This window comes from Rutilus rutilus (genome assembly GCF_951802725.1).
Source record: "Rutilus rutilus genome assembly, chromosome: 5".
NCBI lineage: Eukaryota > Metazoa > Chordata > Actinopteri > Cypriniformes > Leuciscidae > Rutilus > Rutilus rutilus.
In genome coordinates, this window is record NC_140213.1 from 12,618,480 (window position 1) to 12,690,568 (window position 72,089).

The 72,089-nt window shown below is 39.1% G+C and overlaps 1 protein-coding gene and 1 long non-coding RNA gene across 2 annotated transcripts; one reads left to right on the plus strand and one right to left on the minus strand.

Annotated features, from left to right (window-relative positions):
• The first annotated feature begins 6,046 nt into the window (after positions 1 to 6,046).
• On the plus strand, positions 6,047 to 14,422 carry mafa (MAF bZIP transcription factor a). The gene is made up of 2 exons (XM_084409413.1): positions 6,047 to 7,973; positions 14,010 to 14,422. The coding sequence occupies exons 1-2, from the start codon at positions 7,000 to 7,002 to the stop codon at positions 14,035 to 14,037; spliced, it is 1,002 nt and encodes a 333-aa protein (XP_084265539.1). The 5' UTR covers positions 6,047 to 6,999; the 3' UTR covers positions 14,038 to 14,422.
• A 39,101-nt stretch (positions 14,423 to 53,523) lies between these two features.
• LOC311290624 lies at positions 53,524 to 56,634 on the minus strand. Its single transcript, XR_014627421.1, has 4 exons — positions 56,264 to 56,634; positions 56,103 to 56,173; positions 55,879 to 55,963; positions 53,524 to 54,290 (listed from the first exon to the last, which is right to left on the minus strand). It is a non-coding gene; the product is annotated as an uncharacterized lncRNA (long non-coding RNA).
• Positions 56,635 to 72,089: the final 15,455 nt, after the last annotated feature.

Here is a 72,089-nt window from a genome sequence, read left to right on the forward strand (position 1 = left end):
AGTACAACTAATTTTACTAATTATATGATGTATACTTTTCAAGAATTGTGGTTAATTAGGAATTAATCTTACAATGCAACAATCATAAAGGCCTCTTTTTTTTCCTTTGGATTTTGGAGTCAATGTTCTTGACAGGTTACATGAGATGACCAGAGTCATGATTATCTCCAGTGTTTTTTTTTTTTTTTTTTTTATGGCTCTGTTATCTTTGTTTACCAAATCATTGAGTGGAACCAGGATACAACCAAACAGCTTGAGTTTACTTAATATGTACAGATTTACTTACTAGAGTCATATTGAGCAATGCAGTTAGCCAGGAAAAAAAAAAAAAATAGATGGATTTATCTGTCTATTGCACTGTTATTTTGAAGGAAATCAATCTTAGTCACCTTAGACATCTGAGCTCTGTTTATTTATGATCAGATATGAGGTTAAAGTTCAAAGTAAACTTTTTGATCAATATGAGTAGAGTAATGTGGCTATTGGAAAATTTACTGTAAGTCAATTCAGCTATAGACGAAACTAGAGGTCAGTGACCTTATGTGTGTGCCTGTAATATATCACATGGAGAACCTCATAATGTGTCGGAATGTCACAGAATGTCTCAGAGCTATTATAGAAATGTATAAACAGCTTTGTAAGCTATTGTGGCATCATATACAATACTTAATACAGAGCTGTAAAGCAATATTTAGACCACATTGTAGTGTGCAGTCTGTGAAATTACACAATAATATTAGATGAACAACTGTATATTTAATTTAATTTTTCACATTTGTACTATCACAGTTCATTGTCTACAAGATGACAAGAACATCCATCATATTCTTTGAACTCTCTGAACAATTTAATTAAAAACTTTTTTCAGAATTTTACAAGAACACCAAACTGTTCTCCAAACATTTGACTACTAAGCATGCTTCATATAATTCTGTGATAAACCTAATGTGGAGCAACTCACTGTATGATAATGTCTGCATGCCACTTACTGTACTGTATGTTGATAGCATTCAACCAAAAGAACTACACACAAGTGATTAATTAGCCACTGATTACACATTCATTTGTCCTGTCCTAAAGAAAATACAACCCAGGAAACTCTGGCTCTGTCTGAAATCCTAGTGAGCAAGTAACTTACATGGGAAGCTTTTTCAGTCCTAACTGAAATGGAAGAAAAATTGAACTGAATAGAGACACTCTTTTCTGGCACACAAATAGCATGCCTCACATGACACCTGAGGAAATTTACCAATTTATTATAATATATTATATATATATATATATATATATATTAAAATGCTGTATTTATTATTTCATTTCTTTTTTTCTTTTTTTTTTTCTGGTAATATTAGTTTTATTTGTTTCCCCTGAAGCTTTAATGAGGGGGAAACACTCTTGTGGGACGAAATACAGTGAAGATAGAGCATAAGTGTGGACTAAACAGGTGCAGTTTGTTCAGGGGTATTTTAATAATGTTTAAAATATATTCCACCTTGTAGCCCACGTTATTATTACTCTCACAGTAGATGGAGACTGAGGCGCCTCACTACAAAAAAAAAAAAAAGTTACACAAGCTTTCATATTTGACCTTTTCACCGTCTTTCTTAACTGCTGAATCAGGTTTGTCGACGAACAACCTTTAACCCATGTTTTTCATGCATTTCTTTTGGAGAACACTTTTTTTTTTCTATGTGGGCCTACGCCTTTGGCATCATCAAAATGTGATTTATCGAGTCACAGGAAGTGATTAGCCGATCATATCAGCAGCCAAGCATTGCTATTGCAGTCCTCACTGATTCATCTACTTCAAAACATATGAAGAGTTCAGATGCAAAAGCCTCTAAGTGCCATCTGAAAATTTCTTCTAGAATGATCATTTTTATCAAGCTCGTATACTTAAGGTCAATAATTTCACTTAAATGGCAATGCAAATGACCTATTAATTGTCATTTAAGTGAAATTACTTAACTTAAATATACAAGCTCTATAAAAAAAATTCATTCTAGAAGAAAATTTCAGATGGCACTTACAGGCTTTTGCATCTGAACTCTTCATAGACAATGTTGATATACAATCTTTTCTGAGCTTTGTAGCATCAGCCTTTTTTTGGCAAAAGTTTGGGGTAAAGCAACTTTTCACTGAGGCAGTACCCTTAAAGTGACATCTTTGTATCATGTTTACCCATAAAAGTTTATAGTAAGGTGCATATTACTGCTCCAATGTATTAAAATGCACATTTTAGGGGTTGATAAGGTACAAAGTTGTCCCTTTAAGGGTGACAGTGTAATAACTATCTGCATAGAGTTTGGGACATTCTTCTTGTCTGAAATATGCCTGTTATGCTTTAAAAAAAAAAGTGTGTATGGTGACAGCAGGAGGAAAATTCTGTCCAAAACTACACCACGGTATAGCTGCATGTCATTATTTTACAACTGGCTCTTTTTTGGGGGATATTGTACTGATTTGGATGTATAGTGTTTGTTATAAGGATGCTGATGTTTAACTGGAGGATTATTTCATGAACAACAGGAAAACATCCTTGGAACCATAAGTTATATCAAGGTTGACTGTTGCATAAATTCACTAGGTATGCGTCCTTCTACAGTGACTGTTCATTAACCCCATCGAAAATTTGGAGGGCCTTCCCATTGCATTGGAAACGGAAAGAAACTAGACTGCCCATCTCGACTCCGAGTCCAAGACCATGAATGGTCTTGGACTCAGAGTCGAGATGGGCAGTCTAGTTTCTTTCCGTTTCCAATCGGAGCATCTGGTCTACTAAGACTCAAAGTCAGCTGGTCTCGACTACAACGCTGTCCTGTAGACCAAGGAACGGGGTGAGCAGGAGACTCTGAATCATTTATATGTAGTCTGAGAAGTGATGCAGTGCACATGCTCTTTGTAAATAGGAGCTGTGCTCAAGAGTACATAAGTTTAAGTTCCGTCTTGCCGTCACGTTCTGATTCCATCATATGGACTACTGTTATAGTAATTGTTTGCCCTTTCTGGAGATTGACAGTCCTGGTCATTGTATGAATTCACTACATGTCCTAGTCTATAGCTTTCTAATAAACCTGGAAATGCACACACTATGAATAATGTTTGTCTCTGTCCCTAATTGCTTTATTGAATGTTCCTCTATTGTTCGTCACTTTGTATAAAAGTGTCTGCTAAATGAATGATTGAATGAATGAATAAATAAATAAATAAAAAGAGCAATATGAACATTCTTCCAAAAGTGTTGGCGTAGTTTGTAGACTGCAAATGGAGTGTTTTTTAGGTCATGGAGTCATATCCTCTCCTTGGAAACTTTGATGCTCATCATTTTTCATTTTCAATGTGATTTTACAGAATCGAGATTACGGTAATATGCAGAGCATTTGGTTGCAAATGCGGTAAGCCCTCAGTAAGGTTGTTGACCGTTCATATAATATGGAATTGTCCCGTATTTAAGACATCAAAGTAACAATTTGTATTAAACATATACGAAAGCAGTTTGTCTCACACTGTTGTAAGTTAGGCTAAATAGAGAAAAATGCGAGGTCTTGAGGCATGTTTTTCAAAAGTCGGACTTATTTTAACTTGAGCGCCGTGTTTTTAGGATGCCGTGTCATGCACGAGACGCTGCAAAGGAGGCAAGCGCAAAATCAAACATGTACAGTATGTCTAGCGCGTTCACATTGAAAAACTACGGAAAACTAATGCAGTGGAATGGTAAAACGGTCTCTATGGTTGCAACAACATTTTAGTTCTAATTTTGAATTTGTTAAGACGTTCAATTTATGCTTTCAAATTACATGCCATATGTAGGCTACCTTGAACTTTTTTTTTTTTAGTGTATTGTATTTTTAAGGGAGGTTAATGGCATGAGAAATGTACTGCCAGACATGGGGTGAGCAAAAAGATCAGGAAGGTGGTGCAGAGTGATGTGGTCATCAACTCGCATGTCAACGGCTTCATTCGGTCCTTGATTGTGTTTAAATGGAAGACTTCGCACTGAGGGTGTGACCACCCACATGCCCTACAGTTAGAGGTGAAGGTTGTGGGACACTTCTTGTAATTTTTGCTCACTTATAGCATTTTTTAAATAAAAGTTATCTCTTATAGGACAAGGGTTCCCAAGCCAGCCCTCAAGTTCCCTTCTCTTGCATGTGTTTGTTTCATTTATATAGTGGTATTATAAAATTAATAACTATATACTATATATACTATCAGACTGGCTGTGATAAAGATTGTTTGGTGTCGGGCAGCCTTTTCACTTTCATTGTGGACCGACAAATCGTTGGTTAGAACACATTCACATTCACATTCAAAACAAAATGTTACATTTTTAGGATTCTTTGCTGTTATGAGGCACAATTATCAGATTATCACATAATCTGTTTTGAGGCTGTCTTCCAAATGTATGCAATATTTGGAATATAGAGGATTGTATGAGAAAACCTATTTTATTGTGTCTCTAATACAATGTTTTAGTTCATTTTGTGGAGTAAGAAAAAATAGCCAGTATAATGCGTAATTTGTCTCGTTCTATACACTAATTGAATTATTAAGTTTAACAAATTTAGCAACTGCATTGCTTTGTAAGGGCATAAAGAATAAATGCAGAGTTAAGGTAATGCAAATACAGTGCACATATTCATACAGTAACAGCTATTGATGTAATCATTCGTGGCCAGCGGTTGGAGAGATCATTACACTCGACTCAGTCCAACCTCTAAAAATACCAAGGATCCCAAGCATGAGATTATAGACTTTGCCAGAAAAGATACTGAGTAAATGATTATAGGCTTTTGTGCAGGGTATGAAATGGTTGGTGCAGTGTCAATCCTAACACAATTCACATAAGAGTTTTCCTGAACGGGTAACTCATTATTGCAGGAACACATCCTCATGGATTTTAAATTCCTTTTTCTCTTTTTTTACTATTCTACAGACCATGGCACTGAGCTTTTAATTGGAATTTAGGAAAGACGAGAGCATAAGAACCATGAAATTAAAGATCAAGACATGATCATTAATTAATCAGACAGGTATATTATGCAAAGCAAAATATGACTTTGTTCAGATAGTGTGCTCCTGCTAACTGAATACTCAAAGAATGAAAGGAGAGAAAAATCACTAAGAAATACTGCTGTAATCGACCCCTGACCTCCAGTAAAAGAGCAATGAACAGAAGAGTAGTTTAATATATCACTAGATGAGATAGATCTCACATAACTGATAAACAAGTTTTATAGCTTTTCTCTTGATCTATGCTTGAATCATTTGGTTGATCACTGAACTACAGCCTAATGTTCAGGCCTGGGTGAAAAGGGTGCAGATTTGAGTGAAAATGTGCATTACTTTTAAGAACTATTTTTGCCTTATCTGACATTTAGAAATCACACAAGCTAAAGTAGTCAGATTGATTTAGACATATTAAATAATATTTTGACTTGTAAACTGAGATGTTCACTCATCAAGCATATTTTAGGTAGGCTACCCTATGAAGTATTTGTACAGTGAACTACATTGGACTATGCAATTATTATAAATCAGAGCAGATCCGTCTGGTTTTCCATCCCAAAAAGAATAGACAATCTTGCATATGATATACTATCATGAAAATGTTGTTGTGTTCAATGTTGTTATTCGTTTTCATTTATGTCTACATAAAAGTAAATATAAAGTTTCACTTTCCAATAGTCTCAATATATCCACCCACTAGATCTAAATGGGGTAATTACATAGACTTAGATTGTTTTTTATACTGAGCTAATAATAAATAATATAACCTAACCCTAAAACGTTCTGCATTTTTACATAAAAAAAAAAAAAAAACTTTATTCATCTTATTTTTACACAGTTTTTTACAACTGTGGATGGTCCCTCAGATGAGGTTTTGGAAGTTTTGACAGATTTAGCTCACTTATTGGTACAGATTTGTCTCCAAAATATGGTTAAGTAGATAACCATACACACACACACCTACACACACACACACACACACACACACACACACACACTTACTTCTCTTTATTTCCAGAAGGTGGCAATGTTGGGTTTTAAAAATGCCCATAGGCTACTTCAAACAAGCACATCACTAACTTTACTTATTTGCTTTAATTATATATTTTTTATTTTTATTTTTTATTAATGGAATTAAAATGAAAATTATAATATGAATGAACTTTTTTTTTTTTTTTTTTTTTTTTTTTGGCACACCAAATAATTTAAAGATATTATTCAATGTCTAAAGATGTAATTGAAGTTATCCCTCTGACACGTGGCTATAGCCTACAATTTAAAATGTAAAAAATGCTTTGAATTAAAAGGATCTGCGATACTGGCGAAACACATTGTACAGAAACGTCAATGAACAGAAAAGAAAATCGTCTATGTAACTACATTTGATTTTACATTTTGCAAACGGTTAAGGAAAGAGTTAAATGTGTGAAACCCATTCAACTCTTTCCTCCTGCATTTCCAAAATGACAGTCAGCTGACGAGAAAAGTTTTGGTTTCCGAACCCATGATATGTTAAAGAGCTCTGAGATCCAGAGATCCCATTGGCTCGTTGAGAAACTGACGTCACGGCAGCTATAAAACTCAGCAATGCTTTTAAACTCTACTGTAGTGGGTCGAGTTTAAAAACTCTCTAAGCTCGATCTGTGTCAACATCATTTAGCGCACGTATTTCACGTTACACTTACCCGTTTGACTACGATGATGTCTGCTCTTCAGGAGTCACCAAAGTGTTAAATGTTTGAAATAGAAGGCCGCCGAAATCCACATGTAAAGAGAAGAGAAAGAGATCCAATGCATTTTTGCAAGAGACTGTGCCAAGGAGAGCTCATAATCTGGAGTTAGGAGAGCACTGAAAAGTCCTGTGCAGTATCTGTTTTCCTTTAAAGAGTAAAGCATTTAAACATCATCAAGCTGGCTCACTCTCTTCCGACCCAGCCCGCTTTGACAGCTGCTCTTCACCCGCACTGGAGGACGGTCAGCAGCAAGAGGATGGCATCAGAGCTGGCACTGAGCAGCTCCGACCTGCCCACCAGTCCCCTGGCCATGGAATATGTTAATGACTTCGATCTGATGAAGTTTGAGGTGAAGAAAGAGCCACTGGAGCCCGATCGCAGCATCAGCCAGTGCAGCCGCCTAATCGCCGGGGGCTCCCTGTCTTCCACCCCGATGAGTACGCCCTGCAGCTCAGTTCCCCCTTCCCCGAGCTTCTCGGCGCCCAGCCCTGGCTCCGGGAGCGAGCAGAAAGCGCACCTGGAAGATTTCTACTGGATGACCGGTTATCAGCAGCAGCTCAACCCGGAGGCGTTGGGCTTCAGTCCCGAGGATGCGGTTGAAGCGCTGATTAACAGCACACATCAGCTCCAGAGCTTCGACGGCTATGCTAGAGGGCAGCAGTTTAGTGGTGCAGCCGGACCGGGAGGCGCCATGGCCGGGGAGGAGATGGGATCCGCCGCCGCGGTGGTGTCTGCAGTCATTGCCGCTGCTGCAGCGCAGAACGGGGCACCTCACCACCAGCATCATCATCATCATCACAGCCACCACCAGCAGCACCAAACTCCCGGGGTCCCGTCCGGCAACAACTCCTCTGCCATCCACCACCAGCACAGCCACCTGGACGACCGCTTCTCGGACGAGCAACTCGTTAGCATGTCCGTGCGGGAGCTCAACCGGCAGCTGCGCGGCGTCGGCAAAGAGGAGGTGATCCGACTCAAACAGAAGAGGAGAACCCTCAAAAACAGAGGCTATGCCCAGTCGTGTCGCTACAAGAGGGTCCAACAGAGGCACGTACTGGAGGGTGAGAAGACCCATCTCATGCAGCAGGTGGACCACCTCAAACAAGAGATCTCCAGACTGGTGCGCGAGAGAGACGCGTACAAAGAGAAGTACGAGAAGCTGGTGAGCAACGGCTTCCGAGAAAACTCGTCGAGCAGCGACAACAACCCCTCATCCCCGGAGTTTTTCATGTGAGTTCCCTAAAAAAAGCCTGAAAAAAAAAAAAAATCAATAAAGATTTTAAAGTTTTTTTTCTTTTTTTTTGCTTTGTTTTGGGGGTTTTAAGATCAAGGCTGACAACATTTTATCGCTTTTATAAAGAACTGAAGTCAGTTATTGAGTTTTGGGGGCTTGTTGTGCAACCAAACTTTTTTTTTTTTTTTTTTTATGCAAATATTAATCTTTAAATTAGTTCATATTTTGATGTGTATGCATACACTTATGATATTGACCTTCATTCACCTTTTGCATTTTTTGCCAAATAAGAAAGTTTGCTATATATATATATATATATATATATATATATATTTTTTTTTTTTTTTTTTTTTGCTTTTTCTTTTTCTTTTTTTGCTTTTTTGCCAAAGTCAGAGGATTTTCCCCCATTATCATCTCATGTCTTCTGCTTGCTGTTTTGTGACTTTACATGAGAGACATTATGCTATATAAAGAGACATGTCATTGAAGTGCCTGCATGCTGGACATGTATGGTCTTTTGTTCTTACTTTATTCCCCCTCCATTTTTTATGCGCTTGAAAATGAATTTCTACTTGGAAAAGAACTTCTGCTCAGCATGGCATTCATACATGTTTTTCATTTCCCGGTCACTTTTTTTGGAATACGGACTAAAAAAGTGCAAGGAGCATCATGTCATCATCCTCCCCATTAAAAAGTTGATCCATACAGTTTCCATACATTTAATTCTCTGTTGAGAGCCAACTGGAAGCAGTGTTTCGAGGGAAAGAACAAGGACCTGGTTTCAAAAAGGAATTCTCCCTCTGGGACTTAAACAGTGTTGTTGCTAAGAGCGGTTTGTGTATTTAATGTCAAACGTTTGCATTTTGATAACTCTGGAATGAACTACTTTTCTTTCTTTTTTTGCATCATATAAAAACAGTTAAAGGTAGCCCATGCCACAGGTTGACACAAAGAAGGAAGAGTGACTTAGAGTTTAGATGTTGCCTGTTCATTTTGTTCGAATTTTGGGAAGGCTCCAAGTTTGCATACAGCTGGATTTTTATCATGCGTAACTTGAGCTTTTTGCAGCATGTACTTGCAGTAAAAACAGCAGTTTGACAGTTGTAGTTCATGATGTAGCCTGCCATTTACTGTATTTTAAAACCAAAGTATTAAAGTAGAATTTCAAGTCAACATGGAAAATCATGCATTCAGAAAAAAAAAGTCTGATCTATTTGGAATGAGTTGCACTAAATGTAGCTTGTAGCAAATTATATATCACATATTTGACTCTATCTAGAACGCTAATTTAAAAGGCACCCGGTCATGGCTTTGCTGAAAACTAAAGGATATAATCTTATTTAGTTATATATTGTCAAGCAGGACTCGATTCTATCTTTTTCTTTCTCTCTTTCTTTCTTTCTTTTTTTTTCTCTTTATTTCTTTTGATGTTAATAAATTCATTATTTACATGGCAATAATGTAGTAATCAATATTAAAATGTCTGGACATTGTTTTATGGTCAGGGATTGATACCCTGCTTGTATAAAATCAGGATATACCGTTCATCAATAAATTCTTAAAACTATGTTAATTATTATTTTATTTTTTTCATATATATTTTGCTGTGCAAAATTATTTTACCCACTAACCGTATGTGATGTTCATATATGCTTTTTTTCATTTCATACAATATGATATGCAATAAAAATGTAATTTGGGCCACTTAAAGTCTGCTTTCTCTGGATGTTGTTTGTTAAAGTTTTAAAGATCATTAGTTGTTTTAATCATAATTCTTGTTAGTAGCCTGGTTTTATTAGTATTATCCAGTGCATGCATTGCACAAAACATGTTTGGCATCTCAAATATTGACTGTCTATTGTAAGATTCGGACTCTTGAAACTATGTAAATAGCTTTAGCTGTTATCATATAGTTGTTTGCTCATAAACTCATAAGTATTCCCTGGAAAAGTCCACAAGATCACATTGCTGCAGCCACTAGCACGTAATGTTTGATAGAATATAATGCATTTTATTGCAGACAATCCTCTAACATTCCAAAGTTTGACAATGCAGTTCGTCTCAATGCAATGGACTTTGCTTTATGTTTAGAATGAATTTATAGTGTCACCTTTTTACCTTTTATTTAGTGACTCACAAGAGAAATTGTGGATTACTTGATGAAAGTGAACTCTTTTAACTGCATGGGTGTAGGCTATGTATGCTGTGTTGCACAGATGTGAAACTCCTGGAACAGCTATTTGTTCAGGTCTTGAGGTAAAAAAAGAAAAACGAGATTCATTTAACAGCGAATGTAAATGGTTGTAGTGCAGTTATCAAAGAACAGCATGTCTATGCATCTGCCTAGGACATGCATGTTTATATAAGGGCAGAGTTGTCAGAGTTCTCAACTGGCGAGTCACATAGGCATGTTCTGATAATGCCGTGGACAGTAGGAAAAAGTCTGTGCTAAATGCAAATAGTAAAACAGTTAAGCCACGTCCACCAATTTGCACAAACTATGCCGTAGTTCTTCGGAAATATTTTCCTATTCATCTTGTTACGGTAATAATTTTGAATATTGCTGGGCTTAAGCAGTTGGTGTTAATATTAATATACTCAGATTGATTTTCTTAGGACATTTTGTTTACCTTTGTATGACAGACAATTTAGGTACTGTGTTGGCTCAACACTTGCTCGGGGGACCACTGTACTAGTGAAAGTGTTTTTGGAGGTCAGAGTGAACATTCATATCCTGTATGTGTGCAATAGTTTTTTCCACTGTTAGACATGTGCCATCTGACCACCACTGATGTAAGGACATTTGGTAGTATTAAAAATCATAATAATAATAATAATAATAAATCTCAGAGATGCACACGCAAAAGTTGCACACAAAGAAAGGACAAATTAAAAATATCAAATTAAAGGACAAATTAAATAGGCTATATAAATATTCTAATCAAAATATAACAGTGCTTTTTATTTACTGATTCTCTGCCTTTCCTTCATGTGAATGAAGCGACTTTATTGTCTGCGGCTTTATTGTCCACCTCTTCTGAAACAAAGCTGTGGCGGTGGTAGCATGAGATCGGGCAAGAGAATATAGCTGAAATGTTGAAATGATTTGAAATGTAATTTTTCCCAATGATTAATCGCTCAGAAAGGGCCCAGCTTGAGCCATTTAAAAATGATACATTTTGAATCTGTATTGCTGTTTTTTTTTTTTTTTTTTTTGTGTTTTTTTTAGCATGCATGCGAAAACTGCAATTTATAACAAATCTGTCTCTCATGCGCACTAAGAGGAAAAGGTTCAGTATTAGTATTTTGAGTTGCCAAAACCGTAAATGTCTCAAACTTAGAGTGTGCACTGAAGACATTTATTAAGGAAAACACAAGTTGTAAGTAACACTACATTCCTATGATTTGATCTGCTTTCTTCGATTTGAAATGTATTTATGTTGTCCTACTAAAACATTTACACTTTATGGTATTTACACACGATTGGACTGTTATGATCCTTATTTTTGGAAATACTTTTATTTATTATTATTTTATTTGTATTCAATGTGGAAGAGAAAGGGGAACAATCTCTTCATTGAATCAATGAATGTTTCACTGAGTTCTCTTCAAGATCAAATCCAAGCATTAGTGAAGGTGTATTTCAGTGTGTGAGTGTATGTGTTTACAGAGAATGCGTGGAGGTCAGTGAGCGAGATGTAGAAACACGCGCAGTCATTACAGAGATCTTTACCCTCAAGGGAGACCTTATTCATTTCCTGTACCAGTTCTTAAGTCAAATTTATACACACATAGGTGTTGCAGTCTTCGTATGGATACGCAGCTATACTTTTCATCCATTTTCACTTTTATCAGCTATAACAACAGCTTCGCTCAACAAATTTGCCCAGCGATTTTGCATTATTTTGATTAGTTGACTGAATGCAATTACATTGTCATCAATATCCATGTTCGTTGCTGGATGGACTGAACTTTTATTAGTATTTGGTGTATGCTATGCCATGACAGACAGACAGACAGACAGATAGATAGATGGATAGATGGATGGATGGATGGATGGATGGATGGATGGATGAACAGAGCCGTTTTGGAAGTCTTTTGGCTTGTGGGTGAACTTGAAAGAGCTCTCGGAAAGATGTGCACACACTTTGAAACTGTGTGTCAGATTATTGGGGTTTTCCAGCGATGCACAGACGCAATAAAGATGAAAATGATGCATGTGTGATACAGAGAGAGAAAGAGTGAGAGAGACATCATCGGTTAAAAAAAAAGTCTTTACTTAGTCTTTTATCTGGACTGTGAGATCCAATTTTAAACAATTGTAACAATTGTTATGCAATAATGTATAATGCACATCACTTTAGATAACCATTGCCTTTAATTCAGACAGTAGCATTCATCGTACAGCTTCCTTTTTAATAAAGGGTTTCTTTTTTGAAAGCGGAAAGTGTGTTGATGTGTGTCAATAAATGTCTGTACTCAGAAACATGCAGAGAGGATACATTTGTTTGCCTTTTCTGTGTACTTTGTAAAATCATCAGTAATCTTCATCATTCATAATCTTTCATCAGTTATTTGACATTAAACTCTTCAGTACTCTCGTGTAATTTTATAGATTTGAAAATGTGCCTAATTAAAGCCACAGTCAAAAATATTATAATATTTATGATATTATTATTTTATTTTATTCCAAGGTTAGTGTTGAGCTTTTGAAATTAATGCTATAATAATTGTTTCAGTTTTCATTAAATTAAATTAAATGAATGGGTTTTTTTCTGGTAATTGTGATTTAGCTTAATTGTTTTATTGCATCTACAGACAGCAATACAATTAAATACAATACCTCCTATATTTTTTGCAAAATTCTCAAATTGGTAATTTAGACATTACATTTTCTTCAGCAATTGCTGATTATTATATGTTTGAAGTGAATCAAAATAGTCATAGAAACATTTTTGTGGAACTCCTTTTCATCTTCATGCAGTGACCAGCTATGGCCCTTACATGTGATAATTTATGTGTGTGTGATACATACACCCTTACTGGGTGAAAGTGTGCATTTGTCTTTTGCTTTTAAAGCATTACATCAAAGTCAACCTTCATGTGAGGTAAATTTTACATTTAGGTTTGATATAGCCTGACAATTTTAGGTATAAGTAAGGTGTGACAGTAGTGTGGTATGTTGTGTGAGAGCATAGTTATTATCATGCATTTTATGTCACCCCATTACATTGTAATATACAGTACACATTACACTCCAGTTATTTTAATCTAATTTTGAGAATCTAAATTCTTACTGAAGTACTATCATAATAACTGATTGCTTCAAAACAGAGTTCCGAATACCATTAAAACAAAGTGGTGTAAAAACAAACAATTTAATGTAATATACTTTATTTATTTTTATTTATTTTTTACACGCTATATCTATGTTCAGATCACACTATATATGCTGACTTTGTGTGAGTGTTTAAAATATTAATGTGTCTTAAAAGTGTGAGCTGAAATGTAGACTGAGCATTGGTCATCAAAATATCCAGCATCTGTCTAAAAAACTTTTTTTTTTTTTTGGACGTCAAATTTCCAAAAATAAATTGGATGTCACTTTCCATCAGTAATGAAAATTAAATGGCTCACATATACAGCATTTTTCATTACTGTAAAACTAGATCGAAGAAGAGATTGTTGCATCTTCTGTTATTTCATTATAGACGCACACCTCAGTGAAACCTATTCATCAGAAAAATAATAATGTCAGATTTAGCTTTTTTTCCAGCACAGATTAATCAAGTATGAACAACTTGCAGTTTGTTATGTCTCTGACTGTTTATCTTGTTATATAATATATTTCAATAATATAATAAATTTCAGCTTAGTATAATCTCTTCGCAAAGATCATTGTAAGAAATGTGTTAAATCATTGTGAAATCACAATTTCCATTTAGTTTATGTATTATGACATATCCCCCCTCCCCCTCCCCATCTCCCTCTCCCCCTCTCCCTCTCCCTCTCTCTCTCTCTCTCTCTGTCAGGTCTTCCAGAAAGTTCCTTCATCTGTGACCGTGAGCTCTCTAAGCCTGGCCTTGATGAGTGAGGTAAAACAATTTCACCTGTATCTCTGACACACTAAAATACCACAGTCTGGAAATAAACGTAAAATTAAATGATTTTAATTTCAGAGGTACTGTGTTTATTTTTATGGAAATTCATTCTGGAAAGTCTAATGTTAAAACATGCTATAACTAAATAGTGTGATAAAAAAAAAAAAAAAAACGTATATAAATAATAATAAAATAATAAAAAGCAGTTATATTTTCCAGTGTGAATCCCAATGTGCATGCATTAATATTTCTCAGGGCAATCTACATTTTTATTTAAAATAACATTGACTGAGTACCTAACACTTTACCTGACGTACACCTTGCAGTGAGGCTGGCACTACCTAAAATGCTGTACGAAACATTTTTCTCACTTTACACTCGACTATAAGCAAGAGTAAATTCACCTTCCCATAGGCCGAACTCTCAGTGCTGGGGTGATGGATTTCTGTAAGCCCAGTTGAAGCACAATCCATCTTTCTCCAGGCTCAGTGTGTACTCTTCTAGGACTACACCAATGACATCTCACTGGAGCACCTTGTGCACCTCGCTCCTGGGTAGAGACTGCGCTCAGAGCTGTCAGGGATTAAGGTGTTTGTGTGGAACATTGCTGAATCATAAAAGGGCTTTTAGACCAAAGTTCTCCATGTCCACCGCAGCCAAACCAACCGTGATTTATTCAAAGGCGTTGTGCCTTTTAGAACAAGGTAAAAAGTCAAAGATCTTGTGTCCTATGTTTTGGGTTTAAATGCAGCTATAAAAAGTTGTATAAAATGGATAGGTTTAGGTTAAATTTGAATGGATGAGTCATATTCAAAACTGCTTTAAAAATAGACTATACATAAACACATAACGTAGTGCACAGTGGTGCTTATGTTTATGGATATATATGCAGCATTTCCTGTTTCCTTTTTTATTAATACTTTTAATAAAAATAACAAAAAGGCCAAATAAATAAATAAATCAGGCATTATGAATTCTAGAATATTGAACCTAGTTGATTCAAACCACTAAAAATGTCTATAGTTCAGTTAATTAACTACATAACTTCGGATGTCAGATATTGTGGATGATGTCAGAGACTAGCGTATATTGTTATTATTATAATATTATTGAGTTATTACTGAGTTGAACATTAGAATTGCTTCTGCTTTTGCTGTCGCTTTGCCCTTAAACAGTATTTTTAGTGTCATAAAAGTCACCATGAAATTAAAATAGACAATTCTTTTTTTTTTTTTTTATGAATATTGCAGTATTTATTATAAATGATTTGTCCGTGCATGTCTTTGTAATTAAAATAGCTTTCCCTCCCTCTTGCAATGACATCTCTTCTCTTCTCTGATGATGTGTTTACTGCAAAGTGGGACAACCTGTCAATCACATGAAATCGATCCAACGATCCAATCAATTCCCAATGAACAAAATGTATATTTTGTCTTGTTTCACTCGGATATACGTCACAATAGGGAAGAAAAAAGACTATATCACAACTTCATGTCGACTAAGTAACCAAACGGAATTACAATTGTTTCAAATGTGTTTCCCAAACACTCCCCCTTCTGCCATTGGTTAGACAAAAAGACAGTTTGATCTGCCCCCAACTCAAACGAATGGTTGAGACAGTTTTCTTTTTGAAATGGTCTGGATGTTCAAATAAATGTCACAGAGCCATTTGCACACAGTCACATAGTTTCCACTTTCAGGGAAATTAACCTACAAATTGTTTACTTAAAGTTGTTTGTCTGTGCAAATTAAGATGAGATAGAAGAAAGTATTTGACACCCAGTTGTTCTCGAATCTTTGTCAGTTCTGAGGGAGGTTTACCCTTAGTTTCTCTGCACTTCAAATCCAATGTCCATTTAGCATGTTCCTGTTTCTCCATCTCTCTCATACTAATCTGTATAATGAGGATGAGATGTTAATGTCATGTCGTCCTTCCCATAATGCTCTGTGTTCCCGTCCCCATTGTCTTTAAGTAGAGCACAGGATCAGGGCTGGCTAGGCTCCAGCCTCACTTAACTCCGCCAGGGAAAAATGAGACGGACCTGTCGGAGATGACAAGGACAAATCAGCATTCAATGAAGTGCTTTAAGTGCTGTTGTTTCCAAAAGCCATTGGAGTAGCTGTGAATTAGTTTCCCTTTAGAGGCAGGTGAGGAAATTTGCTGGATAAACACTCAGGAATGACAGGACATAGAGAACACAGGAATGAAAAACATGATGATAGGTGTCTTACATAAACCTGCTTTGTTATTGCACACAAAGGAGAGTGGGTTACCATGTCTTCAGAAACAAAAATGATGAAGGCATCTTAGTAGAGAGGATGTTACACAAACAATGGTTTTGGACCTGTCTTCCTACCTTGTTAAACTGCCCAAAAAGCAGAATTTTACAGGATTTGGACACAGTCTAGGACTGGGATTGGCCTTGTATGTTGTTTGCGTAAAGGGCCTTTATCCATGTATATGAGAAAATACAAGTGAACATTGCATAGCCTTTCAATGTAGGCTTAGTGTTAGTAAGAATGGTGCTTGTCTTTAGCAGGGAAACTTTTTTGTCACATGACTTGGCTTTCCAATGCGATTGTGGGTGTCATTCAATGAGTGTAATTTTGTTGTAAGAGTATGACATGTCCTTTCAAACAATACGATTAACAAAACAACCGAAACCTAATCTTAAAATCAGGGAGCAATGATTCGTTGATGGGAATGTTGTTGAAGTCCCAATCTGGAGTTTGTTTCCCATGCAACGATGTAACTTGCTACTTAACCACCGTAGTAAAATGTATCACTGTAGAAGCTAAGTAGCTAGGTGCAACTGTTTCCCGAGAGTTGTAGTTTAAGCAACACAAATTTGCAATGCTATTTACTTATGTTCGTTGGAACTATGGTTTCGGAAAACGCTCAATCGTTGAACTAATTTAGTAAACTTGTGACCACAGTTGTTCGGCTGTTTAGGGCAGTGTTGTAGTCCAGGGCTGCGTTCTCCGATAACGTTGTCTCTTAGCGCGCTACGAAGACTTAAAAGGTACACCTTAACTACAGGTATACCTTTCCTACGTGTGTTCTCCGAACTATACCTTAGGATGTTGCTTAAGGTAAACCTTCTTAAGTTCGACCTTAGCAGGCGCTGTCCATGGTGGAGGCGCTGAATAGGTTGATATCGATGCCTCGATGATCGATTGTGCGCTCTTTCCTTCACAGCGGTATAGGTAAAGTATTGAGAAAACAATGTTCTTTATAAAGAAGCGTTTTAGAAATAGTACAAACTGCATTTATGGGGGCTCATTGAAATATGTACATGCAGAAATAAATATGAGTATGTGTTTATTATTTAGCATGTGTGCAATCCCAAACCCTTACGTCCATAAGTGTGTTAATGTTCTCCACAACGTATGCTGATTATCCACCAGCCATGTAGTTGACATACACTAACTGGCTCCGCGGACGGCGCCGTCTTTGATTTAAAACAAGTACTCGCTGTCTCGCTGCCATAGCTATAAAGTTTGTGTAAACTCATCTTTCTTTATATAGACTCCTAAGCCTTTTCTGTCAAATGGTTCGCCAGCTGATGTGCCTTAGGATAGTAATTAAAAAAGCTAACAACCATTAGTGTATGGAAACTTTATTAATGAAAACACTTCCATACACTGGGTGTAGGCTATAACAACTTAAGTATTTTATGTGTAAAATTTTAAAGTAAAGTAAAAATGTAATTTTAATACTAAATCAGATTTTATATTAAATGTTCATATAAAATTTTCTATGTGTAATTAAACTGCGATGTAAAAAAGCTTTTTGCGTAGTGGTGGCCACTAGCGGTATGAACCGTCAGCAGCGATAAGGTATAGCTAAGAGCGCTCCAGACCAACCTTACGAACGTATGACTTACAGAAGGTATACTTAACTAAGAAGGTTTCGGAAACCACGTATTAACGATAAGGTACTTCTTAAGGTACAACTTAAGAACGACGTAGCGTTAAGGTAGTTTCGGAGAACGCACCCCAGCTCATTCGGGTCCAAGTCCATGCCAAGACCTGACTATTCAGAGTCAAGAACGAGTCAAAATGCTCTAAAGTCCATTAAAAGACCAAGACCATAAAAAATGGACTTGAGTACTACAGCACTGGTTTAGGGACTGAAAACCTAAAAAGGAAAGTCTGTTCAGAAGCGAAGCAAGTTATGATATTGCACAGAAGGTTTGTTATAGTGGAAAAGCTTATTCAGATTATTAAAATGTTCTTCACAAAAAAAAAAAAAAAAAATCATCACTACGAAAACCCCCTTTTGGAACCTTTCATTTTAAGAGTGTAGTCAATTGTTTTATTTATGTTGGCTTTAATAAACAACAGATCTACAAAATAAAGCATACACACACATTTTTTAGATGAAAAAATCTTCAGTTAACCTACAAAAATAGACACTCTCTGGTGCATGTGTTGAAGAAAATTCGCCTTATGGGCTGCCCTGACTCCTCCATCGCACATGGCAATAGTTCAGACACTAGTGGGGGGACAAAAGGACACCGTAACTGCTGAGGTAGGAGAAAACCAGCGAATCCCTGGGAGGACAGTGTGAACACACACTCTCCTGTCGGGGTGTTGCATTCACGACATCGGCCATAAGGAGGGTGAAGTGAGATGTGACTGGCGGTTGAAACTTTTCTTTCACTGATCTGGCCAGTCTCGCTGATGAAGTGTCACATACTAACTGTGGTGCCAAAAACACCATATATCACACCCACCACACTTCTGTATTTCTGCAACACCCTTCTCTTTTAGCATAACAGCTCTAATATTCGTTATACTGGGGCACTATATGAAATCAACCTGTTCCTGTATCTGATGAAAGGCTAGGTATCACCAACTACCTCTCAATACGATACATATGGAAAAAATATGTTATAATGCAATACATGCCTCATGCTTTGAATTTATGAAAACTAAAACTAAAATTGCAAACATGCTGCAGTCAGTTCCTCTTGCACTGTTTGCTTTACTTTGGTTTGTCACAGAAACGGCTCACTGAGAAATGTCTGTGTTTCATAAATGTTTTAGGGTTTGTGCTTATTTATATGGCTTGCATCTTCATTTATTGGACTGTTCAAAATAATATGAATATACACATGCTGTTTTTTCAGCATATCATGATATGACTTACTGTATGTGTTAGAAACTTTTAAAAACGCGACTCAATATATCTGTGTTCTGTTGTTCCATCAGTTGCACTTTATCTTGCTGTTGTTGAACACAAGAGCACATTAGTGGCATAATTTTTTATGGACTTGTTACAATTCCCAGCCTTAAAACTTGCTTTATGGTAAAGCACCGTGGCATTATTGGCATAACAATATGACTTTCTGTGAAGCTGCATTGAAACAATGAGTAATGAATAGCGTTGTACAAAATGACTTGACAACACATTTTTTGCTGCAGAGATGTAAAGTCACTTTGTACAGTGTCCATGCACTTAAAAAAAAAGAAAAAAGAAAAAAAAAAACTCAGACTGTAAAGTACCATCAGAATGCTACTGTAACAAATCACATAATTAACAGAAATTGTTTAAAGTTGACAAATATGTTAAATTCTTAGAATTATTATGTTTTGATGATCATTGCTGTTCAAGTACTTTCTTTAGATGTTCCTATGATATCTCTGTTAGTGACTTGAAGTGATAAATTAATTCAAAACCCATCCACTTCAATGCTGGTCCAGGGTCTCTCTGTGTTCCAGCAGGACAGGACGACCCAGACTTGCTGTGTCCGCCTGATCTTCCAGCCACCTGCTCCAGGCGAAGGAAACTAGAGACGGAGGCTGACGGTCTATATTTAGATGTGCAGGCAGCAGACGCTGTATTTGGCTTTAAGGTTAAAAATATGGATATCTATGTACAGTCAGGCCAGAGTACAGTACGATGCATTGAATACCGTCTTCACCCGAGTCTATTTTAGCTTACCGGCTCTGATCTTGAGCTTCTGATCTCTCTATGTGTGTGTGTTTTGTAGCACAGCCTTACTTCCTTTTTCCTTAAAGGTAACTGCTCTCAAGAGAGGGAGTGTACAAATACTTTTCTTTAAAACAGCAAAGTACGCTGAATTTGAAATTGTGGCTTTAGCTGTGTAATAGAGAGGGTGTCATTTTAGCTTGAATCCATTAGTTATAGCTTCAACCTTGGGGAATTTAAGGTTTTAGGGCTTATCTGTTCTCTGAATTTATGATATCAATCCTCAATATATAAATATTTCATAAAAAAATAAAAATGTTATTTCAATTTAACTACACTCAGAGTATAAAATTATTTTTGGGTCTGATTAATTATTTTAATATTTATAGTCATCATAGTTACAAAACATTGAATTGGTCCACAATGAGCACTAGCTTGCCAATTGCCTTTTTCTTTTTCTTTTTTTTTCTTTTTTTTGACAAGTGAATACATTTGCTGGGAACAATGCAATTATCTGCACTGTTAGCAGAGAACAGCACAATAATTAATTTGTCAAAAGGAAAACAAAAATATTATTATAAAGTTATTATATAGTTATTATACAATTTAAATATGAACCAATAAATATTTTAAAATGCCCTGCCAAAATAGTCATTTTGGGCACATTTTAGTTACTTTTGGGAAAGTACTCTGAAAGTGTGAGATTAGTCAGTTGTGTGTGAGTATAATTATACTTTATTCATAGATTTTATTCAGTTTAATGAGGAATGATTTAAGAGTTATTAATCTATTATACAGCTATGTCACGTGACAGGACATAGCTTTCCAGAAATATTTATTATCAACTATTTGTGTCATCTATTTTGTTTCTCATATTTGTATGCTGGGTTGTGTTTTGCTGCATTAAAATGTACAGTGGGCCATTCATTTCCAATTCTTTTTTATGTGTTAAAAAAAAAGAAAACTTTGCACTTTAACATACATTTGGTCCCACCTAAACTTGCTGATCAGCAGAATTTAGTAAAATGTATTCAAGGAGAAGTTTCATCTCCGTTTCCCCCAGCACTGCCCGAGGTGAACCCTCTTCCTCTGCCTCTCCACTTCCATCATTTGCTTGTTAGTATTATTCTGTGTGTCTAATTAAACTAGCTCTTCATAAGTGCTGTTTTACCGAAGGCATCTAGCATATATATATATATATATATATATATATATATATATATATATATCTGCTGTTGTTCTTTACAGTATCCTCACATACCTTTTGTTTGGGTAATTATTGTGCTCTTTTTTGACAATTTCCTGCCAAAAGTTGAAATGTGAGGTCATTATAGAGTTCTCCAGAACCCATCTGCCTGCAGGGTAATGGGACGCAATTAGAGAGATGTAGTCATGAACCTTCAGCAGTGGGTTAGACAGGCACTCTGTGGCATGTGTTATGAAGCTGTGGTCTACCACCTTTTAGAGAATTTAAATCATTTCACAACAATTATTATTTGGAGTTACATCTGGACAGTTGTACAGGAAATAATACTCTCCAAAAGCTTGTAAATGATCATTTTAGGGAAGTCTTATTTTTCTTTTCATAATCAGTCATTTTAATTAACAATCAATTAATTGCTTATACTTAATACAAATGTTCTAATGATTTCAAATACCATGTAGTCTATATTTAAGTGAACATTGGTATTTTAATATACAAGAGGAGATTTGAGGAGATTCCCCCTTCCATGTAAAGCGCTTTGAGTACATAGAAAAGCGCTATATAAATGTAACAAATTATTATTATTATTATTATTAATTTTGGTGAATATTGGTATTTTTTCCTCTATTAATAGATTCTGAGTCAGCTGTATTTAAATGCATTAATGTTAATAATGGATGCAAGTTTTGTTTATGTGTTCATTGTTTATATCATTAACACAGGATTCAGCTTTTGACAAATGAATTACCATGCATTTTTGCTGAACGTACTGATAAGTTATGATAAAAGACAATTAAAAAGACAATTGTATACAATTATGGTAAATTTAGAGTAAGTCTAAAAATATATTTTGGCTCAGACTAATGACAACATCAGATACAGTCATTGCATGATGACTGCCACAGACATACCTCAACACTAAAGGAAACAGTGGCAACAATCAACTGATCATTTTACATACAATTCTGACATCAAAATCAACAAATAATTTTTAGAATGCAGAGAAAAATAATTTTGCAGTGTTGGAAAATATTATAGAACTGCATTCACAAAGATACATTTCTAGACTGCTTAAATAATTTAGAACTCAGCTGAAATAGACTCTTTTCAGATTTGATGACTAAACTTATGTTCCTTTTCGAGGGAACTCGCGATGCGTCAATGACACTTTGGGAACGCCCCTGCGTGATTGCATCTGAAGCACAAGTGTGAACTAGTCCAATGGCGAGAGTGAACGTCACGGGCGGGTGACGTCATGACCAGGAAAGGATAAAAGCACATCCGGTTAGATCCACGCTAGCTTCTGTGCCTCAGCAAGCGCTCTATGTCAAACTGTCTGTTATATTTATTGTTGTCTGTCACGAAAACCATACATCTTCATATATATATATCTATCATGGCGTCCAAACAAACATTCAAGTCGTGTGATCCTCCCTGCCCTCATTTTCTCACGGGTGGGGATATACACGAACTTTGTGTGATGTGTTTGGGAGCGGAGCATGCTCTGTCAGCCTTTGAGGGGGCTGACTGCGAGCATTGTGAGAGGCTGCCGCTTCGCACGCTCCGCTCTCGCCTGTCACTCTTTGAGGAGGGTGTTCAGGTGAGCGTTCCCGGCGGTTTGGGCCCCTCTGCTGCCGAGGCAGCACGGAAGCTCTTATCGTGGGAATCACAAAAGGATCTCACGGTGGGGTTTGAGATGGGCCCCGCCCTTTCTCAGCCTTTACCCGTGAGATCCAGTGCTCTCTCTCCGGAGTTGGAAGCCCGCCCCGCGGTTCCTTCCACTCCGGAAGAGGCACCGGTGGTTCAGGTGTCTAGGAACTAGATGTGCTGAGCATCGAGATGGGGGAAGAAAAGCTTCTTCCCAGCGCATGAGGAGCTGGTGGAGGTATTAACTCGAGCTGTGTCTAAGTTAAATATTGAATGGCCAGCCGAGAAACAAGGCGCTCGTCCCAAGAAGATGAACGTTTTCTTACATCAAGCACAATACCTCCACCTAGGGGACTTCCATTCTTTCCTGATTTGCATAAAGAGTTATCTAAAATATGGAATAAACCTTATTCATCCAGAGTTTTTAGCCCTCAAGTTCAAGTTTATTCAGAGATTAAAGGGTTAAATGAATATGGTTATAGGACGATGCCGAAAGTAGAACAACAACTTGCTTCATGTCTCTTTCCAGCATCAGCATCGTCCTTCAAGTCCCCAATGCTGCCCACTAAACCATTAAAAACATCATCAATGTTAGTGGGTAAAGCATATACGGCAGCAGGTCAGGCCAGCGCATGCCTTCATACCATGGCTATTTTTCAAGCTTGCCAGGCTGACCTGCTGAGGGACCTTGAGACTGGCGAGGGGGCGGGATTTGACGTAGTTCGAGGAGCCACAAAAGAGACCGCTCGTGCTATTGGGTGGACGATGGCAGCTAATGTGGCTTTGGAGAGGCACCTCTGGCTAAATTTGTCAGACATTAAAGACAAGGACAAATATTTTCTGTTGGACGCCCCTCTATCGCCTCATGGTCTATTCGGTGAAGCAGTAAACACCATTGTAGACAGATTTCAGGAGGCGAAAACCAAGCGTTATCTCCCTTGGCGGGAACAGGCCTCTGGGGCTGCTGGGCGTGAGCAGCCCCAGCCGTCAAGCTCCTCATACAGAGTGCAACAGAAGGAGAGTGTCGCTTCTCGTGCCCCCCGTTAAAAACCGTGGGGTGCGGGACGACACTCTTCAGCTGAAGCCTTCTAAGCCGCAGATCGATCTGAGGACCGTTCTGTTGACGAAGAAGGCTTCGACAAAGAAGAGGTCCTGACGCTCACGGCGTCAGACTTCTGAGGGCAGCCCCCTCCGGGCTAGAGCAGTGTTCACCTCATTACACGGTGCCTGCTTCATCCCAGTGCCCTCAGGAGGCCGTTCTGTCAACCCCGCCACCCTCTGTGCCTCGGGGCGCATCGGTTTCCGGCGAACTTCCGACTCAGCGTCCCCACGACCAACATTATACAGTTCGGCCTGCTGTACATGAGGCCCCACTCCGTATGATCAAGATAACACAACGGTGTCTCCGTGCTTTGGTTAAATGGAGGAAACCTTGGTTCCTATCCCAGGGTCCAGTGTTAGGAGCTCTTTGCCATCGAGTTTCGTTCTCGACAGACACTTCTCTCACGGGCTGGGGAGCGGTGAGCTCAAGGTCTGTGGAGGAGTCATCATCTTTTTAGGCACATAAACTGCCTGGAGATGATGGCGGTCTTCAATGCGTTGAAACATTTCCTTCCAGACCTGAGGGGCCATCACGTGCTTGTTCGCACAGACAACACGTCTGTGGTCTCCTATATAAATCATCAAGGGGGTCTGCGTTCACATCCACTATGCAAACTGGCGCACCAGATTCTCTTGTGGTCCCTAGGAAAGTTACTCTCCCTGAGAGCAGTTTATATTCTGGGACATCAGAATATAGGAGCAGACATCCTGTCGAGACAGGGGCTGAGGCCCGGGGAACGGAGGCTCCACACCGAGGTGGTGGAGCACATTTGGGGAGTTTATGGCCAGGCACAGGTGGATCTGTTCGCGTCTCAGGATATGACGCACTGTCCACTTTGGTTTTCTCTCACGCATCCAGCCCCACTGGGTCTGGACGCCATGGTGCAGACGTGGCCGAGGCAACGTCTGTATGCTTTTCCCCCGATCGTTCTGCTCCCAGGAGTTCTGGAGAAGGTCCGCCAGGACAGAGTGAGTGTACTGTTAGTAGCTCCGTACTGGCCAAGCCGAGTGTGGTTCTCGAACCTAATATCCCTTCCTGACGGCTCTCCCCTGGAGCTGCCAGTCAGGAGGGACCTTCTATCTCAGGCGGGGGGAGCAATCCTCCATCCCCGCCCAGAAACATTCAACATGTGGGTCTTGCCTCTGAGGGGGCCCGACTCATTGACTCTGGTCTCTCAACTGAGGTTGTAGAGACCATACTAAACTCCAGAGCTCCATCTTCACTAAAAAGAGTAGGAGATATCCAGGCCCTGTCGGTATCTCCTTCATGCCTTGAGTTTGCACCTGGGATGGTCAAAGCGTTCCTCTATCCTAAACCTGGTTATGTACCTAAGGTTCCAACCAATATACCACGGCCTATTGTACTGCAGGCGTTCTGTCCTCCTCCCTTCAAGGACTTAGACCAGGAGAAACTGAACCTCATTTGTCCAGTCAGAGCACTGGATACCTACGTCCACAGATCTGCCCAGTGGAGAAAGTCTGATCAATTATTGGTATGCTTTAGGCCCTCTAAGAAAGGCCTTCCTGCATCCAAGCAGACGGTTAGTAAGTGGATAGTCGAGGCTATCTCTCTTGCATATGAGGTTCTGGGCCATCCTTCACCTTTGGCCATTAGAGCCCATTCTACAAGGGGTATGGCGGCCTCCAAGGCCCTAATTTCTGCGGTGTCCATTCAAGAAGTTTGTGATGCAGCTGTCTGGTCTTCGCCGCTTACGTTTGTCAGATTTTATGACCTAGACATGGATGCCCCGGGGTCTAGAGTTCTCATGCCGTGACAGTTTAACACGACATGTTCTTGGGTGTATGGCGTTCGGGCATTCTCATTCCCAAAGCGTCATTGACACATCACGAGTTCCCTCAAAAGGGAACGTCTCAGGTTACGACTGTACTTACTGCCATACTTCCTACATCCCTGTGATCAACTTGCTTCTGCCTTTTTCGAAGCTAGCGCGGTTCTAACTGGATGCGCTTTTATCCTTTCCTGGTGATGACGTCACCCGCCCGTGACGTTCACTCTGGCCATTAGACTAGTTGACACGTGCTTCAGACGCAATCACGCAGGGGCATTCCCAAAGCGTCATTGACGCATCGTCTCGTTCCCTACTCAGGGGTGTAGGGTTACAGTCGTAACCTGAGATGTTTTTTTTTTTTTTTTTACATATATAATTAAACTGAGGCCTTGGCTCAAATAAGCTCAGAGTGTGGTCCTTATTTTGGCCTACTGCAACAAAAACACAACATTAACATTAACAGCTAACTATTATTCAGTTACAAGCACAACAGCCATCGGCACTGATCTTCAACAAACCCGTCTACATACCAACATGACTCCGATCTTCAACCAGATCGAACTGGAAAATATTCTGATTGTCCCAAACCAATCTGACTTCTGACCTATAATGCTGCCTGAATCATAATCATACACTGTTCGTTTGTTGGCCAGAGGAGAACTGGCCCCCCAACTGAGCCTGGTTTCTTCCAAGGGTTTTTTCTCCATTCTACCACCTGATGGAGTTTTGGTTCCTTGCCACTGTCGCCTTTTCCGCCTTTGTCACCTTTTCACCTTTGTTGCCATTGGCTTGGCTTGCTTAGTTGGGGACATTAAATGTAACATTTAATTTAATATTCAACAATAATATTGATCTGCCTGCACTGACACGATTATGCAAGAACTGAGCTGGACGATAACTATATATATATATATATATATATATATATATATATATATATATATATATGAACTAATTTAATAACTTTTTATTTAATAACAAAAATGAAACATCACTGAACTTACTTAAGCTGGACTGTGACGCTATTTTCTTCTGGAAACAAACTTTTTGCATTATTTTCCTGTTATCTCTGTAAAGCTGCTTTGAAACAATCTGTACTGTAAAAAGCGCTATATAAATAAATGTGACTTGACTTGACTTTTCTATTACTTTTCTATCCAGTGTTAAGATGCGTAAAGAGGTAAATGTAATGGCACCAGGATTGTGCTGCAAACCAGAGTTCATAGCCTTCTGAAAGGTTCCAAGTAAGAGGGAATAATGTTGAGAAAAAGACAGTGATTGCAAAGATGATCTCCTCTGCTTTGTTAGCTTAATGAACACTGTTGCCAGGAAAGACTGCACAACAGTTTATTTTCTCTAATATATTACTTGTATTCATTTCAAGGGCTTGTGAAAAGGTACTAACTGTTCATGTGATGATATCATTGATAACCAAATAATAAGTGGTTCAGACATGCTGTGAAAAATATGCGCCATGGTGATCCAGCAAAGCAGAGCAAAATGTTCTGTTGAAAATGTCATTTCATAACTTTCCATGGTTAAAGTGTAGACCACAGATGAGGAAACCTGCACAATTTTTGGAATGAATTCATTCGTTTTGACACCAGCTTGTTTACACTATGATTAATATGTAAATGACATTTTATGAAATTGTGACTAAGGAGAACATACAGGAGTGTGTTGTTATTGAATTTAGCACCATCTGTTTTACCTAACGAGGGAGGCAGGCATAGACAGAGGTGAATGGAGAGAGAGAGAGAGAGAGAGAGAGAGAGAGAGAGAGAGAGAGAGAGAGAGAGAGAGAGAGAGACTCAAACACCCACTGCAGTTTTCTGTTCATTTGCATCCCGTGCCAACAGAAAACCCAGATCTGCAGAAATACAATATCTCACATTCATTCATACAGCCTGATGGCAATGCGTCAGACCCCTCATCTTATGCCTAAGTGCACCTTACTTACTGCCCACATTTAATGTTTCCAGCACAAACCCATCTATTTTTAATAACTACTCAACAGGTAATGGCCCCTCAGATCACAGTCTATTGCTCAGTGATTCATATGTGAGCATGTAGTGTAATACTCAGGCTTTGTGTCTTAAAGGCCAGTAACTGGGTTAGTGTGCAAACACTGTAACAAAACATTTTCATGCATGTACTAATTTATGTAATTCATAAAAACAGTTTTTACTATACAAGATTCCAAAAGCAATAAAAAAAATGCGCTCAGTATATTGGCAGTATTTTTAGTGTAACTGAAAATGTTGCTGTTTGCATATGCAACCCGGTTCCCTGAGAAGGGGAATTAGATGCTGATTCTTGGTGTTGATGCTATAAGGTGTGTGCATGCTATCATCAGTGTGATCGGTAACTGAAACACGTGCAACCACACAGCAATATTCATTGGCAGACAGCAGTCCATGACATCACAAGCAGAGTGCCTGTGAGTATAAAGGGGCACCTGAATTACACATCATCAACTATTTTGTCTGAAGGAGCGGGATGGCAATGAGATGCAGCCTCTCAGGGAAATGGGTTGCATATGCAACCTGAGACCCTCCCTTTCGAAGTAGAACTTTGACGCTGCACCTTGGTGTTGACACTATGGGGAACCAATCGCCACTACACCATGCTGAAGGAATGCCTGCCTCACTAAGCTATGGATATGCATAGATAAAGTGGCCAAAGCACTGAATGACTCAGCTGGAGTCAAGAGCACATCGACCCCAAGGGCACATCCTTAGTGACATGCAAAAATCTATATAGTGGCTCTACTCCTAAATCCAATATCCACAAACACTAGGGAAAAGACCCCATGCTTATATGCTCCATAAAATATTACCTCTAACAAGGCTAGTTCAGGCTAGGACAGCCTTCCTCCCTGCTATTGCTGGACAGGCCTCAGCCAAAAGCCCCAAGAGCAATAAGAGGGGAACACACAACATAGCCCCGGCTATGCTCTGTTATGCCTCGCTAGCACCTCAGCAAAATTGCCTGATAAGGCTCTACAGAACAGCCCACTAAAGGGAGGTACGAAAACCTCAGTAATTAGAACCTCAGCATAGACAAGGTGTGGACAAATACTTGTTTTTCTAAAATGCAATCTATCTCCTTACTGCTCAGGCTACAACATAAAGTGCTGCCTCCCATCCAAGGGGGAACATATGTCTCTACCAGTATATGGTAAAACGGATGCAAACAAAAGAAAGAACATATTGCAGTTTGCCCAATAACTCTCATTAACCTGGCTCTATACCCTAAGGAAGTCGCAGGGGAGCTTAGGCCGCACTTAAAGATCCCAATATAATTGGGGTGGAGCAGCAAATAAGAGAATGGGATGTTATACAGCCTGCCCATAACTCTACTTGACTAAGCTCGTGCCCTGACTTTAAGACCCACCAATAGTTGGGGACGGAGGTAAACAACGTACTGGGATGCTTGTGGCCCACATAATTTTTATTTTTGTTTACCCTGCATTAACCCTAAGGAGGCACCTGTCAAAAGGGAGCAGGATGTCCTTGGACATCCGACTGCTCTCCAACTCGCCATGGTCGTCCCTCCCCCATGAGCCTGCAGTTTCTTCCGTATCCACACACACAGCTGGAAGAAGCCGAATTTAGCCAACATCTTTCCTGAAATGCCGCCAATTACACCTTCGCCTCTGAACTTTCCCATGACCATCTCAATGGAGAGTCCAGAGGGTGAAACCTAAGCATCAAGAATAATTTTTTTCTCCTTCTACTTGATGCCCGGCAGATTTAACCACAGATACCTCTCCATAATTACCATCGCTGCTATCAAATGACCGATGGCAGCAGCTGTTTATTTGGTGGCATGAAGGGCCAGATCTGTGGTGCGATGCAGTTCAGCGACTGCTACAGGAGACAATCCCTGCCTCTGATTCAAATCTCTCAGCAGGACAACCTGATATGCCTGCAGAAAAGCTATTGTGTTCGGGGCACCACCACCCAAACTTGCTACACATACGCCTTACCAATCAATGCGCCTCACTCTGTGAGAGATAGCTAGACAGCGTCTCTTATACTGAGGGCTTCTTCACTTATCCCTACTTGCACAATCACTCCACGTTCTCATATTTTGAAAGTGGAAAAGGAAAGATGTGAGTTAAATCCGGCTTCTTCCAGGACCTCTCCACCTCAGTGTGAAGATACGAAAGAAACTGCAGACTCATGGAAGAGGGACGATCATGGTCTGCAGGAATCGCCTATCATAAGCAACTTCCTGTTTTCATATGACTAGAGCCGCGTTTCCACTGCAGGAACTTTCCCCAGGAACTAAGGACTTTGGGGTGGTACTCGGTGTGTTTCCACTGCAGGAACCAGGGTCTCAATGAAGTTCCGGGTAAATATTCCCCCTCTGAAAGTCCCTGCTTGCAAGGTAGTACTTTTTCAAAATTCAGGAACTTTCAGGGGTGGGACTTGGGCGCTGAACATGCTGATTGGTTGAGTTAATGCCGCATTTTGATTGGTTGACTCCACGCAGCATTTTATTTCAACCACCATTTTTTTAAATCTGTTGCAGTGCGTGCAGTAACAGTTGTTTGCTATTCGAATCAACAATGGGGTTTTAAAAATACGACCAATGGACCCACAACGAGGTTCAGGCTTTATTAAGCTTAAATTCAGAGAATGAAATACAGCGGGAACTGTAAAGTTGCGCGCAGTCCGATGTCACCAGATTAATTAGCCTATTCTTCCCAGTACTTTAGACTGCGGTGAAAATTCAGACAGCATCAGGTCAACAGCAAAAAAGTTCCTGCGGAAAAAGTTCCTGGGACGAATTGTTCCGGGTAATTTCAGTGGAAACGTGGCTAAAGTAAGGTTCAACCTGGCCAGGTGTGAGCCATTACATCCAACATTTCCCTGTATGTGGGGCTGAAAGAAGGAGATGGCTTAACAAATTCACTCTCTTCACCCTCTCCTACTACATCAAGCTCCTCAGAGCTAGATGGCGTCAACAACATGCTCTCTGCTGGATCGTGTAGATGCAAAAGAATGTGCTTCCTGAGCCAGCAGATTGCCCGAGCCAACAAGCAAGGACTGAGAAAATGAAATCTCTTTCTCAAATTCCTCATCCAGCTCGGCCTGTGAGCCCCACAATCTGAGTCTCCGCACTGCCTCGGATCCAAACCACGGGGTGCAGATGCTTGTACCTCATCCCATGAGAAGAGGGCCAAGCGTGAGTGGAGCTTCCTCACTGTGAACTTGTTACAATGAACCCATCCAGCCCCCTCGAGTGCTGAACATGCGTGCTCCACTCCCAAGCAAACAATGCAAAGACTCTGGGTGTTCTTAGGTGTAATAAAACGAGGAGACAGAGACACGCACTTTCTAAAGTATTTGCTGCTTGTTTTATCCATAATTTCGTATTGTTACCGCACACTACAAACAAATGGCTCCGAAGGGCAAAAAAGCTGATAAAGTGTAATTCCGGTGCCCTTTTATAGTCACTATTGCTCCGATTGTGACCTCATGTCATGGACTGCCGTCCACCAATGAATTTTGGTGTGCGGTTACACGTGCTTCAGGCACCGGCCATGCTGATGATATTTCCTATAACATCAAAACCAAGACGCAGCATCGAAGTTCCACTTCGCAAGGGAACTTGTATATACAAAGTAATCAGATCTGTAATGTCTCTGCACTTATCAGTCAGAAATGTACGCACAATTGACAATTTATTTGTCTTATTATCCTGTAGATAATCTTTTTAACTTCTGATCTGAAGGTTTATACCTAAATGCTTGAAAATTAGTAAAAGCCTTATTCGGATAGGACTCGGTTTCCCGGAGGAGGTTAGAGAAATTCATGTTTTACGTCTACCAAGTCTGTGTTTTTCTACCTACTGTATTTGGATAACTCAGTGGTCCTCTGAGAAATCTAATCCTGTCCAAATGCAGATTTCTAGGATTGCTGATATTGTATTATCACAACAGCTCTCCTCATATGTTTTTTTTTACCTACCGGAGCTACTGTTCTGTATGCCAATCTCGCAATATGGATGGTATCTGACCAAAAAAAAAAAAAAAATATATATATATATATATATATAATTATTATAATGAGAGTCAAATAAAAAAATAAAAAATAAATTAAAAAAAACTGGATAATGGTAAACCTGGCCAATTTAAAATCAGTGTCAGATAAGATTGCATGGGTTTATTATAAGCAGCCACTTCTATAAACTTCTAAAGGTTTTTAGAATAAATATAAAATAAATCTATAAATATTTCATTAAAATCATTTACATTATACGTGATGTATGCAAATACAGCACATGACATGCTGTAACGCCCACATCTCGAAACACACACTTACAGATATTAGATTTATGTGAATCTGTACATGAAATCACAGATGTTGGGTGATAAACATGTAACTAAATTAAATGTATTTATTTGTTTGTTTGTAGATAAGCTGGTGTCAAATAGTGAAGGAAAATTAGCTAAAAACTGGTTAGCATATTAACTCATTAAGTGCTGATTAAACTTCATGAAGTTGGTTGAGAGAATTAGAGTTGTAAATGAGGGCAGAGGTTAACTACAGTATTTAAGAATTATGGTCACTGAATAATACTTAAGAATTTTTGTCATTTTAGCCTATATTTCCTATACTACCCTTTGCAGCATTGATGACATTTTTATTATTCTAGATACACTTATTATTGATTGAATGTGTATAGCAATCACCCCCTTTTTAAGGCTAAAACTGTTCTACCATATTACAATGACCACATAATACTTGAGAGTAATTGTAGCCATAAAATACATGACACAATAAAAGGGAAGGTAGCAATTGTATTTGCTTAACAAGGTTCTTATATAAGTCAGTTTGCTTCAAATTAATTTAATTCTGTATTGTAAGTGAGCAATGCCTCTCCAAGGAGTCCTGTGGTTTGATTCATTACAGTGTTTGTTCAGACTCTCAGCAAAATGTCTCAATCATTTCCACCCACAGGTTTTATCATCCAGAGCAGTATGAGTGTGTCCCTGCATCCTATATCCTTTCCCTATGTGTGTGTGTGGTAGGGTAAGCCCTGCAGCACCACTATAATTGCTCTAATCAAAGGTCTTAATCAGTCATTTGTGTCCTTTCTACTGTCTGCTAAAGCAGCAGCTGTTGTGGCTGGGAAAGGGTAACCTCCACTCAGAGCAGATTTTGTAATGTGCGACAAATTATTTTACACTATGGTGGTGCTACATGGATCTACTGTATATAGTGACTGACCAACATCAGCCCAATATAGAAGGTTTAAGACAACAGGAAAATAATTTGCAGCACATATAACTACCATAATATGATGCATTTCCAAATGTCTTTATCAAGCAGGATTTCATTGTATCAGTTTGAACAAACTCTAGCACGTAAGGTCCCGAAACAAAATGTGCAGCTCATTGAGTTGAAGTGTGAGGTGTTATCCCATATATTACCCCACATGACCAGGGAAATAATTTTTAATTTCATGTTGTAAGACAACTAATGGAAAGCTACTCGTAGATGATATCCATGCATGTGAATTAAATTCTGTAACATTGTTTGTCTTAATACTGTGTTTCCCTGATGCAGGGCCATTGCACATTTTGCATCTATATAATTCACAGATTGTGTCTTTATATATATAGTCATATATATATATATATATATATATATATATATATATATATATATATATATATTTAAAGAAAAGCAAACAGCGGGGTGGTTGGAGTCAGCTTGTCTGCTTCAAGTTTTTAGGCCAGACATAACTAGTGTTTACAAGACTCAGTGGCTTTTTGCTGTTAAATGATTGGTATGTGTATGTGTGTATGTGTTGGTAAAATAAGGAGGGGGAATATATAATGTCTCAGCTCTCTCCCAATCTTTGATTACATAGTAATGGTTTACTAACCAAAAGAATGCTCTTTACATGTTTAATTATAGGTTGGCCTTGCTGTCACCCTTCTGAAAGCCATTTACTGGAGGGATTCAGAAATAAAGACCCGTCAGAAATTATTCCCCATGAGCAGGATAGGGCTTATGTTTGCAGGGAAAGACAGAGACCTTCACTGCAGACTTTTAATGGCTTGTTCTCTGTGTATGTTGGTTAGCCTCACTATGGAGTGTGGCTTTGGAGTCATGCAACCAGTTTAAGTTCTGATACCGTCTCTGCTTTTTAATGGCTCTCATGTGTTCCGTTTGGGTCAAAAACTCAGCTGGGGTCATTAAGGAGGCAGGCTTTACTGGGAGTACAATAGTGCATGCAAAAAACCTGACCGCAAATCGGGACATTTACATGTGGTATGCAGTATGAAAAATGCAACTGTTTGCACGCCCTCGGAATTGCAAAACAGCTCACTTCCCTTTGTCTTGTTGAGTACTGAGTGCATTCTACCGAGTACCACCCCAAAGTTCCTAGTTCCTGGGGAAAGTTCCTGCGGTGGAATGAAAGGAAGATTTTGACTCGGCATAGCCTTAACCAAAAGTCGAAAAAGAATGAATGAATGCTGTAAGTCACATGTAGTGCACAAACTGAACGTCTCGGGTTACGATTGTGACCCTTGTTCCCTGAGAAGGTAACAAGACACTGTGTCAAAGATGACACTTTGGGGAACGCCTCCAGCGTGATAGCATCTGAAGAACGTGTGGAACTAGTCCAATCTCGATTGGTGTTGTGTCATGACGTCATGCGACAGCGTACACGGAAGCTACAATGGGAAGCTGGCACATTACACTAGCTTCTGATGGCTCGAAGCAAGTCATTCTCAGCCACTCAGGGGACAAGGGTGTCGTAACCAGAGATGTTTCCTTTCGAGGGAACTCGTGCTGCGTCGACAATGACACTTTGGGGAACGAAATACCCACTGCACCACACTGACTAGTGCTTGTCCTGTTATGCGTCGCTTTCTGCCAGGACTTTTACGTGCTTTTCCCAAACCACTGAAGTGACGTCGACATCCGGGTTAGCAGTAGGATGAGCCATCAGGCAAGTGTTATTTAAATAAACTTCTGATGTACTTACACACTTTCCAATGCCTCATTTTATGAGTACAGAACCTATTTGTACTACTGAATAAGTTTGGTACCATTCCAGGCATTATTAGTGGGGTAATTTACGAGATACAGCCTAGGATCCATCCGGCTGATTTCTCTAAATAAGCTCTAACTTTAATAATGTTCAACCAAGGGAAAAAAGGCTTCTGGGGCGGGGTGTTTGGCTCGAGGTCATGGTTCAAAGGACCCTAGGTTGATTTTACTCCGTACCATCCCTTTAATGGGTTCGAAGGGTGCCAGGAATAACCCTTCAAGAACCACTGCCAGGTCTCAAACAGGAACCCTGACTTGGACGACAGGCCTCATCCTCCGAGCACCACGAAGGAAACGAACAATTAGTTGGTGCCTCCCCATAGGGCCATCGCTTAAAGGTGTGTGGAAGGCAGCTATGGCCGCCACATAGACCTTAAGTGTGGATGGGGAAAGCCCATCAGAGAAACAACCTTGGAGGAACTCCAGCACTGAAGCCACTGGGCAGATAACTGGGTCCAGCTGGCTTTCTCTGCACCATTAAGCGAACACATTCCACTTTAAGGCATAAAGTGGAGGAAGCTCTAGAGTTTAAGGCGAGACACTACAGGTGAATAGTCTTTTTTTTTTTTTTTTTTATTAGAAGATATCACTATGAAACTTCTCCAGTTTATTACTGGCATAAACATAAGAAAAAAATGTATGACAAGTTTTGTGTAAATTAATGTTTTAATATGCAAATGAGGCCTTATATACTTAAATATACGCTCATTTGCATACATTTCCAAAAACAAAATCTGGAAATTGGAAAGGACCTGGTTTAAAATTCTTGGTTCTATTTGTTGACATATTAGATGAAAGGGCTTTTACAGAGGGGATTCTGGATATCTTATTTGGAGCTTTAGTAAATTAGAGAATACTGACAAAAGCCTTAAAAAATCAATTTTCGCCATGTTTTTTGGAGTAAAAGGACCTATAACTCAGGATAGGAATGATATGTCAACAAATCCCTCTGTAAAAGACTTCAGAATATAGTTAAGTATACGACTGGAAAAGTCTGTGCTTGTAGGTGCTACTGAAATGAATATATCTGATTCTGAGTGTGAGAAAAAAACTAATTTTGAGAAAACTGCCTTGAAGTTGTATAATTTCATACATTTCTATTGAAATCCCCAACCTACAAACAAAATATATATTCAGTTCATTAATATCAGTAGTGTATAATATTTAAAACACACGGAAATTGATAAAGTTAATTAATTATTAATAGCAATGGCCTTAAGCTGAAGAGAACTACCTTAACAAACACACATAACAACAGTCACAAAAAATGCGAACGAACTGTCCCTGTTTGTTGTATGTCCATCTATAAATAATTTAATCTAATAAATAGCTCCCTGTCTGTTTACAGCCTAAATGTCCATGCCTGCACCATATGTAGGCCCCTCTTCGATCTCTTGTCGGTGTCTTTTCACCTTTTTGGCTGTGCTTACGTTTTGGCGCAGAGAACCAATCACGTAGTCATCGAACAATCGACCAATCAGATGTGGTTTTCGGCTGTAGATTCCCCGGCAAACTTTCGTGGTTGGTTATTTCTACTAAGGAAATGCCCATATTTGTATTAGACAGCGCTGTGTAGGAGACTGAGAGCTTTACAACGATAACAGGCATGACATGTTTCTGTGAATAGAGACGGCACGGAAGCTTGCGTTAGAATGCTAACTTTTGGTGATTGCCGGTAGAAATCGCCTCGGTTACGACTGTAACCTCGGTTCCCTGAAGAGGGAACAAGCGTTGCGTCGAGAATGACACTATGGGGAACGCTTTGCGTGATGACGTCTTGAAGCACATGTAAAATCAGTCCAATGGTGTGGCGGAACGTCAGAGGCGGGTGACGTCACGTACCAGGAAGCTATAAAAGCCGGCCCGAAACAGAAAACGAAAGCTTCGTAAAGTCTGAAGTCGTGCTGACAGGCATGAAGGAGATATGGCAAGGCGACGCAACGCTCGTTCCCTCTTCAGGGAACCGAGGTTACAGTCGTAACCGAGGCGTTCCCTTTCAAGGGAACTCGCGTTGCGTCGAGAATGACGCTATGGGGAACGTCTATACCAACGCCTCCATAGCTACAAATGTCTGTCCTGTGTGAAATCTGGAGAGCAGCACTAGGAAGACAAAACATGAGACCCTGGAGCAGAGTCTAGATCCAAAGAGTAGAACCTGACGAAGGTGTGCGGTGAGGACCAACCTGCCGCATCACAAACGTCCTGTAAAGACACTCCTGATATAAGGGCCTTAGAGGCCGCCATACTCCTAGTAGAGTGCGACCGGACAACCAAAGGAGAAGGCTACCCGGCCGCCTCATAAGCAAGCGAGATAGCCTCAACCACCCACTTGCTCATTCTTTGCTTAGACACTGGGCCTCCCTTGTTGGGAGACCCAAAGCATACAAACAACTGGTCACTTTTACGCCACAGGGCAGCTCTGTGGACATAAGCGTCTAACGCCCGAACTGGGCAAAGCAAATTATTAGCCTCCTGGTCCGCATTCTGAAAGGGAGGAGGACAGAAGGCCTGCAGAACAATAGGTCTGGCCACATTAGTGGGGACCTTGGGGATATAACCCGGTCTCGGATGAAGAAACGCTTTAACCATACCAGGTGCAAACTCTAAGCATGACGGAGCAACCGACAATGCTTGCAGATCCCCTATTCTCTTGAGAGAAGAAATAGCAAGAAGGAAAAGAGCTTTCAGAGTTAAAAACTTCTCAGGAACCTCCTCAATAGGCTCAAAGAGGGCCAGGGAAAGGCCTTGCAGCGCAATGGACAAATCCCATGGTGGCACCCTAGAGCGAACTGCAGGCCTCAGCCTCCAAGTGCCACGAAGGAAACGAGATACCAAAGGGTCTTTCCCCACAGACATTCCACCCAAAGGAATGTGGTAAGCACCTATGGCCGCCACATAAACCTTTAAAGTGGACGGGGTCAGACCTGCAGTGAACCGGTCCTGCAGAAACTCCAGCACTGTACCAATTGGGCAGTTAACTGGGTCCAACCGACGGTCACTACACCAAGAAGTGAAAACCCTCCACTTCAGGGCATAAAGTTTCCTCGTGGAGGGAGCTCTGGACTGTAGAATGGTCTCAACAACCTCAGTTGAGAGACCTGACTCTATGAGCTGGGCCCCCTCAGAGGCCAAGCCCACAGGTTCCACAGTTCTGGCCGAGGGTGAAATATCGAGCCCTCCGCCTGAGACAGAAGGTCCTCCCTGACGGGTAGCTCCAGAGGAGGCCCATCGAGGAGGGACACAAGGTCGGGAAACCATACTCTGCCCGGCCAGTGCGGGGCTATAAGAAGCAGGCAAACCCGGTCCCTGCGAACTCTCTCCAGAACTCCCGGGAGCAGAGCAACTGGGGGAAAAGCGTACAGACGTAGCCTCGGCCACGTCTGCACCAAAGCATCCAGTCCCAGAGGAGCTGGATGCGTGAGGGAGAACCAAAGTGGACAGTGAGACGTCTCTCGAGACGCAAACAGATCCACTTGAGCTTGGCCAAACTCCCTCCATATCAGCTCCACCACCTCGGGGTGGAGCCTCCATTCCCCGGGCCTCGGCCCCTGTCTCGACAGAGCGTCTGCTCCTATATTCTGGACCCCGGGGATGTAAGCTGCCCTGAGTGACAGCAGCTTCCCCTGGGACCACAAGAGGATATGGCGTGCCAGATTGCATAATGGGCGTGAGCGCAAACCCCCTTGGTGATTGATATAGGCGACTACCGACGTGTTGTCCGTATGTACTAGCACATGGTGTCCCCTGAGATCTGTGATAAAGCTCCTCAGAGCCCGGAAGACATCTAACATCTCTAGGCGATTGATATGCCAAGAACGATGATGGTCTTCCCACAGACCTTGAGATGAGCGACCCTCTAGGATCGCTCCCCAACCCGTAAGGGAAGCATCCGTCGTTAGCAGTTTGCGACGACAAGGAGCTCCCAACACTGGGCCCTGGGACAGGAACCAAGGTTTCTTCCACATAACCAAGGCACGTAGGCATCGCCGCGTGACCTTGATCGTGCGAAAAGGGTTGCCCCTCGGGGAAAACCCCCTGGTCCTGAGCCACCACTGCAGGGGCCTCATGTGTAGCAGTCCAAAAGGTATCACTTTGGAAGCTGCTGCCATGAGACCCAACAGTCTCTGGAACTGTTTGACAGTGAGTAGCTGGCCTAGCTTTACACTTTTCACAGCTGCAAGGATAGACTCTATACGTGGCGGTGACAGGCGCGCCTGCATCGACACAGAATCCCAAACCACGCCTAAGAAAGTGGTCCTCTGTAGTGGAGAAAGCATTCAACCGTAACCCCAACTCTTTCATATGGGCGAGAACGACATCTCGATGTCGAACCGCCAACTGATGCGACTGAGCTAAAATCAACCAATTGTCGATGTAGTTCATTATGCGAATGCCCTGGAGGCGCAGAGGCGCCAGAGCTGCATCCACGCATTTTGTGAAAGTGCGGGGTGATAAAGCTAGGCCGAATGGAAGAACTCGATATTGGCATGCTTTGCCCCCGAAAGCAAACCTCAGGAACTTCCAGTGACATGGACGGATGGAAATGTGGAAATATGCGTCCTTGAGATCTATCGTGACAAACCAGTCCTCGGACCTGATCTGTGGCACAATCTGTCTCAATGTTAACATTTTGAACTTGAGCTGCATGACTGACTCGTTCAGAACCCGAAGATCTAAAATGGGACGCAATCCCCCGTCCTTCTTTGGAACTATGAAGTACCGGCTGTAAAACCCGGTTTCCCTGCTGGAGGGAGGTACATATTCTATGGCCCCTTTCTCTAACAAAGTGTTTACTTCCTGTTCCATAACCAGAACCTGCTCGGGGCCCACCACTGTGGGCAGGACCCCCATAAACCGAGGTGGGCGTTTCTTGAATTGTATCTGATACCTTTTTTCTACGGTCTGCAGGACCCAACGAGAAACATTTGACAGTAGCTTCCACGCTGTCAATGATTGTACTAGAGGTACCAGCCTCTCGAGACTGGTTTCTGGATTTTGTTGTTGTTGAGTAGTCGGTTCGTCGCCCTGTAACGGCGCACCGGCAGGGAACGACTGAACAGACTGCTCTAACACCCTCCTCAGAGGGGGCGGGCATCCCGAGGCCACTACGTTTCCGGGTGGTCCTTGAGATATGTGCTCGCCGGAGACCGCTGCGCCCTGTAACACCGGAGGCGGCAGGGTTGGCAGAACGGTCCCCTGAGGGCACCAAAGAGAGACGGGCACCGTAAAAAGAGGTGTTAACCGCTCTGCTTCGGGGGGGACTACCCTCATTCGTCCTGAGCCCTCGGACATCAGGACTTTTTCCCAGCAGCCTTCTTGGCGGTAATAACGGTCCGCAGATCCGTTTTACCCCTCGAAGACTGCTGGGTTTGAGCGCGCCCTCCGTGTCCCCGTGATTTTTGTGGGGGAGCACGGGAGGACACACTCTGTTTTTGAGTGGCACGATGTTCAGCGCTCTTTTTAGAGGAGTGAGGCTGCTCCCGCTCAGCAGCCTCAAAGAAAGAACGGCGGGGGAGAAGTTTCTGAAGTGCAGCTGCCTGTTTTGAAGCTTCTTGTGACTTAGCTACAGCACTGTTAACTGCATCTCCAAATAACCCAACAGTAGAGACCGGAGCATCTAAGAGAACGTGTTTCTCTTTATCTTTAATGTCACTTAGATTGAGCCACAGATGCCTCTCAGTGGCCACCAGGGCTGCCATAGACCGCCCGATTGATTTAGCGGTCTCCTTGGTGGCCCTGAGAGACAGGTCTGTGGCTCTGCGCAGTTCGGCTACCATGTCAGGACCAATTCCCCCGCCCTCCTCTAAATCACCCAATAATTCAGCCTGATAAGCTTGCATTAGGGACATCGTATGCAGACACGCTGCAGCTTGACCAGCAGCTGCATACGATTTATGAACCAGGGTAGATGTAAATTTAACTGGCTTAGAGGGAAGTGTATGACATGGGTTTCCCCCACGATCTCGACACCTCGGTGTGGAGATCGGGGAAAAACGGAAGGCTTCTGCGCTGAGGCTGTGCACGAGATGGCAGGAAGCGTTCGTCGAGCTTACTTTTCGAACGAACGTCCTGCCTATCCTCTGGCCACTCAATAGAAAGTCTCTCAACAGCTCTAGTTACAACATCAAGCAATTCCTCAAACGCATGAGACTGAGGTGGCGAATCCTCAGACTCAGCTTCAACACTAACAACGTCCAACTCCTCAGAGCTGGACAGTTGCAGTATTGGTGCCTCCATCGGGGGGGAAGAAACCGCAGCGCGTGCTTCCACACCCTGATGAGAGGCACTGGATCTGCCAGAAAGAGGCTGAGATAAGGCAGAGCCCGTCTCAGCATCCACTGACAGATCCATTTGCGAACCCCAGGTCTAAGATCGACGCCGAGCCTCGGCAGCGGCGGGACCAGAGCCCTGGGGAACGCAATCCTGGTTAAATAAAGCCAGGCGGGATCGGAGCGTACGCAATGGAAGCGCGTCGCAATGCACACAGTCACCACCCTCGAGTGCTGACTGGGCATGCTCCTCACCCAAACAAACAACACAAAGAGTGTGAGTATCACCTCCCGTTAAATAACGCGGGCAGGGATGAACACACACTCTAAACTGCTGCTGCTTACTCGCCATAATTCTGAATATATATATAGAACAATATAGACAGACAACACCAAATAACGTGGACAGACTTCAACACAGAGCGCAACTGAAGACTCAGAAAGCTTTCGTTTTCTGTTTCGGGCCGGCTTTTATAGCTTCCTGGTACATGACGTCACCCGCCTCTGACGTTCCGCCACACCATTGGACTGATTTTACATGTGCTTCAAGACGTCATCACGCAAAGCGTTCCCCATAGCGTCATTCTCGACGCAACGCGAGTTCCCTTGAAAGGGAACTTAAGGTGAGACACTACAGGTGAATAGGGTAAAATTTTTAACTAGCAGATATCACCATGAAACTTTCCCAGTTGATTACCGACATTAAGATGAGAAAAAAATTTATTACAAGTTTTCTGTAATTTAATGTTTAAATAGCTAATTAAATATGCCCTAATTTACATATATAAAAATAAATAAAAAATCTGAGTATTGGATAAAGCCAGGTTAAAAATTATTTTTTTCATTGTGTTCACATATTAGATGGGAAAAAAATTACAGAGGGATTTATGGATATCTACTTTTGTTATCCTGTAAATCAGAAAATACTGTCAATAGCCTTAAAAAATATATATTTTCGCCATGTTTTTTGGAATAAAATGTTATATAAATCAGGCTATGAAAAATATATTTACAAATCCCTCTGTAAATGTCTTCATAATATAACTAGGTACAAGACTGGAAAGTTTGGTGTATATAGGTGCTACTGAAGTGGAGATTTCGGACTTTGGAGTATGAGAGAAAAGTCATTTTGAGAAAACGGGCTTTAAAGATTTATCATCAGCCAATGAGATTGCGCATTCATCCCTTTTACTTTCACGATTGGTTGCTGATAAAAAGACCATATTTGGATCCGACAGGATTGTACAGAAGAGAGAGAGCTTCCTAACGGTGCATGTGATGACAGGGTGCCGACAGATCGCGGAGCAGCATGTTGATTAAGAACGCAAACTTTTTTTGAATTTATGAGAAATCTACAGACGCAAACAGACAAAGTGTAATAAAATAAAGACCTAAATGTGTATTTCAGACTTTTTTTCACCACAAGTCTGAAAGAAGAAAATTATTGAAGACAAATATCCAAAAATCTAAAAATTGACCAGTAAAAAAAAAACAATGTTTTTGCAATGTGCAATTCATTTTCATTTTTCAATGAATTTGCAATTCAAACAATGTTTCTCGCCTTAAAGGAGAACTCCGGTCAATTTTAACATTGAGCTCATTTTTTTGTACATTTGGAGTGCTGTCAGTACAGAGAACAACGACAAAAATCAGTGTTGCCTACACCGTGTTATCCTCTTTTTAAAATTTGCACCCTGTTGACTTCAATGGGGCAAGTTTTAAACCTGCTTTTAGCCTCTTAACATCCTTGATGTGTCATTACAAGTGCACAGGTCATGTGAGTGATTCCTTCGGAGTGAACGCGAGTGAATCTGACTGCAGTAGATGTGAAAGAAATATATAAAAAATGATGTTTATTCAGCCAGCGCACATACCTGTATTTACATCCTGTTTTCGGTCGAAGTCCACAGTAGTCGATTGTCGAGTTCATCGAGTTGTCGTGATCATAGGTACTAAACCTATGCGCGTGAACTCGACAATCGACTACTGTGGACTTCGACCGAAAACAGGATGTAAATACAGGTATGTGCGCTGGCTGAATAAACATCATTTTTTATATAAGGTGCAAGTTGACAAAATATAATGAAATAACCACCTTAATGAGTAATGTTGACATTTTTAATTTTGAAATGAAAGCTTACATGTTAAGGCCCAAAATCTCAAAATTGACCACTGCATGAAAAAACTATGTTTTCACCTGCCGTGTCTTGCCTTAAGATGGTATCAACAACCTCGGTTGAGAGACCAGCTCTTACGAGTTGGTCCCCCTCAGGGGCCAGACCCATAGCTTCCACAGTTCCAGCCGAGGTTGGTGTATTGAGCCCTCGGCTTGAGATAAAAGGTCCCTGATGATTGGAATCTGCCATCAAGGGCTTGCTAGAAGTGCTATGATGTCTGAGAACCAGACTCGGGCCGGCCAGTACAGGGCTACTAAAAGTAGACTGACCCCGTGCCGACTGACCCTCTCTAGAACTCCCGGGAGCAGAGCGATTGGGGAAATGCATACAGACACTGCCTCATCCACGTCTGTACCATGGCATCCAGCCCCAGAGAAGCTGGATATGTGAGGGAAAACCAAAGTCGACAGTGTTTGTTCTCGTGAGAGGCGAACAGATCTACTTCCGCTTGTCACAACTCCCTCCAGATTAACTCCACCCTGCCTCGACAGGATGTCTGCCACCACATTTTTGTCCCCAGGAATGAACATTGCTCTAAGTGAGAGTAGTTTGCCCTGGGACCACAAGAGAACCTGATGCACCAGTCTGCACAGAGACCTCAGGCCCCCCGCCGATTTATATAAGAGACCATCGGCATATTGTCTGTTAGAACTAGAACATGATGGCCTCTGAGGTCTGGGAGGAAATGTCTCAGAGCTACTGTAGAAACACAACCAACTTCTCCAGGCAATTGATGTGCCATGAAAGATGATGGTCCCTTCATAGACCTTGGGTTAAGCGACCTTCCATGACTGCTCCCCAGCTCGTGAGGGATGCGTCCATAGTCATGATCTTCTGCTGACACGGTGCTCCCAGCTTAGGGCCCTGGGACAGGAACCACGGTTTCTTCCACATAGCTGAAGAACAAAGGCACCTGTGTGTTACTTTGATCATGCAGAATGGGTTTCCCCTCTGTAGAAACTGGTCCCCTGGTCCTGCGCCACCAGGTGCGACAAAAGGTTGGTTGGCCTTAGATGGTGAAGACCAATATCTCGATCCCGAAACACCATCTCCTCCGAATGGGCTAAGATAAGCCAGTCCTCTAAATAATTGAGTATGCTAATGCCCTGAAGCCTCAGTGGGGCTAAAGCAGCATCCATACACTTCATGAAGGTGCGAGGGGTTAGCGCTAAGCCGAACTAACCCGATATTGGGTCATTTTTCCCCCGAATGGGAACCTCAGGAACTTCCTGTGTTGAGGAAGGATGGATATGTGGAAGTATGCGTCCTTGAGATCTATTGTGACAAACCAGTCCTTGGATCTGATTTGAACAATTCAATACCCTGAGATCTATGATGGGACACAACCCCCCATCCTTTTTGGGAACTATGAAGTACTGGCTGTAGAACCCGGCATCCCTCTCGTGAGGAGGAACACACTCTATGGCCTCCTTCACTAAAAGGGATTGCACCTCTTGTTCCATCACCCGACCTTGCTTGGGGTTGACAATAGTGTAGAACACCCCACTGAATTTCGGCGGACAATACTCAAATTGAATTATTTACCCTCTTTCTACCATACGCAGGACCCACTGAGATATATTGTGAAGACTCATCCAAGCTTCTATATATTCTACTAGAGGGACCAGTCTCTTGAGACTGACCTCGGGGGTTGAGTGAAAAGGAGTGCCAGGAAGCGACTGGCTGGCAGGTAGCAACCAAACGAAATTCTGCAGAAAGAGCAGACTGCAGAAAGTGCTCATTGACTTTGCTTTTCTTTTGCATTTCCTGATTCTCTGATGGCCATTCAATATTTAATTTAGCCACTGCCCTGGTCACAACCTCCAGCAACTCCTCAAAAGCAGGGGACTGAGGGGGCGAGTCCTCTAATTCTCCAGCCTCGAAACTTGAAATATCTAACTCCATAGAACCAGATAATTCAAGCGGTTCTCGTCCTGGGCTACCGACGCCTAAACAGGAACAGCGGTGCTGGCTGCTAAGACCTGAGAAAGGGCCAAGGCCGTCCCAAGCTCATCAGCCAGCTCCATCCACGATCCCTATGATTGTAAATGCCACAAAGCCTCATCAGACTTGAGTCCCAAACCATGGGGAGCGCAAGCCTGGCCTGCCTCATCGAACAGAGCCAGGCAGAAGCGGAGCGTTCTGAGAGGCAGCAACCGTACAGTTTGCACAGACAGCACCCTCGAGCGCTGCCCGTGCATGCACCGAGGCACATAACAGAGTGTGTGTGTGTCCCCATCCGTGATGAATCTAGGACAGAGAGACGCACAATGCCTATAATGCCTCTCGCTCGCCATTCTCTTTTCTCTTATTTTTACTTTTTTGTAAATGAAATGCTTTGCACTGTGCTTTGCGTTGCACTGTGACAAACAACACCAAATAAGACAGAAAACATCATTCATGAAGTCACATGTGACGTCATGACACAATAACAACTGAGATTGGACTAGTTCCACACGTCCTTCAGACGCTATCATGCTGGAGGCGTTCCACAAAGTGTCGTCTTCGACGCAGTGCGAGTTCCCTTAAAAGGGAACTGATTTGACTGTTGATACCTCTGTGGTTGCTAGGAGGCTGCCAAGGTGTTTTGGGTGGTTACTATGAGTACTGCTAGGAGGTTGCTAGTTTGATGCTAAGTGGTTCTCAAAGTACTCTGGTTGCTAGAGTGCTTCTAGGTGGTTACCAAGGTGTTCTGGTGGAGAGAGCAGGTTTTGTCAAGTTGTTTTTGATTTTCATTTTTCAAAATGGTGAATGTGTTCACAGGCATGAAATACTGCTCTTATGCACTTGCACAGGAAAGCAAAGGCTGACATACAAACTGTACTGAATAATAAATGACATTTGAGTGTGTTTCTTGCCAACGTTTACCTTATTCCTTCAAACCATGTTGCATGGGATCATTTTTGCATTCTTTTTTAAAGCTTGAAGAACTTGAACACCATTCATTGTCATTCATCTTTTGTGTAAAATTATATCATACTGCCTTAGAATAATGTTTACATTTGAGGCCTTTCTTTGATTCTAGGACCTTCTGTATCTGGGCTTTGTAGTTTAGTGGTGTGACGCAGACCATCTGCAAACTGCAAACTGCAAAAACCAAAGAACTAGTAATTAAATTTAGGAGCAAAAGAACCAACCATCCTGGTCTGTTTTTATGGCTGAGACGTGAAGATATCTGATTCATACAATTACCTTGGGATTCACATAAACAATACACTTGAATGAACAAACAACACAGAGGCAATCACACCGAGGCAATCTACGAAAAGGGCCAGAGCTGACTTTCCTGTTCCGTTCATACATGTTTTAAGATCATACGTTTTCACTGTAAGTGCCATGTTTTACTCTGTGGTGTGCTTGGATACCAACAAGTTGAATAAATAACAGAAAAGCAGAATCTGTCACTGGACAGTGTTGAGTTAAGTTGTTATATGGGAAAGACACTCCAGTTCAGATGTATTGTAGATTGATCAGATTTGATGCAGCAGCTAAAGTGCTACAGTCATCTGTGCCTTTTGCTATTTTACAACATATCTTACATGCGCATAACCATACAGATTTAATAATCCTTAATATCACAGCAAAACTAATCACTAACTTAAATCTAAACAAAACAGTCTAAAACTGTTCAATGTTGACTAGAAGGCACTGAGGCTTAATTTAGGAATAGTTGTGCATTGTGCTATACAAATAAACAGTGGTGGATGAAATACACAAATCAAGCATTTTAATAAAAGTACAGATACTCTAAAATATTACTCCAGTTGCCCATACAGATGGTGACACACATATGTAAACATGTCCACATTTAAGCATTTAAATGGGCTTACAAAACTTGCCCCTTTGCAGCAGATGTAGTTCACAAATACCTGACAATCATGACCTAAATATGATTTCATTGAATTATCAATTCAATACTAAAATTTGTAAGTAAATTTTCGTGCACATCAAAGCTCCGGCAATATCCCAATTCTTGGCTCATTTTGACGGAATCATTAAATCAGTGTGTTGTTGACACAAGTACAGTTGCAACTGTCCAGTCCAATTCACAATTGTATTGTTCAGTGTTATTTTGAACCAATTCTGTTTCATTAGAAATAATTAACTCATTCATGAATCTGACATACCTTGCATCTAAGAGGCGGTGGCGATTTGTGACCCTGGATCACAAAACCAGTCACAAGTCGCACGGGTATATAGCCAACAATACATTGTATGGGTCAAAATTATAGATTTTTCTTTTATGCCAAAAATCATTACACTATTAAGTAAATATCATGTTCCATGAAGACATTTTGTAAATTTCCTACCATAAATATATAAAACATGCATTTTTGTGAGCACAATCGCAAACATGGAAAACTTTAAAGTTGATTTTCTCAATGTTTCGATTTGTTTGCACCCTCAGATTCCAGATTTTCAAATAGTTGTATCTCGGCCAAATATTGTCCTATCCTAACAAACCATACATCAATGGAAAACTTATTTATTTAGCTTTCAGATTATATAATCTCAATTTCAGAAAATTGGACCATGTGACTGGTTTTGTGGTCCAGGGTCACATTTATTCAAATAACGTTCGAAATAACGAGGAATGATATGTTTTTATGGAATGTAGTGGAGTAAAAAAAGTATGATATTATGCTTTGGAATGAATAGTGAAGTAAGAGTAAAAAAATCCTAAATAAAAATACTATAGTACAGTACTGAGACTTTTCTTACTGTCCACTGCAAATAAAATTGATTTGGCCCTTATCGTGCAGCAGAACCATTAAAGAAACACTGCAGTCCAAAAAAAAGGTGTCAATACCATTTGATTTACTCGCATTTGATTTTAGTCACATCTGGTGCATAATGAGTGTCAATGATTGATCCTGAGTAGATCTATTGTGTGCATGTAAAAAAGGCCTTTTTGACAAGGGTATACTCCCCTACAGGAATAGAGAGTTTACTCTGTACTTCCAAATTATTCCCTCACTGTTGTTCTCTCACTCTCTCTCTCTCTCTCTCTCTCTCTCTCTCTCTCTCTCTCTCTCTCTCTCTCTCTCTCTCTCTCTGTGTGTGTGAGTGAGTGAGTGAGTGAGTGTGAGTCATTATTAGCACACTTCATCTTCTATGTTCTCTCTTAAGAAGTCTCTCCTGCTAGTTTTTGACAATGTGTCTCTCCTCAGATCGACTCTTCCATGAAAACCTCCCATCAACCTTGCACTCCACATTTACGTACGCTCTTGAGTAGGAAAACCCACACTCATTCTGCAGTGTAGTGCTCTTAAGGCTCTCAAACACTTTAGTGTTGTTCTTTGGCTAATGTTTACAAATCCTTCCTAATTCCAGCCGAGTCGCCACACACAAGCACAGAAAAGATTTGTTCAGCCTCACAGTCAGAGGCTTGCCGCAGTTCAGCAGGGAAGAGGATAAACAAACAACCAGAGAAGAGAGCAAAAGACAGACAGACACAGACCACATATAATGATTAGAATCTTCTAAATCAGCAGAGTGAACACATTCTAGCAAGAGTTGTGTAAGTTATGTGTGTGTTACTAGAAGTAATTCGAATTTTGAATTTATCCAAATCTGTGAAAATGAATCATAAAGAAAGTAATCATTGTAATTAGTATTATATATATATATATATATATATATATATATATATATATAAAAATAACAAATAAAAAAAAATAGTTAAGGGGTTAGGATTTAAGTCAAGATTAGTCTGTCTGTCTGTCTGTCTGTCTGTATGTATGTGTGTGTGTGTGTGTGTGTGTGTGTGTGTGTGTGTGTGTGTGTGTGTGTGTGTGTGTATATTCATATATATATATATATATATAATCTTTGACATAAACACTATTTTCTCAGCTTTTTGTTCAATATGTTTGTGTCTTTTTTTATGAAACTTACCCACGTACAAGTATTGGAGATTGCATGAAAAAAGAGTGCATGAAACTAGTACAAAATGCTGGCTGGCTTAAATATATATAAGGAATAATTGACAACAGGGAAAAAAGGTGAGAGAGAGAAAGAGAAATTGGGCATGTGATATGACCTGCATCTGTCTCGGCTCTCAGCATAGTCTCTACAAATAGCTAAGCTGTTAGTTTAATTTCAAAACTGAATAACAATATTACAATCTCACAACTGTGAAATGTACTGCAGCTCTTCGGAATTGTATTGATTAAATTATGGGGTTGTGCTAAAAGAGAAAAACAGAGAGCATGTTTTCCATTACTAAATCATCTTGAGAAAGTCATGTTTGTCTTTTTACATCCTGTTGTCTGGTTCTTTGGCTGTGGTATCTGGATGGCTATTTGAAATAACCAAAATAATGTTGTGAAGTGATATGGAACTGTAATGCAGTCAAGATCTGAAACTACTTCATAGCTGTGCAATAAAATAATCAACACCTTATATCAACCAATCACAATCAAGCACAGAAAGAACTGAAGCTAATGTGTTATGTCTGATAGATATTGTCAAAAATTGCGTCAGATTTTTTTTTTAATAAAAATTAAATTTTATATATGTCAAATAAATCTTACTTAAGAAATCTGATTTATCTTATTTATATAGTACTGTGCAAAAGTCTTATGTTAGTATTTTCACCAAAAAGTGAAGACAGTTTTAAGACAGTTATTTATATATTTTGCTGTAGTATGTCAGTAGGAAATATCAGTTTACATTTCCAGACATTGCTTTTGCCATTAATTGTAAAAATCCAGTGAGTCTGACAACAGCCAGTATGCTCCACACAGAGATCTGATCTCATCATCATCAAGTCCATTTGGCTGGATTGGAAATCTCACTGGATTATTACAATTAATGGCAAAATGAATGTTTGGAAATGAAAACTAACACACTACTGACACACTATAGCAAAATATATAAATAACTGGCTTTTTTGTTGTTGTTGTTGTTGGTTAAAATACTAACATGCCTACGACTTTTGCACAGTATATTATGGGGTAAAATATAAGGGAAAGTGTATGTTTTTGGTCCTGTTACTGGTCAATGTTTCTTTTTTCAGAGTGTGTCTCTATGCAGAGGGGGGGGGGGGGGGGGATGCTCAAGTAGTGAAAAGTAGCAATTAAGGTATTTAATAAATAATCAAGGAAAAAAACAAATGAAGGTCCCTGATGCCAAACAGTCACATTTTTTTCTGTTGTGGATGGAGGTGTTATGTACAGTAGCTTTTCATCTCGTGTCTCTAGTGTTTGTCAGCACTGAAAGTGACTGCTGCTGGTATCCGCTGCTACATTAATGTGACAATCTGCAGTCGTAAGTGTTATTAACGGTTAGCGCTGAAAGTGCTTCTGTCAGTGACTTACGTATCTGTGGTCAACACGGTCTCTTCTGGGCTGTTTGTCAAATTCTTGTGTCTAGTTCACACTTTATAGTACAATGCAGTACCATGATGGGTATTTATGTGTTGTTCTTTATTTATGTATTAAGTTTTTATATTGTGTTGTTTTATACATGTATATGTGTGTGTGTGTGTGTGTGTGTGTGTGTGTGTGTGTGTGTGTTGGAAATAAGGTTTTTGCTCTTGTTGTGAACTGAATGTGTGATTGAGATCTTGTTAATTAAGTTGTCAATACTAGAAAAGAATTAGAGTACAAATTAAAATGAACTACTGAAACTGTTAATGGAGTTACAGTTAATACATCTGAAGATAGGACTATTGTGAAATAGTTCACTTTCACACGCTCAATTGCTAGGTGCATTCTGTAAGTTAAAATCACTTTACTGAATAGTTTGTTGTTTTTTTACTCTAACTTACCACTTATCATTGATTCATGACATGCATCTTCCTTATCTCCCATTTCCCATGCTTCTCTTTCACATTATTTTGTACCAACCATACAGTGTATCTGCAGAACTTGGTTGCAATCTTTTGCTAATAGTTTAAATACATGAGGAATACGATTTGTTGCAACTTCATTATATAAATGGTGCATTTCCATGTACTTTAGTGTGAATATGTGTCCACAAATTGCCTTGGCAACAGTGCACATATGCAGTGTGTGTGTGTTCTGTAAATAGACGAGCCTGAGTGGCTGTCCACTGTGAGTCTATTTTAGCTGTGCACAGGAAAACAGGCCACTGGTCGTCTCAGCAGTCTAAACTGAACACCCTCATGCCAAATACATAATTGCCAAACTATATTAATTCACTGTTCATGCAGACACACCCACTGTTGTAAGCACACACACGCTACTACTGTATGACAGTACTGGTTTACAGAGGTATTTCTAGTTTCTCCTCTGTAATGTTACCCATGACAGGTAAAACCGATAAATTCAGCTATAAATGTTTTCTTGCAGTTTTCTGATAAATTTGCAGAATGTTGTTCCTGGAGCAGTCTATGTGGCCTCCTGCTGGGAATCTAGCAGCCTGCCATGTCTTCTTCTGTACATGCATTCTACCAGAACTGGGGGAGGGGGAGTCATAGCATCTAATTATATAGAAGCATTCTAGAATGTTCTGAAATTCCTCAATTTTCTAAAAAACTTTCCATGGTCAAAAAAAAAAAGTTTTACTTTCTGGATTATGTGTGCTTTATAACAGTGGAAGTGATTAAAGTTTTGCTGGCAATAAGCCTGGTTCTCCACTGACAGGCATCCAAAAGTAGCATTGTATTCTGACAACATAAATGTTTTAGCAAGCAACATATACAGTAACTAACCATATTTCAATATGTTATAGTGAGTGCACTTTTATCCATGAAATTAGCTTGAAATTTGAGCACCATGTCACTTTCTGCACTTCATCCTCTCCTTTCATCCTCTGTGTTATTAATTTGTTGTTTAAAATATTCAGCTTAATAACTCACTTTATGCTCTCAGTTCATTTGAGTGTGAACGACATCACCCATATCTCTTTTGGGTGAGCTGACGTGCGGCATGTGCTTAACTGCTCTTCAAAAGGAAAATGAATTTTTACATGACTCCCGGCTTCATAATATATTTGAGCAGCAGATAAATTTCCCTGCGTCTGCGTCTGTAATTACACTCTAAGCCATGTGTTTTTACAGCCTGCTTAACAGAGGGAAATTATCTCCTCAAAACCAACCACAATTAATGGAGCCACTTTGCTGGTATACTTGTGCAAAAACATTGTAATGACATTTAGCAGAAAATTGCCTCTTCTTGAAATATAAGAGAAAAGATTAGGCAAAGCTCACGCCTCACTGAGTCACTCTAAGTGGCTCATTCATTTTAAACAGAGATAAAGATTGCTATATGTGTGCTGTGGATCTACATCTTGTTGTAATTGCTATATAGTCATAGCTTCAGATGGCACGCCCATGGCCTGCCCACAGTCCAGTCACTTACTGTCTGAACAGCCTGGTCTCATTGTTAATACGTAGGTATTAATACGTAATTTTCAAAGATAGAAAACGTACTTTTTTGTATAATATGGACGTATCTGCAACGTTTAAACGTAACATTATTACATTTTTACAGCTAAAAAACGTAAACTATTTATGAATATTTCATATCATAAAGATATCTGTATAATTTCCCTTTTACCATTTTATAGATTATAAATGTAAGATCCCTTAACCCTACTCCCACACCTAAACATACCCATTTTATAGACAATATTAAAAGGATAAAACGTAATGGACAGATATGTGTAGGGAAATGGCAGTTTCATTAACAATATAACTTAGCATTAAAAGATAGTTTGAGCCACTAATCCTACACTGTAAACCCTAATAAGTTGAGACTACTCAAATGATTTGAGGAAAGTGATTCCCTCAGTTCAATTGAGTAATGGGGAAATTGACAACTCAATTTAATTGAGTTGGCCTAATATGGTCACTTCATTGAAGTAACTCAATCATTTAAGTTATCTGTACTTAATGTTTAACTATAGATAACTTAAATGTTTAAGTACATATAACTTAAAAAGGCAAAGACTAAACTCAAACTTTCCTGTTTATACAGTATATCGTTTCCTTGTATTAAATCATTAAAACAAGTATTGTTTTTCACATCAACCACTTTATTAGGTTTATGCATTTACATTAATTTAACAGAAACATTTCTCATAACAATATGCTCATATTTTTAAGACACACAAACATCAAAATTTAGTGTTTTAACAGTAAGCTCATATTTTTAAAAGACAAACAAAATCATAAGCAAATTTTTTAGTTGCATTTTTTTAAAGACAAACAAAATAAGCTAATTTCTAACACATTTAACACAAACATCAAATAAGCAATTTTTAGGTCACATTTTTAAAAGACACATGAACAAAATCATAAGCTAATTTTTAACAGTTGCATTTTTAAAAGACACATGAACAACAAAATAAGCTAATTTCTAACACAAACATCAAAATCATAAGCTAATTTTTAAGTGACATTGTTAAAAGACACAAACAAAATAAGCTCATTTCTAACAGTCACATTTTTAAGGCACACAAACATCAAAATCGTAAGCTCATTTTTTAAACACATTGCAAGGAACTGACACATCTGCCAAAAATACGTTTTTTTTAAGGGATGTCTGTAGTCGTTCCACAAAATCGTGCAACAAATTTCAGTGTTCTGTCATCGAGAAAATTACATCGCCCCCTAGAAAAAGCCGTTGCATTCTGCTGGTAAAAGTCTTACTGGCCGCTGCATCATATTTTATTTTTTGTTGAATGCATGTGCTGATCATGTTTTCTCCATTTTAACCAAACAGATGGTTAGCCAAAGATTGTATTTTAGGCTGCAGGTCTTTCTGCCCCATGGAAAGGAGGATGCGTTGAATAAATTCAAATGTGTACTTTAGAGACTTTGGGTAATTCAGGTGTAAACTATAAATTAGCCCGAACAGAAGGCACATTGCTTCAGGAAGGTCATGCAGATTGTCCATCACCACTTTTCCCTCAATTACTATACAAATGGACAAGGGAGACAAATGCAGAGAGTTGAGGGGCTGAAGAGTCATCCCATCTTCCACTAGTACAATCCCCACTGGCACATCAAGATTAGAGCTGCGATCATCGGACATCTAGTGAAGATGAATAAACATTAAATTTAAATTAATTCACATGCATGTAAGCTCATGTACATTTCAAAAGGTGCAACTTAACCTTAAGGGATAGTTCACCCAAAAATGAAAATTCTGTCATTAACAGGGTGTCTACAGATATAAACAAGTTAAATTTAAGATTTTTTAAGACATTTTTAATGCCACTTTGAATGAAATTTAAGACCAAACCTTTGATGGAAATACACATTATATTACATGCGTATATGTAATATTTAACCTAAGTAAGTAATTGAAATAATTTTATATTCATTACTTGTTTATTGAACTAAAATCAATGTAACATTTGCAATCGTGAGAATATTCAGCAAAATAGCTCCTGTCATGTTATGTTACTCAGGGTTTTTCCTGGCTCAAAATGAGGCGGAGGTGGTAAAATCCTAATAATGTATTTTAATAATGAGATATTTAAATTTGTATTTTTTGTAGATCATCATATAGCCAAATGTGTTTCCCACATTATTTTTGTGGGTGGAGCTTGGTACCTCTAGGGGAGTCCGGGGCGGCAAATAAAATTTTGTACATTTTAAAGATAAATTCATTAATCTGGTGCACTTTGAGTCACCCGAATCCACTGTTAAAAATAGATAATCCACCCGCAAATCACCCATATTCTTTGATTTAGATATCTGCATCTGATCATCACATTACAATTATTCAAATTCTCAGTATTAAGCATGACAATATGGTAACATATCACACTGAAGTAGGCTGATGTAAAATGAACATTTATTTAAAATAAAAGTTCTTCTTTTGGCAAAATTACATTTCCTTAATAGCCTAAAAGGAGACTTTACTCCCTTCAAGCTTAAATTGTCAATGTTTCATTACATCACTTGCAAGTGACATTTCCAGCTGGCGTAACGTTATATTATTGTGGAAGTTTTAAAGAATGCTCCCTGCATAATAGTCCATTGGCGCGTTTGACCAATTTGTCAATTTGAGACCCGCCCTCCTTAGTTACTGTCGCTATGTCCGACAAGCTAGGCCGTTCTCACGCGGCCACACTATGTTCTCACGCAGTGAAAAATAGGCTACATCGCGGGGCAGAGAGGAGACTGACAACACGCTGACAGACAGTACAGACCAGGTTACTTTTCGGTTACGTTTGATATTAAACATATTAAACAAAGTCTCACCTTTCAAATTTGGTCATTTTTTAAAAGAAATTAAAACAATAAATACCGTTTTGTGGCTCTTTAATGTGCATCAGTTAAAGCTGCTCGTGAACCGATAATCTCTTCCTTCTAGTTAATTTATAGCCTCAAATAAACATGAACAAACATAAGAAGGAATGTTGTTTTAACCACGGAAAGACGTCAGTACACTCCGTTTTTCAAGTTCAAATCCTCCCATGTTAATCTACTATCCTGACTGCTTTGTCGGACAAAATGGCGGATGGCGAAGTATGATTGGTCAGATCACCTGTCAATCAAGCTCCCTGCGAAGGGTCAAACTTAACCGCATTTATACCTTGTCCATCCGTATAAAATAAAACATTTTACAGACAATAAAGTACAATTTACAGGTGTGTTATACATTAACTTACCAGCTAACGTTAACTCCGTGGGCCTAGGCTATACGACTCTCTCCCCCTCCGCGCCTGATTCATGACCGCCTGCCTGATAGTGCCGCTGGGGGAGGATAATAGGAAATACAGCGGGAAAGTTAGCACTAAATGTTCTTACAGAAAGTTAGTAGCTCAACCGTGTTTACAACTCGCAAATTATCTAAAAATAAGCAAAATGTACGTATATTTTAAAATTAACTTACCACTGAGTGTAGTCTGAGTCTTTCACGACGACTCTCTTCCCGCTTGCTTTACTGCCTGTCTGCTTGAACCGCTTGCCGGAGTAAAACGGGGAAAAAACATTAGAATAAAACGTGTAAGGCAATTACGATAAATGTATAAATGTGTTTAAATCTCTACTTACCTATTTAACTTTATTTCAGAAAACTGCAAGTGCCTCGAGAGGACTGCTGCTGCGTCGTCACACCAGAGCCGTTAAACATTCAGCACGATAAAAAAAATATTTTACCGCCTTGCGTTATATCGACCAATCAGCGCGGTTGTCAAGGCAGAATTTCAAGCGCGACCAATCATTTTAAACAGAGACATAGCTAATAATTTAAATGAATTGAAATGTTGAGCTTACAACACTTAAAATATTAATTAAAAAGATTTCTGCTGCCAAATGAGTAAGTTAAGCAGACCTGTTTAAGTTTTGATGCCAAAACTTTTTATTTTAAGTAATGTCAAGTTCTGATAACTTGATATCTTTAGTATGGACAACATTGGGGTTTACAGTGTACCCCTACCCCTAAACCTAACAATTTCTTAAAACTACGTAGTTAATTTGCAATTATAAAGAAAAACAACAGACAAACACGTATAATCACAATTTATTTATTGAGAAAATGGCAAAACCGGTACCAAAAGTCGTTCACATGACGATGTGTCGCAGTCCTCTCTGGCAGTATAGAGCTGGTAAGTCCCGCCCCCTTCGCTAACCCCGCTGGACCTCTAGGTTGAAAAATCGTCAATGCAAGTGAATGGGAGAAAATAATTATTTTCTGGTCCCGTTTGAATTGTGCCATGAATGTGAACATACAGTATGTTGTCTGTGAATTTTTTATATAATCTTTTGTGTGAAGAATGCTACAATTTAGCGGGTAGAAGTTTGATACGGTTAGACTGTGTGAGAGCACTTTGTGGACTACAACTCTTCGCTGCTTTCGACGCGTTTGAAACGTCACCACCATTCGCACACGGACACTAGCTCACGGATCCCGCTAAACATGACTGTGTCTTTGGTGCACTTCACCGCCTTCTTTCAGGGAGAGGACAAAATCATTGAGGTTGGCGAAAACCACGGGTAAGTCAACTTTATGGGGTGACGTCACATAGGCGACATGTAGTCTTTCTCGTTATGTCTTTTACACAACTGCTAGCCGAAGAATCATACCATATACTGTCAAACTCGTAACATGAAAGATTATATAAAAAAAAATTCACAGACAACATATGTTCACATTCATGGCACAATTCAAACGGGACCAGAAAATAATTATTTTCTCCCATTCACTTGCATTGACGAGTTTTCAACCTAGAGGTCCAGCGGGGTTTTACGGAAGGGGCGGGACTTACCAGCTCTTTATAATAATAGTTTTTGTATGAGGTAACGTTACAGAGCAGATTTTAAGTTATTAATCCATGAAACTGTTAATCCGGTTTGCACTTTGCTGTTCGCTCTGTGAAGGCGCGCGCGCTTCTCCATTTCAAATGTAGTACACCAATTTAAACACGACATGTCGCAATCTGTGACGAAGCATGCTAGAGCCAATGAGCGTTTGATATCACTGCCATAAAACATGTCGTAACGCTTCGGGCGCAATTTTTTAATTTGAATTCACCACGAGCGCGGGATTTGACGTATACAGGTCTCTGCTTAGAAATGCAGATGAAGATCGCTGGATAAAGGGCTGAATTTGGATCTGTTTCTTGCAAACAACATATGGATTCTAAAGATTTGGACTACATCAAACTAATAAAATTGATGTCTTTTGTGAATTTATGTTGTGTTTTAGTGTATTATGGGTCTATATGAGAAAACTACGGTGGCCGAGAAGTGCAAAACAAAATAACAATTCAGAAAACAAAATAACAATTCAGAAAACAAAATAACAATTCAGAAAACACAATAACAATTCAGAAAACACAACGACATTTCAGAAAACACAACGACAATTCAGAAAACACAAAGACAATTCAGAAAAAAACGGAAAAGGTAGGTATATTTTGAGAATGACGTACTTATCACTGATTGGACGAGACACCTGTCAATCACAAGAAATTTGTGATCAACTTTGTTTTGCTATGCGAAAATAGAACACATTAAACTTTACTTTGAAGAAGGACATTCATGTGCCGTGATTGTGGACATGCTGGCGACATACCACATAATATTTACTATATTAATAGTGTGTCATGAGTTTAGTATGCCTGAGCACATGGTTAGCATGAGTGTTTCGCGATTAGCGCGATAGCCCGCTATTCATTATAAATGGTCATTATGTCGATGTTATTTGATTGTATGAGAGTACATGATGTTGTTTCAGTCTTATTTTGTTTGTAAAAAGCATGAGATTAGAGTGTTGCTACCAGCTGCCACATGTCATTTTGGGGCTAGCTAGAGCATGCGAACTGCACAGAGAGAGTGTTAAATAGCTTGTTGATCATATTTTTCCTTCTAGTGTGATGGAATGTTTAAAGTCACTTATGTCTACAACGGTCATTACTGTGAAAAAAAGTGATATACATGTTGAGAATGTATGTTTTGAGCTTTTGTTATGCATATTCTCTTATGCTTCATTCTGAGTAAATACACCAACAAAGAAGCCATCACTGCAGTGCTCTCTCTTATTTCATTTTTCGACATACCACGACATTAAAAGCTGCGTCGACCAGGACAGTTGTTCGGGTACAGGACAATGTGGTTAGTAGCCTACTTCTCTGCAGAAGTTGCGTGTTAAACGTGATATGCGGCTGCTGCAAGAACTCAACCCTCCAGGGACAGAACAAGGACACGTCGTAGATTCGTTAGGCGTACCTATCACTCCATAGGACCGAACTTTGCTCCATGGCACGTTGATTGGTACGATTTGTTTCTACCGGTACTTCCAGACAGTATCGCTTGATTCCGGTTCTGGCTTGATTGACAGGTATCTCGTCCATTCAGCGATAAGTACGTCATTCTCAAAATATACCTACCTTTTCCGTTTTTTTCTGAATTGTCGTTGTGTTTTCTGAATTGTCGTTGTGTTTTCTGAAATGTCGTTTTGTTTTTTCTGAATTGTTATTTTGTTTTCTGAAATGTCATTGTGTTTTCTGAATTGTTATTGTGTTTTCTGAATTGTTATTTTGTTTTCTAAATTGTCGTTGTGTTTTCTGAATTGTTATTTTGTTTTCTGAATTGTTATTTTGTTTTCTGAATTGTTATTTTGTTTTTGTAATTGTGATTTGTTTTGCACCTCTCGGCCACCGTAGAAAATGCCTTTTGTGTCTCATGGTAAATAAACCAAATATTACAAAATGGTTAAACGATTAAAGAAGGTATTTTTAAGGTTTTAAAGTGTATTCTTGTTTAACACCATGTAGGCTAATCCTCCGAAACGAGTTTGCAGCAGAAGGCACGAACAGAGTAACGTTAAACTGTATTAATAAATGCGACTGAAAATTTTATTGAATGCAATAGAGTCAAAACATTAATGCCACGATTTTAATATGCATAAGTTAAATAGGAATACGTACAAATTGGTACGTCGGTAAAGTTGTTTATACGTAAATAAATTACATTTTTGTGTTGTCAATACATAAATGTTATACGTTTTAGTGTTGTAAATACGTCAATATTATACGTTTCTGTGTGTATAAAACGTAAATAAATGTATGTATGGTAGAACTACACTTTACGTAAAAATACACACACATTCTCATGAGATCACGTTGGTCTGAAGTATATGGCAAGCACTAACATTTGTCACTTTGAGTCTGATTGGCTGGCATTACTCAATCCATAGGCAAAGTCATTTTTACATGGTACCAGGTGGATTTGCCAAAGGTTAGTGGCATCAAATCGCTTAATATATATTTAAGTATAGGCTACTTGGTATACTTAGCATAATTAGCATTACCTCATTTTATATATCCGTTTGCATAATTGTATATTACTGTACTTTTTAAAATGTAAAATTTATGATGGATAGCAATTCTTATCAGTCAGCACATTTCTTCAGTTTTATCTTTTCACTTAGAAACAAAAACTATGACTTTAATTGTTGGTCATACGGTTTATTTCAGTCTAAACTACCACTTTTTGAACAAAATACACTGAAAATCTGCTAAATGAACACAATAGATGACTAAGTAATCAGATGTCGCTGATGGAATACAAAATGAGAAGAAAAATAAACTCAAACTAAAAGTCTATAATTGATCAGACAAGTGCAAAGTTAAAGAAACTTGAATAGACACATTCATAAATCGCGTGGGTCCATAAATCAATCTATTTGTGATTTTGTTTTAGTTATTAAAGTAAATCTGCATTTTTTTTTTTTTTTTTTTTTTTTTTTTAGATATTCAAAATCTATCCTGCCCATCCCAACTGAAGGTAACTTCACAATAGTCTAAGTAAAACTTTTCACAAATGCATTTTGTGAGAAAGAATGCTTTAGTTGTACACTACAGGCAACATATAAAAAAGATTTGGTTGTTCTATAGCACAAGCTTCATGTTTTGAACCCAGTGAGCCACCATAGATTTGTGCAGTTTCTCCGGCAAAACAGACTTTTGGCAGGCCCCTGCTATGCTATTAGTGAGCACTAACAATTTTATTATTAGAAAAGAAATGGTGTGTCTCACAACTCAAGTATTATGGCATTAGCACCATTTGAGTTTGACAGCTGGAAGGATAAACTTTCATTTTTTCGCAGTTTATGGACAGTGAACTGCAGTCAAAAAGGCTTTTGAGTACTTGCAGCTCTTGGTGTTGGTTTAAAGCTGCAGCCTTAAACCCATCTTCTGTCTTCACTGCAGAAGTTGATTGCTACAGCAAAGATTTGTTCCAACATTTTTGTGAATTTTATTTAAAAAAAAAAACATATTTTCTAACAGGAAATGTTTTGACACACACTGTTAGAGGCTAGACAGCTCTACACTTGTGTGGCATGTTGATTTCAAGGGTGCCGTTAAAGAGGAAACCACCAAAGCTCTTCTGAATGTTCGCATTGCCTTTTGATTCCATCGTCTTTTTCATTTGAAGCGCATTACATCTTTGTGTCCAAACCCACATTCTGGATTATAATCGCCTGTTAAGACAAACTCCAGCAGTAAAACCACAACAAATGATCATTTACTTCTCTCATAAATGTCATCTGCAAACTCTAAACTTTGAAAGTATTGTGAGCTTTCCATAAAATACATTTGCAAAAACAGAATGGCAAAATCCATGGCCTGTCCCTGCTATTAAAAACTTTGTGGTGTCAATTTTACTTCATAAAAATGGCTTTTAGGCTATCTATATGCTAGTTGTAATGTTAAAAGTTGACAAAATTAACATTTAACAGACATGCATATTAAAAATGTACAGACTTTATATTTTTAGGCCAAAAATATTGGAGACTCATCTTTCAAAATTCTTATTTTTGCCCCAAAGAATTTTCTCTAGAATGAGTGAATCACTACCAAATTATGCCATATTCTGTTCTGTCTAGCAATATCAAATAGGAAATTGTGGCTCAAAACTGTGATTAAAAGGGGGAAAAAAGGAGGGGGGAAGGCGGTTTAAAATAAGTAAGATATGTCAAATTCCAACTTTCTGTTTTAAGAGGAAATACATCAACTCATGAAAGAAAATTGCACTCATTAGTCGACTTCATGGAGTCTTTAGTGATTTTCTTTAGTGAGTTATTTAAGATGGTGTAGTTTTGACATTTAATACTACTCTGGAATGAATCATTGTTTTACCGTTATGAATGCTATTGACCCAGAATAGATATAACAAAGTATAAGACATGTATTTTCATAGGTCAGGGCATGAATAAGCAAGTGATGTTTTTACCATTTGAAGGAGAGATTTACATACGTATGTGTGGAACGTGTAGCTCTCATCACTGAGTTGGACCTGGGCCTCAAGCGATCAGAGTGGGTGGAAGAGGAAATCCAAGAGTACTCAATAACCTACGATGCATTGGGTGAAAACCCCCACCGGTGTGCGTCACTCTTCAAGACATTTTCCAGACTGCTCCGGATGATGAGCTGAGTCCAAGACTGAACATTTTAACTTGCCCTTAGAGATCTATGAACTAAGAATTAACAATACTTCTACAGCATTTATTAATCTTAGTTAATGTATACTTTCAACATTTACTAATACATTATTTAAATAGAATGTCGTATTTGTTAACATGAGTTAATGCACTGTGAACTAACATGAACAAACAATGAACAGCCGTATTTTTATTAACTACCAAATACAAATATTAATAAAAACTGTAACAAATGTATTGCTCATTGTTAGTTCATGTTAGTTAATACATTAACCAATGTTAACAAATGAACCTTGTTGCAAAGTGTTACCATGTTAATGTACTGCTATGTGGATTTTCACCCTTGTTCATCCTATTCTGTATTGTATTTCTTTTAAATGGTAAAACGGGAAGATTTGATATCCAATTTATACAATACACGAAACACCACAAATAATAGGAGGGAATTCAGGTTGATTGGGACACTTTTCCTCGTGTAATCTCAATGGCAAAACGTGTCTAAATCAACATGACTTCACCTTAAATAACTTTAAAACGGTTCATATATATTTAAAATATAAATCAATATGGTAAGTATGTGGGTCTCATTTAGATTTCACATGAAAACGCTTGAAGAGAAAATAAGAAAAAGTGATTAATGATAAAACACAATTGCAGAGTGTTACACAGGACTTTATTTAAAAAGATAACCTGCTAGCATCAACCTCCACCATAAGTCCGATCTAGAAGTTCTTTTGTTGTTTCCAAGAGTCTAATAAGAACCCCCCAGCCCAGAGAAACGCCTCCAGATATGAACCAGTGTACTGCAGACTGTGCAGAAATTCCCACTCCCCTGTGGGGATCATCTTTTCACAGAGAAAATTAATATTCCATTCCCCCCAACCCCCTCAACTCCAATCGCGCTCAAAGCAGGAAGACTATATGATGTCTCTCCATATCTGCATAAGTTCATTTGTGGATTTGTGAATAATAATTGTAAATTCTTGGTCTAATCACCCATCATGCAGGGTCTGTTTAGGTCTTTCACACACAGATGTACAGATTATTCATAGATTAAAAAATTATTATTTTATTTTTTTTAAGATAGTTATACTAAATATAGCCTACTAAAATGTTCCTGTAACTCACCATATATAGCATAATTCCAAGAAAACCATGTGTTCTATTCACAGTCAAGACTGATACTGATAAACTGTATATGCATTTTAAAAGCCCAATACATACTCTAAAATATATATGAATGTATACTTTTCTTGCTAAGCAAGCTTGCATTCTCAGCGTTGCCACAAGGGGTGCTATATAAAAGATTGGCATAAAGTTCTATGGTCTGTTTTCCCTTTCAGTCCAACTACTGTCCTTGGAAAGTAACAATTGACAGAGAATTTTAATGAACGGGTTGAAGTTAGCATGCTACCTAAAGCTTATTTAGGTTTAATGACATGAAAAATGACGTAAAATATGAAGGTAACTCTATTTCTTTAAGCATGTTTTGTTACCAGTAAACCTTTTCCAAATCCATAATATTCTGTTAACAATATCAGGAATTGTTCTTGCATACTGGCAGGGGACTTGAAAAGGAAACCTCAGTGAAAAACTCTAGTATTTGTCTATTCATAAAATCGGCACACTCTTTCTGAGAAGGGGTCATGGGTCTTTGAGTATGGTTATGGTTATATTGTCAACCACAAAATCAAGATGATAACTGCTGATTACCACAGAGGCACACTCCTAGTAAACAATTAACCTGACCAGCTTTGAGACATCATAGCCAACCCGCAAGATCTACCTTTGTGTTTCTCTGAAAAGCCTGTCAGCCTGGGGACTCATGACAAAAAAAAAAAAAAAAAAAATATATATATATATATATATATGTAAATATATATAAAATTGGGTAGTTAATCTTGAAAAAATTAAAAGGTTCTACAACAGAGAATGCCATACAAAAAAATGTGGCTCCTTAAACCGTCTTTGTGCTGGTTCTTCAAAGAATCTGTTATATCAAAGAACATAATATCATGTTCTTGATAATAGAGTAGCATGATAACACTGTCACAGCAAGATGGTCCCCAGTTCAAGGTAATATTTGTAATTAGATTACATTACTTTTTAAATTACAGTTTTTATTGGTTACATAATATCTACATAATATATGAATACATAGTGTTTAAAAATAGCAGTATATTATTAATAATTTATTTATTCTCCATTTGTTATCTTTTAAATGTCTCTTTCTAAATAAATAAATAAAAGCCTATTGCTTATATGTTCGTAATCTCTTCAAAGGTTTGTGGAACTGTCCACACAGACCTGCCACTAGTTAGGTGGCTATAATTACACTTAAAATGAAGCCTCAAAGTATAAACAAATAAGTCATCAAATTTTTTATGATTTATGTATTTTAATTTAACATTTTTAAGATTTTATTAATTATAACCTTTTCATCAGCGTAAGAACCCCAGTTTGGGAAACCCTGATGTAACGTAATGTTTAATGTACTTAATGTTGTTGATTATAAAGAATGGAATTGATGTTCTTTCTATTTGTATTTTTATATCAGTATAAACAAGTTAGGAAAAAAGTAATCTAAAAGAAATCAGATTACATAAAAAAAATTGTTATGTACTAGATTAAGTTACTAACTAAAATTTTTGTCATGTAATTTGTATTCAGCAATTGACTACATTTTGTGAGTAATCTACCGAACACTGCGTGCGTGTGTGCGTGTGTGTGTGTGACCACCCAAATTTCAAGTTAAATATTTAATACAGCATTGTCCATAAACATGTTACAATCTAAAATCCAAATGCATAAAATGAAATAACTACATGGCAATTGTTCAGTATATAGTCTACCAGTGTACAGCACCTAATAGTATAGAACCTAATGTTCAGAATACAGTATAAAAAGTGAATCTCAGTTTGTAAGAAAGCAATGCATCTGTACTTGAACAAATGCGTGAGCATTTCTTCAGTAGTAAATGGGCCTTGTTTTGTGGGGCTGCTGTAAGTTTTATAGCAGGATGCATTTTTTAAGAGCACGCTCAGCTTTAATAATGCCCTTAGAATACACAAACACTTCAGTCCCAGAAAACACGGGGGTCAGTGAAGAGCCCACAGCTTCTGTACAGTAGCCTAAACATTCTCTTGCTTTGAATTTGACGTGTGTCAATTGACCGTTCGCAAAGACCCGCCCCCTTTAGTTACTGTTGCTATGTCCGACAAGCCACGTCGCTCTCACGCCCCACCATGTTCTCACGCAATGAAACATACATAGCGGCGCAGAGAGGACACTGACAACGCGCTGACAGACAGGACAGACCAGGTTACTTTTGATATGAAACAAAGTCTCAACTTTGAGGTCAACTCAACTCAAAGCTACTAACTCTCCTGACTGCTTTGTCAGACAAAAATGGCGGATTTGGCGGATGGCGGATTATGATTGGTCAGATCGCCTGTCAATCAAACTCCCTGCGAAGAGTCAATTGAAATGTGTCCCTCTGATGTTGAAAGCAAAATCAAGTATGAGGGGGAAGAAGGGATTTTTCAGACATTTAATAACAAGAACAGGTAACATACACTTCAAAGATTTCACTATTCCTTTGTGTCTTTTTTCGTTTCTTTCAGTTTTGCTTGCGAGGTCAGGCTGAACCTTTACCTTCTCTCGTTGTCACTCTCTTTCAAACCACTTCTAATGGACCTGTTTACATCAAGGATACAATATTATTTTATTTTTTTACTCAGATTTACTTAGATTTGTATCACAGACCATGTGTGACCACAGGTCATGTGGTCATGAATTTTTTTTTTTTTTTTTTTCAGACCTACGAATATTAGCTTTGTTCGTGGTGTGAATAATTTGATTCACTTTACACTGCCTTTTTTTCTCACGCTTGGTGTGAAGTTTCATATTCTGCATTTTGCCTTTTCGCTTTGCTTGCATGTGAATAGCTTGCCATTTTCATTTACATTTTTTTTTACGCTTTTGGAGTGAATGGTTTTGTGTTTTTGCTTAACCGTGCACTTTATTGTAGTGTGATTGTCAGGTTGACTGCTGATTCCTGTAATTGAACAGTGAATTATACAACTCCCCACTGAAACCTCAACCGTTCCTCACAAAATGAAAGACATTCTAATTCTTAAACCAGCAATGAAGCTTCTGTCATAGCAAGTGCTCCCCCTGCAAAACCAGCCACATCTCTTAGATTTCTAACCAAACGTATTTCTCCCCTTCCTGATGCACTTAATATTTCAAACAGCCTCTTAACTGACATTTGGCTTAATTAAATGGGTCTGGGCTTAAGAAAAATGTTCTGAACATTATAGAAATATAGTTATTACTTAAATGGAGTTTGTTGGACAAAGACTCCAGTATTATTATAATTAAACTAAATCTGCAGCATATGGTGGGGTAGAGGGCACACTTGTAAATAATCAGCGTGAAAGCTTTTAAGTGCACACAAATTCACTTAAGTTTTCCGTAAGATTTTAATCTTGAACCCTATCCATGTGGTGTTGTGCATGTGGGTGTGCGCTGTATGTGTGTGTGTGTGTGTGTAAATGAACATTTTCTAAACTGATATATTTATATTGTAAAGACTCCCTGGAGTTTGTGAGCTGTTCATCTGCTTTTGGAATATTTGAAATACAACAAAAGAGGTGGATGGGTATTTTCTATCTTTCTGAAGACAATGTGACCTTTCTCACCCCAGTTTCCTACTATAATTCTCTTCCCTGTTAACACACCCACCAGCCCTCCAGTTTTCTTCTCCTAATCCATCAATGCCGCTGTTTTCTGACACATACACTATTGCTGGCAGTCCATTACACTTGTACTAGCGCTCGGTCTTACACCCCTAAACCTTTATGCACTCTTATTACGGTAATCTGCAGCATCCTGACACATTCCCACACTCACACATCTCCAGGGAAGGGTCCTGCGCCTGGGTCTCCTGCATGCAGCGCTGCAGCCCGCAGCCGCTGCGGACAGAAATAGCCTCCATGCGGGCTCATATCTAGAGATTCATTCCCTCTGGCAGGAAGTTGTGATATAGTTACAGTTATTTTTGTTGTCTGTCTGGGCAGAGTTTTTGCGGCGCACCCTGGCAAGAGGGTCAATATTTGTCATAAAAAGCCTCGGCTGAGTTGTCCAGCTTTGCCCTCGGGGGACTGCTGGAAGTGTGTGTGAGACTCTTAGTGCGTCTTAAATTAGATACAATTCAAACATTTCACACGTTATGCATTTGTGTCTGATGCGTGCATGGTTGAGGACATGCTAATTTCAAGATGACATGTATACATATATGCATGGCATATTTCTGTCTTCTGTCTTGTTTAAATCTTCCAGAATTATGTCTCTGTCAAACCCGCTTGTCACTATTGTTTACTCACCTTGAACACCTTATACAGTGTCATAACTTGGCGTGACACAATAATAATCCACCATTAAGCAAATTTTCTGTCCGCACTGAAAGCAGAAATGCTGCAGTATGCAACAAAATCACAGCCTGAACAATCAAAACAGACGTTGTGTGGATTAGTTCCCTCTATTTGCACACTCTTGTGCATTTGCAATGCACTGCACAGCTGTAAATGAATGTAATAGAACACATACCTTGTATTTGTACCTCTATTTTTTTTTTTTTACTTCTGTGAAGTTTCTATAGATGCCATCCTTTTATTTTTTCTTTCTTTCTTTCTTTTTATTATTTTATTTTGTTTTACTGTTTGAGGAAATTAAGAAACATTGGATATTACATGACAATCAAGCATGCCTCATTCATTTTTTAAACATTTAATATGCATGACGAGTTGGATTTTCGTCCAGTGAGTTCTGTGTAAATTCCATGAAGCCTAATAATCAGAAGACAAAATGTAGTGTTACTTGTCGTTATTGTGCCTGATTAGGACTCTGTGTAAAAATACAGTCACTTTCACATAACTTTCCTCAGGGATCCAACACCCTAGGAACACAAACACGATGCACCACTTTGACCTCCACAGAAAAAGAAAAAAAAGAAAAGAAAAAAAAAAGCACTGCGGAAAGCATCACAGGGGGACAATTTTACAAGGTTGCCAAGTAGCAAGACTACGGGAAGTGTACACAGTAAACACTGAAACATGAACATAAAAAGGTCTGGATGACTGCTTTGATATAATGCAGAAAGAACAAGAGGACTTGTTAAACCTTTTTTGGGTTGGTGTCTCTGGATGCTCCTGGTCAAGGGTATCCCATCCTGCTCCTGGGGGGCCACTTTCCAACAAAGTTAAGCTCCAGCCCTAATTAAACAGACATGAGCCATCTAATCAAGGTCTTCAAGGTCAGTAGAAACTTCCAGGCAGGTGTGTTGGAGGTAAACTCTGCAGGAAAGTGGCCCTCTAGGAGCAGGATTGGACACCCTTGCTCTTGGTTAATTTAAATTAATTTAATAATTTGGACACTCTGACAACTATTATAGTATCAGTTCAGACAATAACCAGCTTGACCTTCTCATGAGCTTAAAAGATCAGCTGCAAACTTGGAAAAAGTTGAAATGAAATAAATTCAGATTTCAAAGATTGCACATTTGTGCTAATGTCTTCTGTACTTTTGTGAGCCCTGACTGCTGTGAATTATTATTATTATTATGTTCAAGACAGCCTATTTTTATGTTATCAACACAGTCAGAAAAGAATATGCTAAACTTGTACCTCTAGGGGTACAACAGCTTGTGACTGGGGAAGTGCCCTTAACTCTTTTCCCGTCATTGATGGACTTTCCGTGTTTTCATTGTTATACGGTAGAGGTCGCTATTACGCATCTTCTGAAAGAGTAGAGAATCTCTGGCTTAAAACACAGGCAAAAAAAAAAAAAAAAAAAGAGAGCAGAAACAAGTGATAAAATCATTTTGTATATACTTTGTAGTCTTTGAAAATAGATTTTCTCAGCTTTTTGTCCAAATATTTTGTTGTTTTTTTATGAAACTTATAAGACTTAGAATATATATAGCCTATATATTATTATTATTATTATTATTATTATTATTTATTTATTTTTAAGCAGAGGCTCTGTTCTTTCTTTTGATATATTGCATGTTCAAATATTCATAAAACAAAATATTCTGGGGGCCATGAAACTTAAATGAAAATAATCAAACACGCTGATGGTGACTGGCAACTTTTTTCAAAAACACGGGCAGGAAAAGAGTTAAAGAGACAACTTTGTACCTTATCTACACAAGTTCATATTAGTACCTTAGAGTATAGTAATATGTACCCTTCAGGTATTACTATAAACATTTTAGGGGTAAATAAGGCACGGAAATGTCTCTTTCAGGTTACTGGCCGGTTAACAAGCTGTTTTAGCCCCAAAGCTACAGTTTTGCACAAATAAATGAATAAAATAATTCTGAGAGTCAGCTATTTCAAACATTAACCTGTAAATATTAGAGAAAACCAAATTCTGGGTATTTGTTTTGTCAATGTTGTCAAAAGTCTGGCTTTCCATTAAACTACCTTAGACTAGACGTTCAGGTAAATTTAGGGGATGCATTTTTTCTGCTCAGTCAGGGTATGTTTAAATGACAATGATGTACTAAAAACAGAAAAGGTTTTCCTTTTTTGTTTTTCAAGGACAGACACAGATCCGTGAAAACAACTAAAAACGCTGTATTATGCATGCCAGGCCACTAGTTGGCAATGTCACTTTGTAAAAATAAATAACAAAAATGTGCCTATAGCCTGAACACGTAATACGCATGCACATGACGTCGCTGTTTTTTTAGATGATAATGGTATCATTTTCAAAAACTTGCACTTTGAAACCTGTTTTTAAAAGTTTGCATTTCCAGCCCCCCAAAATTTTGTTGTTGTGGAAATGAATGGTCAAAACACATAAAGGGCCCTATTTTAACGATCTAAGCGCAATGTCTTAAGCACAGGGCGCAAGTGCACTTAGGGCGTGTTAATACCCTTTTGCTAGTTTTAACGTAATGTGTGTGTTTTGGGCGTAACGTGAAATAAACCAACTAAAGTCTCATTTCCCATTCCCTTTAAAAGCCAGTTGCGCTCACGCCATGGTGGATTGCTATTTACATGGCGGAATTTGCAAGCGGAAAAACTGAACGTGTCTCCAGAGCGCAAACGGATCTGTTCGTGCACGAGGTTAAAGCGCGCAGGCAGACCATCTACGGGACAAGCTGGATTCCACCATATCTTTATGTACACAATATTAATATTTTACATTGTAATCCTTTTATTTGTAATATTTGGCATGATTGCGTGCTGCTGCGCGTCCCTGTGTGTGTAATAAGCAGAGTGGACGTGCATTGTGGACCCGCCATATTACTAACGCACTCTTTAAATAAAAAATATATATATTGCGCCATTGACTTTAGACCAGGTTTTTGTTGGTCAATGGCGCAGTCTATTTCAGTTGCTTCAAAATAGCAACACATCAACAATGCGCCAGAACACACCTCGTTTTCAGACCAGCACATGCCCATGGGCGCAAATGCATTTGCTATTTAAAAAACGTAGCGCAGGACGTGAAAATGATAACTGCGTCAGGCTGAAACTAGCAACAAACACTTGCGAATGAAGTGGAGGAGTTTTGCGGTTTCACAAAGGAAGATTCTTGGACAAGATCCTAAAACTTGCATCTTGTGATCTTATGTCCTAAAAAAGCATTTATAATACAACCAAATAAGTATAGATCTGTTCTTAAAAATATATTAAGTATGTGAATGCAGGCACACATGCTTTATGGCCGACTAGGTTTTGGAACATAGCTACAAAGCTAAAATAATGACAGTCTTTATTCTCAGTTTTTGGAATAAAAAGTAAACATTGATAAACTAGCTTCTGCTTGTGGAAAGTTCATCTTGTCTTGTCTAGCTTTTTGAATTGTGAGTGTGTAAAGAGATATGCATCAAGGGATGCTCAGAGTATAAAACATGATGCAAACAAGGGCCTTCACAACATCATTATATTCATGCCACCTATTGTCTTTTACCCTACAGAGGCATTTCAAGTCTTTTAAAGAGCTTTCCCCCCTGAAGACATTTAAAGAGACGCCTTGACAGGTTTTTTTTCTTTATGCTTCACTCAAAATGTTAAATGAATTAGTCACATGTTGCTTCAGTTTTTGAGTTGTTTCTGTAAACTGAAACATTAGTCTGTTTGATCTGTTCATTTTTATACAGCGAAGACAGCCATCATACCATTGCTCATAGTTAGGGGAAGGGATTTGAACAAACTCTTAACCCCAAGTATTAAACTTCTCTGCTTAATCAATTTCCACGCTATTTTTGCTTTTCACCAAATGGACAGTGACACAGATTTTGGAAATGGTATCCGGAGAGCATCTCTTCTCTTTTGATGTGCCGTATTCAAATCTTCTTCTCTTAGCCCCCGTCCTGACCTCTACTGTCAGCCTGCCAGATTAAACATCTCCTGCTATTAAACATGTACAGTATACAGTATGAGAAAGAAAAAAAGAAAATTGACTGATCAAATTGTGAAAAGTTTTGTAGAATTTCTGATGCATTGTTTTCAGTATTCTAAAGTGAGGTTTGTGTGAGGACATTTATTGATTTATTTACTTAAAATGTACAATTGTACAAATAAAAGTTAAATAAATGAAAGGTACAAATTATTGGTGATTTATAAATTGTCCATCATATACTGTTTAACCAATAAAATTCACATTATTAAGACAAATTTTCTCCTCCTCAGTAGTATCCCCACAATATCTATGCAATAACTTTTTTTAATGTATTAATGCTTGTGTATGGAATATTTCAGCTTGCTTTGAGATAGAGGTGCAGTGATGCCTTGAGTCAACTCCTTCCAACCATGAATATGTTAAGATGGTGAATGATTAGCGGCCGCTTGTTAACAGTCACACTTATGTTAATGTGATTTCCCGGAACTCACAGTTTTAGTGTGTGTGTGAGGA

Bases quoted from the DNA above. Each gene is read 5' to 3' on its own strand.
- mafa (XM_084409413.1), top strand. From the start codon at position 7,000: ATGGCATCAGAGCTGGCACTGAGCAGCTCCGACCTGCCCACCAGTCCC. The intron at 7,974-14,009 runs GTGAGTTCCCTA...TCTCTCTGTCAG, and splicing joins TCATCCCCGGAGTTTTTCAT to GTCTTCCAGAAAGTTCCTTC.